Genomic DNA, 70,683 nt, shown 5'->3' with positions numbered 1-70,683 from the left:
TAACTATTTAATTGTCAGTATTTTCTATTACTTGATGCCAGTCAAATCCATATGATTTACTAAAACAAGTATCAATTATATTGACAGCTTAAAGACATAACTTGTTTCCCCAAGAACTCTGCTATAAAATTTATTGGGACCAATTTGCTGATTTATATTTTTGTTTTTCAGTAAGCATGTGTCGTGTATGTGTGTGATTATGAAAAATTAGGGGAAAAACTTAATTCGTAAGCCATTAGCTGTTATGAATAGCAATTTCTGTGACTCTCAGTGGCTCTTAAACGGCCACGCTGAAAGGGGCTCACAGACACAGCTCAGTTCTCTCTCTCTCTCTACCTCTCTCTCTGTACCTCTCTCTCTCTCTCTACCTCTCTCTCTGTACCTCTCTCTCTCTACCTCTCTCTGGCAGCTGTAATTGAGCTTAATAGCAGCATCACAGACATAGGGAACCTCTTTGACACCCAGACCAAATTATTTAATGAAACGATCAAATAAGCATCATCCAGTCTTAGTATATCAAAGCTGCCGGCAGCTGGCAGTGTGTTGTACTGTGACACTCAGGCTTTTAACCCCTGCCAGGCCTGCTTCCCTCCTCGTCCTGTGGCCTTGCTTCTGTGCCAATACTAGGGACAAGTCCAGAAGGAATGAAGTGTGAATAGAGGTGTATTTTGCCAGGTGCTGAGGACACGTAGGGGATTATTATGACCTTGATGGGCTTTGATAAGTTTCTACATTTGAAAAGTTTGTTATTAAATAGAATACTCTGTTCAGTCATATACTGACATGTTATAATGTAAGTAAAACATCTATAAAAACGTATACTGGGTATTCTTTAATTAAATGTAAAAACATAAAATACTCAACGTTTCTAGAAGCTTCCCGCTTGCCCTGGCAGGAGCTGCAAGTCAATAATGCCCAGTGGAGCCCTCGATGTCGTCAGTCCAGAACGCTGCTTATTTTTCATGCCTCTTAGGGGAATGAGCACGTGCAGACCAGTGCCCACTTTTTCCCTGTGCTTGTTTGGTTACATTTGACTTTTTCGCAAGATAAGAACCAGATTTGCCTCTTAGTGCAGAGCAGCATTTAGGTGAGAGGATACTGACAGAGAGAAGGGTTGAAAAACGTCTTACGTATAAGACTGTGTAGTCTGCTATATCTCTGCGAGCATGCCCTATTATGTTACCTTTCAAGTGCTTTGTCACTGGAGAGCATGTACTATTCTGGTTTCCCTTGCCCCTGGGCTCACTAAAACGGCGTCAGTGTTGTTTTAAGGACCTAATTTAACGGGTGTGTGCGTGGGTTGAGTTAGCTATGCAATGTTTATTTATGGAATATTTTCTGACACCTACTTACACCATTAAAGTCCCATTCTTGTTAGGACCCCAAGTTCTGTCTGGAAAGTTCCTGATATATGGTTAAAAAACCATCATCCCAACTACTCAGGTACTTCTAGTTCAGGTAAGAGTCAATTGTAAACTTGCATAGACTATTCTGTAACATTTTAAAAACTTTTCCCAAGCACAGAAAGTCAGACTTTTTGAGGAGAAAACATCTTTGAACCCAACATATGTATTAAAAACAAGATATTTAATTTAACTGACCAATGTTTTGCGATTGGCAAATATTGCTTGTATTTGCTTTGCGATTACCTCAGTGTGCTTTCTTTGTTAAACATTCATAGAACTCCATCCGAGTATCTGAACTTACCTCCTTTTCTTGCAGTAAGATGGCTGGAGATAGTTGTCTTGCTCCTTTGGATAAGGCCTGGTTCTGAACACCCCCAGATTTACCAAGGGCTCTGCTCAATTAGGAGTTCAAACTATTTGAAACGGGTAAGGACTTCTCTACCTCCTATCCAACGGGTAAGGACTTCTCTACCTCCTATCCAACGGGTAAGGACTTCTCTACCTCCTATCCAACCTTCACTCATTTCTGCCCTGAAGGTGTTGGCTTGTTTTATGCTGTAAAGGACAGATAAAACCAAACTCACCAGGCAGGAAAATAACTCTTATTCTCAATTGACCTTGAGGTAGGCCCTCTCTTTCTCTTTTCTCTTTCGCTCCTCCTTTCTCTCTTCACCATCTGGAGCAGCTGCCAAGACAGGGCACTGTGTGACCCTGTTGTCAAGGACACAGGTGGGAATTAGGAAAAGTGGACCTGTTTCAAACAATTATATAAATTACTATAATATCTTAAAACAAAAAGGAGAAGAAATATATTTATTTGAAATGTTGTCTGTCAGCTTAAATTTCCACTCAGTATGAGTCACAGACAGGTCCAATAGGGCAGTGATTTAGAGCTTGTGACTGCCAGGTGTGTTTTGTATTGGCGGACGGTGTTTGGTTGTACGTTTTTTAATCATGTCTAACAAGCACCTGTCAGACACTTATAGATCACGAGGTTGTGACCTGTTACTTCAGCCCGTGAAATAGACACCATGCAATAGAAGGCAGTCTGTTAAATTGTAATTGAAATCTACACAGAACTCTGAACTCAAAATGGTCTATTTTGTCTGTACGCGTGTGGGGTTTAAGCAGACACTGCAATGACAGGTTAATTTCGGTGCTGAGGAGTAGATTTGAGTGTTTTTGTTCCCCCCTTTCAAAAGACAGCTCTTATAAAAGATAATTGTGGAAGGTGTGACGCAAGACTCCCCACACTTTTCCATACAAATCTTCACAAACTCTAAAATATTCATGAAACTTCTCTAGAATGTGCTTCTTTGAAATATTCTTTGAATTTTTCTTCTTCCATCCAACATTAGATTTATCACCCTTACAGCCATAATAAATAAATAAATCTCATCTTTAGTTGTTATGTGTTGTACAATAAAATGTCCTCAATGTATAATCACATATATTTAATCTTAAATAATCATTAACCTTTTACATTCAAAATTATGTTTGTGATCTACTAAAATGATCAACACATACATATACACATCCATTCCAGTCCGGCCGTGGCTGAACACCCAGTCAGGCTCTGAAGGCCAGCCCCTAGGCCCCTCCCGGGCTGTGTTTACACAGGGACAGCAGCAGGGGGAGTATGGCCACTGGGGTAAGGGGCTCCGAGGGAGGTCTCGCTCTCACAGCCTCAATGGAGTAACTTTTACTGGGGTGTGTGAAGTCAACATGTACACAATTCAGTGCTTCTCTGTTTATGTATGGTTTGATATTCCTTTCTAAGTCATTTCTTCTCTCATTTCATTTACAGACACTGACTGGTATCTCTGACATTTAAGTGTGTTTTGATTGAAATCATATCTCTAGCATTCCATATTTCATTTTTAAAAATCCCTTTATTTTTTTTGCGTATTTAAGTAAATGTAAATTAGTTTCCTCTTCGTGAAATCCTGAAGCAACTGTATTTATCTAAACAATTTATCAAGTCAATGGAGCGGAGGGGGGGAAGGGACACAGTGAGAATTGAAAGAGAAGTTTGTATTTAGCATGTCTAATGTTTCAAAAATGGCCAAGTGTGAGAGGCCTTCTAATTGATCCGTGGACCCCGGAGGGCATGACTCCTGTCATTTCAACCACAGACGGCATGCCAGGGCCGCACACTGCAGGGAATACTGGGTAATTAGCCTTGTTTAACCATTTCCTGATCTGAAGAACTTAAAGAGAGGGGCCACAATCACATGAACAAAAGATGTTCACTTAGCCAAGACCCCAGAGAACAGATCCGACGTTGGTAACATTTATGTCAGTAGTCTTCACATTAAAACTGAACCAAATGACTCACCTGTAATCCAGTGAGATTGAAAAGCCAACTATTCAGCTGCTTGCCAGTAATTTTAACTGCCAGTACTAGATGAGTGGCAGTTGTTTACAATTTTGTCAATTAGATATGTAAAACAGGTTTAGCCAGCAGGCGAGTACATAACAGCCTGTTTGAACGAGGTACGTATAATCGTAAGTGATTGGACGCTGAATGATATGTTATGAATGTACAGTAGAAATCCAAGTTAGTTCTGTCAAAAACGTCTGTCTTTCTGTAACTCCATGTGTTAATGCACACTGCTAAAGGAGTCACACCAGCAACCTTAACACACCACAGCGCACTTTGAGTGAAGTGCTACCTTCTCACCTAGACGCGTGTTTCCATGCTGTGCCCGCCAAACAAAAGACATTGTGATGAGGCATCAATAAGTAATGAGTGGCTGGACAAGGATCTCAATACCACATCTACAACAAAGGCTTTGACAGGATACACCCCAGTGAAGAGGTTTGCCCCCCACACCCCAGGCCTGGCCGACTCAGATCATCATTAGCATTGTCTCTGTGTCGCTTGCTTACAGAAAACAGACACACTGCAACAAAATAAGCTATTTTATGCTACCACCAGTTCTAGAGGGTTCCTCTAGAGCAACCTATTCATGGAAAGGCTAGTGATCATGGTCACTGCCGTGTTAACTCTAGTTAAATTGAAGCTGATTGTTTACTCAAGCGATCATGTATCAGCGACGCGTCAGATTAGTGCAATGATGCCACGATTAACCTTTGAATGTAACACCTTTGTGTTTTAAACTAGCTTCACGCAGCGGACATGAAGGGATTATGAAACTTGAGAGAGGACACTACGTGAATACAGGCTTATTCTATATTTGGTTTTTATTGTGTGGGTGTATATATTTATATTTACGTGGGACTAATTTTAGCAAGTAATGAGAACCATCAGGGTTTATCCTTCTCATATGTATGATACGTATTTATCACTTGGTCAGTGTTATTACTCATAAATATAGTAGCAGTTTCAAGATTACAGGATTGCTGGTATTTTGTATCCCTGTCTCGCCCCTCAGTCTTTGCATCTCCATCCTGTTTGTGTGAGTTCAGAGTAAGCCTCCCTTGCTTTGTATTCCCACCTGGCTGCAGGTTAGCAGGTCGCCAGGTAAGCATTAAACAACCCCTCCGCAGTGCTGTCTGCTCCACTTAACACCTGACATACCCCCTCCATGCCGACCTTTCACCTCTGACCCTGAGTGACAGGCCGGGAGACGTCTCTCAGATGCTTTCCTTTCTCCGAGCCCCCTTCTCCTTTCTTCTCGGCCCCTCCGTGAGTGCTGCCGAGTGAGACAAGGTGAAAGGTATCCAGGCGTTTTACAAGAGGGGGGCTGCACAGGTGTTCATGCCTCCACACCTCTCAAGTTCAAAAGCCATTGAGTCCTTGGTAACCAGGTAACAGTCAAACAATGCCCCCCCAGACCCCACCCTCTGGGGACTGAATCCTCTGCTTTACCGTCTTTGGACAGAGACAGAATGGAGAGAAGGGGGTCCTACACCAACAATCCATGTGTTCTTTCTCATATCCTCTCCGCTCATATGTTAAGTATTTCTCAGCCCCTGACTATCCAAACATGAAGATATGTAAATATGAAGTGCCTTATGGAGACATTTGATATAATATGATATTATTCTATTATACCCCTATAGCACAAAACAGATTTGATAACAACAACAAAAAAGTACTCTCAAGACACAAACCTGAAAAATATGAAAACAAAAATAAAGGACAGACAAGGTCATGCTTATCTGACAAAATCTCCTCTCTATCAAGTCTGAATCTGTCCTTCATTGGATTTGTTTTCTCTCTCCAACGTGTCTATATTTCCCAGCTCCTGCAGATTTATAGGTTCCAAAAAAATGGGATCTGGTCCAAGCATTACTAGTAACATTAGTGTCAGTAATTTAATGCGCAGGTGTGAATGGATTCTCAAACAAGCTGGGGAGGCCCCCGGCGAGGACTGCGTGGGACCGCCAGGACCAGCGGCAGGTTTAAATAAATACGCCGCTGAGCAGACATGTCGGCAGCTGAGGCCCGATATGGCCGCCGCTGTTTGTGTTGTGGCTTTGCTGGGGCGCTGAGGAGAGCAGAGCGGCCCTCTCCTAGCATGTTTCCTGGGCGAAGGGAGGGGGGGAAAAACAGACGAGAGAAATAAGTGACACCTCAAAACGAGCTACATGCTGCTGCATGTGTGTGGGCAGCTTATGACATCTAATGGTTTCTGTGTCAATGTTATCATTTAGTGCAGATCTCATGAATTCCCCCCTCAAACCCCTCCGCATATTGACTGTGTTTTTTTTTTCTTTTCGTTTTACAGTTGTAAACCCATCCTCCCTTGATCCATTTACTAACCACATATTGAATTTCACATTTAGTTTTGAGTTGATCTGTTTAGTGTTATGGGCAACAAAAGGCCTGTAAGAAGTCCCTCTCGGGTATAATATTGTAGGCAGTGAAAGAGAGAGAGAAAAAGAGAAAGTGATAAGAAAAAAACAGAACGCGAGAGGGAGGGAGAAAGAGAGAAGAGGGGGTGAAATGACCAGATGGACCTGGTTTAAGATGGTTTACGGATTAAGATCTGAACGAACAAGGAAAAGAGGAGGATCGGTTTCAATGTTTCTTTCCAACCTGCCAGAAATCCCTCATGGATTGCCTGACTGTCATTAAAAAAAGACTGGCGCTGTTGATTCCTTCAGGCACTCAGCCAAAGATGGTATAAAGAGAGAGCACCTTTAAGTCCTTCACTAAACCCAGTGAATCAACAGAAAGCCAGTTTGAGACACCTGCAAGATACATGATACCGTATGTTTAATCTGTTTCTTGGGGGTCAACTACATTACCACCATTACATATGATCTCAGTTGATAGCGTACTGTGAAACTTCTCACCTTATCATGCCCACTGTAACACACGCAGCTAGATATGTTAACAAGTGCCAACATAAACTGAACATAAAGTAGCGGAGCAAATAGGTTCACTCTTCTACCACACGTGTAAACTAAAAAAATCCAACACCAGTTATACATCATCCCTGTGTATTTTTCCTATTTCTTTCCTTTCAGAAGATTGTTGCTGTTAGGTACATTACCACACATTTAATGATATGTAAAAACACACCGCCTTTGTATAATGATTGTTGTTAAACTTCGCCCCACAAGTGTCTTGCCCTTGTGAATCAGAGACAACAAATAACTCACAAATATAAAAACTTGTCATAATAGTTGAGGATATTGGAAGTATTCACTAAATACAAGCACATTAAAATGAACATCTCTATAAAAACACACCCACACCTGGTCATCATATTTGAGGGGCTCAGACGATCATACTGAGAAGGCCTTGACTACCTTTGTTATTCTGACTTCATTGTGTTTCTCTCCCAGTGAAACTCTCAGAGTAGGAGTGCAGAACCCAATCCTTCACTCTATGAATAGCAGGCCCAGAGAGAGAGAGAACAATGGCAGAGGGTTTGGGTGTTCCCTGTATGAGACACTCTGAGAGGCCAACCTGTGGATCATCCCAAGTCCCTCATCAAATATTAACCCACCCTACCTGCCGCTCACTAGCACAGCCAGAAACCCTTTTCACAGCTGCAGGGTAGATGCCAGTCAATAGGCTAATCAGGGAAGCCAGACAGGTTGACCCACTGTGTGAGAGATCCTAATATGACATGCCAGGTAAAATTACTGCCCCAGTGATGCATTTTGTATGAATTTCATGCACTCTACGGTATCTGTTTTACGGAGCCCAGTGTTATCAACTAAGGCCAGAAGACTTTATGGATTTTAGGTGCCAAATAAAGGGATTTGAGGATGCAAATGTGTGTGTTTATTTTAGCGGACGCAGCATTACCTTTAGAAAATGTTCCAAGTTCTTTGGAAGACATTTCTCTGCCCTTAACCTACATGACTTTGGCTCAGACTTTTGTCATCATTTGAAACCATTTTAGAGACAAAGGGTTCACATTTCCCCCGATGGGAATTTATTCATTTTTTTAAGGAAATTCTCTTTTGAATTTGCTTTAGTGAGAGTAGTGACACAAATATAAGACAGGACACCCAACGGGCAATACCTACACCTTGTTCCTTGTGCCAGCTTTGGGATTAGTCACCAGATACTACAGATTTCGTTGACTCTTTTAAATGAATATTACGTGTCATCAAATCCCCTGCTGCTCGATTTAATTTCCAAACACGGTAACAGAATGCAGGGGAAAATAATTCCAGGAGCTGTCGAAAAGGCTGTAAGTGGTGTTAAGTCCTGTCAAACAAACAAAGGGGGAAGAAAATATTGTTTGTGGCGACTATAACAACGATAATGTTTCATATGACATTCACCCTCGACACACCTGAGACAGGTGACTTTTGCATTGAGGGGATTATCTGTTATGGAGTATGGAGAGGTGCCTATTGTCCGGGACAGAGGACATGAATAACTAAAGAGTTGGCAACAAAAATGAGGAATGCACTGAACACTGAGCAGGCCGAAATAAAACATTGATAGTGATAAAAATATACACATGAATTAATAACTTAATAAATCATCCAGGGGGTACCTCCAACTAGTCCCCCACCTCAACCTTGATCATGAAACACTATCACTGACCAGCTTATGAATAAGGAGTTGGGTTTCCAAATTTCACTCAATTATTCAGAAGATAATTGGCCCAGCTTAATTGGTTGTGGAACATAAAAGATTCAGGACGACTCTTAAGTGCGGCACATCAGACTCCACTTATAATGATGACAGATGGCTGTTTGTTGGGTAGGGTGTCAGGTGGGGAGGCTTTGTCATATTCACACTTCCCCTTGTTAGCAGACAGATCAGGTTATTCCTCCCAGAGCGCAACACAGTTTCTCTTTTTCACAGCCGTGGACTGTGACGTGGACTGTGACGGCAGCGAATTATTGGGCTACTGTTCACTGATGGAGTGCCAACCAAAAGCTCTCTGTTTCCTCATCAGTAACATTTGGCCCTTTGTTTGAATTTAATACTTAATACTTTGTGGAAAAGTTACCAATGTTCCCTCAAAGAAAATGTTGGATTTTTTGTGTTGTGCTCTTTGATTTACAATAACCATGTATAATTGATTCGTTTAGTGTCAGAAATACCATTAAACCCATCCTTGCTTTACGTATTTTAGTCTTCCAAGATAGATATTTTGCTTGCACAGGGTAACATTTAAATAAATATACAATTTAACAAATGTCAACAATGCACAAAGCTCTATATCATTGCTCACATACTATGATGGTTATAGGTCTATCTTTGCAAAGATGAACACGTTGATATACCAGAGAAGCACAAAGTTAGTTTGATAATGTTTTACATTGTGTGAGCCATATAACAATCTTTGCAAAGATGAACACGTTGATATACCAGAGAAGCACAAAGTTAGTTTGATAATGTTTTACATTGTGTGAGCCATATAACAATACAATTCTGTTAACTCTGCCCACAATGAATAAGTCTTTAAAACATGACAAACCATAACATTTGGTAAAATGAACAGATTTGCCACCAAAACTATTTACCTCTTAATTGCCAAAACTATTGAAAGGATAATTACCTAAATGTCACCATGCATATTTAAGAAAAACACAACTTTGCTTCATCCTTTAAAAGTGTTTTCATCACTAATGACATGATTAGTGACTGAAAACACACACACACACACACACTTAAAACAAGCATGCTGATTTTCCAAAGGGAGCCTTGTGAAAACTCAACATTGTATTAGTTAGCAGGGTACATATACAAACACTTCATTTCTTTGTGTGTTTTGTACATTTCCCGTCCCTAATGTCCTAATAATTTGAACACACTTAAGTCAGCTCATTAGTTGTATATGAAGACTTACGGAGAGGAAACACCTGTTCATTTACTTAATGAACTCTTAAAAACACTTCACTATATTCAAGGGCATAAAAATAAACTGATACACGGCCATGACAACATAGGGGTCCCAAGACACACAAACCTGGCACTCTGATACTAGCCATAAGAGACCTGAGGTTGGGGCAGCATAAGAACATTGTAAATCAACTCTCCCCCTCAGTCCCGTCTATTGGATAAATAATGAAGAGATTCAAACCTCCCTGGGCAGTTATACTCTTCTACTGAGTTTGGACTTATGTAAATATCCATGAGGATTACTTCAATGTTTATGCATGGGTTCTCAAATATATGCATGTATGTGTGTTTGCGTGTGTGGGTTTGTGAAAGAGAATGAACATTTAAAGTTGCACGTGGTTTGGTATGCCTATACATAAGCACGAATGTGTGTGGCGAATGTGCACTTGTGTGTTTGTTGAGTGCGTACGCGTGTTGAGTGTGTATTTGTGTGAATGCGTGTGTATGTGTGTGTTGAGTGTGTACAGTGTGTATTGAGTGTGTATGTTTGTGCTGAGTGTATGTGTATGTGCAGAGTAACACTGTACAAATGAGAGTGCACAAGTGCGTTTTGCACCTGGTACCGGCGTGTCCGCCCTGTCACCCATGATCGATGAGGTGACCTGAGGACGGACTTGGCCCGTGCAGCCTAAACCTTTGCCATCATCACCACCACCCCTGCTCACACCTCCCTTGACTGGAAATCCAAGACCGCAGGCCACAAAGGGCTGTGTAAGGCATCTCACCCTCCCCTCTCAGTACAGTAATTAACCTGCCTCTCACCTCCCTGTCCGACTGCATCCACCGAACAGCCTGGCAATCAGCAGACACTTCACACAACAGCCTGGGCACGGCAGCTCGATCCCCAGACCTCCTTTCTTCTCTCGAGGCGTTTGCTCTGTCCTACTGACAAAGGACAGTGTCCCAAACGGATACCTTGAGTCGTCACGTTGTCTAATGGCTCTGTCTGTGATGAAAATGGACTTGACAGATAGCAGTGAATTAGCACAAGTGATTTCATATGGTAGAACATGACAGAGAGAAATAAGTAATGTACAATTCCAGTGGTTGAGCCACACAAATCATGCACATGCACTATGCTATAGTCTCTCTCTCTCTAGACGTAGATTGTTTTCAAAGAAAGAAAACATTTTAAAATTATTAACTTTTTGTGGACTTTCAGTGTAGGTCAAAAAATGAAACTGTAGAAAACAGCCAATAAAAGCATGAGTCTTTCGTTGGCCCGTATCATTACAAAAGCAGGCCCTAAATCAAACGCGAACAAGTTTTGCGTTGTTCAGGTTGTGCCACAACCTCTCCTGATACCCTACCACTAACAGCAGAGAGAACGGATAGAGCCAGCTGACCCATTCCACCACCTTTATTTCCACCAATGATTCTTTCACTCTGGTGATGACCTCACAGAGCACTGTTTTAGATTAGCAGTGCTGGGTACCATGAGAGCAGGAAGGCTTGTATGATGGATATTCTGAAAGAATCACAAGTTCCAGGTTTCCACACAGCACACATTGTGTTGGACAGAAAAAGGCATTCTAACGTCATTTTATATCATGTCAAGGCTTTCGTGAATCCCAGAATGACTGGGGCAGTTACGTTTTCCAACACAGTTATGCAATTTTGGTTGATTACCAAAACAAGGACCAAAGCACAGGGGAAAAACATTTACTGTCACAGTATGTCGACTGTAATGATGTATGCACCTAAGACCTCAGGGGGGTGACATGGCTGAGCTGTTAGGGAGTCGGGCTATTAATCAGAAGGTTGTTGGTTCGATTCCCGGCTGTGCCAAATAACATTGTGTCCTTGGGCAAGGCACTTCACCCTACTTGCCTCGAGGAGAATGTCCCTGTACATACTGTAAATTGGTCTGGATTAGAGCGTCTGCTAAATGACTAAATGTAAATGTGAGACCTCTTTATAGTACACATCTTGATTAATATCCATCAATTCATCTTTTAAACCTGAACTGTCTCCTTTAGTACAATACTAGTCCTTGTACATGGCTTGGATTTAGTTTTAAAAGAAGCGTAAAGTTGCTCCTCTTTCACAATACCCTTTATTCACTCACAATATTGTTCAAATCCTAACTTTGATAAAGGAGCATTGTCCATTGACTCATATGAGGCTTCAAGTAATCTCGTTAGCATTACCCATTCCCGTATTTAAAAAATTCCTGTGGATCAACTGATATTCCTACATCTTTTGTGGGCAGTTGGATAGGACAGACAGACCACACATTTTAGTGGTTTAAGAGCTGGTCCCCGGAGAGAAATTGACACCTCGGACTGTCAGTCACTACTGTCAGTATAGGAGCCTTCGCTTTTGACATGCCCTTCTAATACACCATTGTTTCTCCTCAGAGAGGGGTGTTGTTCAGAGAGGAAGTGTCTCAGCAAAAGGCAACTCCTAGTAGATCTCACCATGCCAAATGAATTTTCCAGTTAAAATATGGAGCTAATGTTCCACTCTGTCACAAGCAAAAAGGGATGTAAGTTGAGATACCAGTGAACATGAAATTAGTATGTTTGCTCAAATCCACAATGGATGTTCCCCTCTGCTATGAGTACTGGTATTTTCTATTGTCATGACTATTTCCTTTCTCCATCAGGCTTAAAAGAAATGTATACAATAAATACTTCACTTGAAGTGTTTTGCAGGATCTTTTATGTAAAGTAGAAAATATTCCCCTTAGATTCCCCTAAGTATGCTTAAAAAAAAACACAAAGCACCTTCTCAAGATAAACTGTATTTTCAGTGGGGTGTAATGAATAGCACTTAAAAGCTCTGAATGGCTTCTGTATCATGTTTTGGATCCACTGTATCTTGGGCGAACAATAAGGAATGAAGCACAAAGCAAACCAGATGAAGACAGACAGATTTGAGTAATGACCATGTAATCTGGCCAGCTACTGACATTTCCACCACAGATATGATTTTTTTGTGCTTCTCTGCTTATACAGTGCCCTCCAAAAGTATTGGAACAGTGAGGCGAATTCCTTTATTTTTGCTGTAGACTGAAAATATTTGGGCTTGACATCAAATAATGAACGTGAGACCAGAGATCAACGTTTCAGCTTTTATTTCCAGGTATTTACATCAGGATCTGATGCACAACTAAGAAAATATCACATTTTGTTTGAATCCACCCATTTGTCATGTGAGCAAAAGTATTGGAACAGATATACTTAAAACATATTTAAGTGAATAAGACTTAATATTTAGTTGCAAATCCTTCGCTTTCAATAACTGCAGCAAGTCTGTGACCCATTGACGTCACCAAACTTTTGCATTCTTCCTTTTTGATGCTTTCCCAGGCTTTCACTGCAGCCTCTTTCAGTTGTTGTTTGTTTTGTGGGGTTCCTCCCTTCAGTCTCCTCTTAAGCAGGTAAAATGCATGCTCTATAGGGTTTAAGTCTGGAGATTGACTTGGCCAGTCTAATACCTTCCATTTCTTGCCCCTGATGAACTCCTTTGTTGTTTTGGCAGTGTGTTTTGGGTCGTTATCTTGCTGCATGATGAAGGCTCTGCCTATCAGTTTGGTTGCATCTTTCCTTAAATTGGCAGACAAAATGTTTCTGTAGACTTCCGAGGTCATTTTGCTGTTGCCATCATGTGTTACATCCTCAATGAAGATTAATGAGCCCGTCCCAGAAGAAGCCATGCAAGCCCAAGCCATGACATTACCTCCACCGTGTTTCACAGATGAGCTTGTGTGTTTGGGATCATGAGCAGTTCCTTTCTTTCTCCAAACTTTAGCCTTTCCATCACTTTGGTAAAAGTTAATCTTTGTCTCATCAGTCCATAAAACTTTGTCCCAGAATTTTTGAGGTTCATCTCTGTACTTTTTGGCAATTTCCAGCCTGGCCTTCCTATTCTTCTTGCTAATGAGTGGTTTGCATCTTCTGGTGTAGCCCTTGTACTTTTGTTCATGAAGTCTTCTGCGAACAGTAGATAGTGATACCTTCACTCCTGCCATCTGGAGGTTGTTGCTGATCTCACTAACAGTTGTTTTAGGGTCTTTCTTTACAGCTCTCACAATGTTTCTGTCATCAACTGCTGATGTTTTCCTTGGTCTACCTGTTCGACGTCTGTTACTTAGTACACCAGTAGTTTTCTTCTTCTTCAGGACATTCCAAATGGTTGTACTGGCTATGGCCAATGTTTCTGCAATGGCTCTGATTGATTTTCCATCTTCTCTAAGACTCACAATTGCTTGTTTTTCACCCAAAGACAGCGCTCTGGTTTTCATGTTGTTTTCACCTCTGAATACAGTCTGCATAGACAAAACCTATCTTACCCAATCTGAACCTGAGTGTAGACATTCAGTGGTATTTATTGATTGAATAATGTATGTAATAGGACACACCTGGGCAACAAAACACACCTGTCAGTCACATGTTCCAATACTTTTGCTCACGTGACAAATGGGTGGGTTCGAACAAAAAGGTGATATTTTCTAATTTGTGCATCAGATCCTGATGTAAATACCTGGAAATAAAAGCTGAAACGTTGATCTCTGGGGTCACATTCATCGTTTGATGTCAAGCCCAAATGTTTTCAGTCTACAGCAAAAATAAAGGAATTGGCCTCACTGTTCCAATACTTTTGGAGGGCACTGTAGATGGGACGAGCAGCGACACCCAACCGGAGTCCCGCCCGCGACAGTCTCATTGTTGGGACACGCCACCCTGGTTAAGATCCAGGCGCCGAGAAGTGGTTAAGTGCCCAGGTGTTCAGCAATTACAGTCACTTTTTACATATAATATCATTGTCGTTCCATCTGATGGAGGAGATCTTTATCAAACACACAATTCACACAAGCCTCCGCAGTAACGGGAGCCCTCCATTATCAGAGCAGAAAAGGCCATTAATCATGGTTTCCTATGGGATACGATGTCCTGAGCAGTACTGTACTCTCTTTGTGATGGACACACAAACATACACAAACAAATCAACACAAGCATAAACAAGAGTATTTGTACACAAAGGACATGCTTTCAGCAACACATATCTGTTTTCAGAAAAGGGCAGAAACCACTGGTTTGAAATTCAGTTTGTAGTGACTGTGAAGGTTAAAATGAGGGAGATTCTTAAGTTTCTTGTCCCTGTGTTTCCTCTGGAACTTGTTTGTTCTGGCTGGTCTTTTCACCAGCCCAGCGGCCTATAAATATGACCTATCTGATTGCCCACATCCTTGCCTCTAAAATAAATCCCCTATTCGGCCAGAAACCCGGCACCTTGGAGGGACAGTGGGGCCCGGCTAGATCTGCCAAATATCCATGCTGTGCATTTGACAGACGCAATATTCTCAGTATACAGTTCCTTCCCTCTGCATCCTTTTCCCTACTTGCCCACCCCCAAATACAAACACACACACACACACCATCCAGGGGTAATCCTCTAACCTTGCATGGGAACTTAGTTCTGGCTCACCTCAGTCTGCTGGTTAGGGATGCCAGTAATATCCACTGTGGGCTCTGCTTGCCTGTCACTCCCCCTCCTGCTGGCCCAGAGGCAGCATGGGGACCTCAGAACTGGAGCTCATCAAGGGGTTGACTCAGTCCTCCCAATTCCCTCAACGTTGTGGGTCTGGCATACTACACAGGTGGAAAACGGAAGAGAATGAGTGGGTAGTCTGTAGGGTGTTGGCCCCGTTCTGCCCACTAACTTTGGCCACAACCATATAGCCTCTTACTAACTTGTCGTGTGTGGTTTTTAGACTGTCATCGCAGGTTTACCGACAAGAAACACGTGAAAAGGGCGAAGAAAGCAGGGAAAGTGAAGCATCAAAACGAGATTTCCATTTAGGGTAGGCCCTACTTCATGAGAACATAGAACGCTATCTCTTGTGCAGAATGTTATGAGAGAACCATGTGTTATACCATGCCATAGTTTCCTAGTACATTAATCATTGCGTTACTTACTATCTACAATTCACATCACTAAGACACCTATGTGCACAACTAACTACATATCCAGGTAGATAAATTATTTTAGGACTTCAAACCCATTTTACGCCGCCGGTCTGTCAAAGCTTCACCGTTATCTGCGTCATATTATTCTTTCTTCGCGTATTTTGGGAACTTTGGTGTTGTGAGTATTTGGGGTGGAAACAGGCTGGAGTTATTTTCTTTAGAAAAACACCTGTCTAAACAGCAGCAAAGCCAAGGGCAAGTTTCACCTGTCAGTGTTGGTGACAGCTCGACACAAAAAATTCAGCAGAGACAATCCTAAAGACGTCCACTGGAGCGAATCAACAGACGGGCGAAGAAGTCTGTCCAGCTGTGTTGCAACGCTGCGCTCTTTGCAGGTTCCGGCTTTGTCAGGACTGTCATGTTTTGTTTAGCCAAAATGCAACAGGTAGCCTATTAAATATGGTCGAATAAACTTCTTCCGGGTAAAAAAAAATGTTTTTACATTTGTAAAACGTTGTACGTTTTCCTCCATACTTAAACGTACAGTGGGTAACATGTATTTATTTTTCTCCCTTATAAACACGTTGTGTGAGGTAATGAGGCCCTCGGAGGGTTGTTTAGCAACACAGACAGTTCAGTGCCAGAGCAAGGTCAATTTCAAATGTTTAGAGTAGCCCCGCTACTTTCCAGCCAATAGTTATGCTGTTCCAGCAATCCTGTACCAGCAATATTGCTCTCAGCTAGGCAGCTTTCCTCAATTTTTGTAAAACCACTGTCAAACAAACTCATGCTAGAGGAAAACGTGGATGTTCAATAAAAATTTGGGACTGTTTCCCATGTTTTGAATGTTATTTTACTTTTATTTATTGCACCTAGTGCAGCTTTAATCCTTTGTCTAAATACATAGAGGTGTGTGTGGCATTGACTCAGCAAAAAGTTTAACTTGAAACCAAAACCCCTTATAGTTTTGTTGAGGTGACTAAAGGCCAAACTATTTAAGTGATTAATTAATACAGCTTACAACCGTTTACAAAGGCGTTTGTATCATCTGTCTGGAGTGGATTTAGGACCTGTTACAATGAGGATTTACTGAACAAAAGCCAGGTGCCTCATTAGCTTTTTGAGTCTTAACTTGGTTTGTATAGAGGGGATCTTTGGTGTGGTCGAGTTTCAGTTCTTACGCTTAAATTTCTAACCCAAGGATCTTTAATCTGCCAAGCCCTTCAATACCTCACCTTCCATCTCTCTCCATACTCTCCAAAAGCCCCTCAGGCTCCATTTCATTAGTTTCCATTGTCAAATCTGGAGTGAAAAATTGCAATGAAACTGGGGCCCTCGATCCACACAACCACGGACCAGTGCGCTCATACAAAGATTGTCAAGATTGAAATGACAATTAAAATGTGATGCATTATCGGACTGTTATAAGATATATTTGAAGTGCCTTCAAAACAAACACATTTCATCAAAAGGACCTAAGAATGCAAGATAGACTTTTCCCCATTCTCCAGTGGTATTTTTATTATATACAAACACACTGTTTGTACAGTTAGATATTGTCCACAAAACAACCATTTTCTAAATTAACATTCTCTAACTCTTAGATATCTGCTTTTCTAGACCTGAAGCCATAGGGCATACACAGAGGAGCTTTTGAAATCCCATTGAAAAAAAGCAGCTCTGAAAAAAAGATCTTTCACAGAACAATTGTAGATATAATTGTTATAATACAAATACACATTTTACACATAAGGCGGACACCATGGTTTACAGTTTACAATCCAACCAGGTCACCATGTATTGATTTAAATAGAATGTGAAACAATGTTGACAACCTCTGCTTGCAAGTACACCACATTGGTCCAAAGAAAACATTGATATAAATTAAAAATAAAATACAAAGTTAAGAGACTGACATACCATATTTTTAGGCATGATTATACTTTCAAATGCCCATAGTGTAATAGGAGGTTGGCGATTATTAATAAGCTTGTTTGGTAAAGATAAAAACCCCTATGAAGCACTTCATGTGGCGCAAGTTCTTCACTGCAGACGTCTCTGTTCTACAACGGACAGTTTCTTAAGGCTATAAACACACAGCTACAATTAATAGTCGGATATTTCAGCTGCTTATCTCCAGTTAACAATAGTAATATCTTCTGCTCAATTTTGTAGCTAAATATGTGAGCCTCCTTAAAGAATGAGCATTTGGAATTGTAGTCTGTTAAACGACTGTGGGTCTCTTCACTTGGTCATGGGCGGTTCCATCAATAGTTTTGATTTTTTATAGGAACTGGTCAGAGAAATAAGAGATGCAAGACCATGTGACTATTGCCACAACTTTTTAAAGCTGAGCGCAAAGAGTAAAGCTGAAGTATGCAAATGTAGTGTATACGCCACAAAATACAACTTGGCAAAACATACGACTGCAAAGTAAAGAGGTCCAAAGACAAATTTCCTAGAGATGAGCTTAACTAGCTTTGGAGGGGGTTGTCACCCGATATGATCCTTTTGGGATTTCATCACCATCTGAAACCAAAGTACAGCCTTCAGATTGACAGACAAAGCAGTCATGGAGAAAAATAACACTACCCCATGATAATCATTGCTTCAAGTACGCTACCCATTGGCAAATCATTTCTGTCAACTACAGCACTAAACATTTAGCCTACTCCCTTCTGTTAACAAGGTTAAAATTGGGGAGCACCATAAATGCAGAAGCTATAGGTGACATATTGAGCGAGCAGACTGTTCCGCAAGCACATTCAGCACATATAAATCAGTCATAGATGGCAGCCCCGGCCTTCAACTGTTTCGGCCCCCGCAGTGCTCCCTTGCCCTTCACCACAACTCCCACTTCTGTTTCAACACTGGGATCTGTGGAAGAGGGGCTAGTGGAGGGTGGAGATGGAGCCATAAAACTAATCCTGACATCCCAACATACGCAGTAGCAGTGGCAGAGGAATAACAAATAATGATTAAACAAATTATATTGTTGTTATTTCTTTTCACACACAGACATATGTTTTCTCCTGCCATAAAATAATAACTAGGCCTACACACTGTATACAGTACAATTAAACTGCCACCAAGATGCTATCATAGTAAAAAAAAAAAAAAGATTGTGAAGTTAAGTTTATTTAATTATTAATTAAATTGGGGGAAAGGTTTGATTTGTTTTAAGCAGAGTTTGTTTTGACAAGAAATGCTGATGACACAAGGAATCTTTCATGAAAAATAATATAAATATATGGATATCAAAGTTGCAAATATACTACACAACCAGCTTCCTTCATTCCTTCCTGTAAATACACTATATGCAATCTTCACATATATTTGGTCCAGTTACCCCATAAGCAATACTGATCATAAGTCTCACTGGTTTCTTAAACAACTGAGTGTGTGTGTGTTGGGGGACAGAGGGTTTTGCAGGGCTGGGGAGAGTGGGGTGCTCACTGCACCGTACACATGGAGCTGCGTGGGGGGTTGACAGTTCTGGCCACTGGCTCCTGACTGTAGTTCACGATGTCTGCTTTCACCACGCGCTAGAAACACACAAAGAAACAAAATAAGTTACAAAGTTGACAAAAACATGCAACACATTCCCATAACCGTGAAGAAAAAATACATTATCCAAAGTAGATGTGTAAGTAAGCAGACATTTGCGGTGACTGATGACAGAGGTACTCTGCTGTCAGTTTATAAATGCATGCAGCTCTAAGCCAATCAGAAGCTAGAAGGGATCAAACAGAGGTCAGACTGATAGCAGACGTGCGTCTGTGGCTGAGTCTCTGGATCCCACTGATGAAGTCACCCTCTTAAATAGTCTGAATTCCTAAACAAAACACTCAGTGGATTCAACGCTTTAAACAAGCCTGCTGTATCTCAAGTTTGTCTATAAGACTACACCTCAAGTTTGTATATGACAAGTAAAATACTAAAATGACCACGACAACTACATCCAGACACCAACAGATACATTTGAGGGGACAATATATGTATATGTGACCGTGGTGACGTACTTCCACTACTGAACAGAACAGATTTTGCTCTGATTGGACTCTTGTTTAATGGGGCCTTCATCCTGAGGGTAGTCCACCAGCTCAGCTTTCACAATCCTCTTTGTAGGCAGCACCACACCAGAGGAGAGGGATGGAGAGATGAGAGCAGAAAGGAGAGGAAGGAAAGACGAGTCCAGAAAGAAGGAGTTGTGGTGAGAGAAGAAAAGAAAGGTAGGAAAAGAAACAAGGATGCAGGGAGAGACAGAGACAGTTCTGGTTAGAATGGTAAAAGGGAAGATGTGGTTAGGTTGAAATCGTGAGAAATGGACAAACAAATATGAATAGAAAGCAGTGTACTGGAATGAAATCAATGAAAAGAAGTCGTGCATAGAAAGTGGCTGCACCCATGTCATCACACAACATCTGAGAAAACAATTAGGCACAAGGCACAACAGCGGTAACTTCTGTTTAAGAAGACTGTGTAGCCTTGCTCACAAGGACGTGTTCGCGGTCAACCCTTGTGTCACAGCCAACCCTGTAGCCAATCCAAATGAGATTATCTGTACTAAGAGTAACCTGGATTAAAACGCGAGTCAGGAGCACAGATCACGGTTCAACGGCAGTCCCTGGTTGGCTGTCTGATTAACAAGCTGACGACGCCTGGTGTCGGAGCCTGTGAGTGATCAGCGGCCGGCGTATCTGATCTTCCAGACAGGGGACCATGATAGAGTGGGCTCCCGGGTCAATAGCATCTTGTCAGGGGTCACAACCCCATGTACAGGTCCCTAAACCTGACATCTGATAACGCTCCCCGCCTTAAATAGACCCTGACCTGGGAAAACGATGCCCCCCCTCCACACACACACACACCCTGCATTTATGGACCACAAATCAGATAGGTAATCAGCATCATCACTTGCTTTGGTTCAAATGGTGAGGCAGACAATTCTAGAAGATCAGGTTCTACTGGGGTGAGTTCATCTTCGTAAAATGCTGCTGTGTTTCATCGCACGGTATGCTTTTCCACTTGGTACCCGCCGTGACCCAGCCTCCTGTGCATGAATGAACACCTAAACTCAGCCCTTCTTCAGAGAACTTGCACAGACTAACGCCAAGACACGATGACAGGCAAAGCATCCACACGTCTCCTTGGCCCGCTGTCTTGATTGGCAGATCAGATCTGCTCACTCGCCCTGCTTGTTTAGCTTGGATTAAAGCACTTGGGTTTATGGAGGCAGCTATCAAGGGAGGTGACGGAGGGGAGGGGAGCGGAGATCGATGTCCTCTTTAGCCCCTGTCTGTCGACAGACATGAGGGAAGGGAGGGGGCTGGAGGGGGCAGGGAGGGGAGTCTGAGGTCCATCTCCAGCTTTCCCTCCCTGAGTCCTTTCCCTTCTGTGGGGGTCCTGACCTCCCTCTAGCCCCCTGCCTCATCAGCTGGGTCTCTAGCCAGCATGGCTCCAGCCAGTCATATCACCAGCAGGATTAATGCTTCTGGTGGAGGGAACCCTGTTATCCCACCACTGTCAGCCCTGGGCCACCCGGTCTGGGGGGCGGCCCGGGCCCCGGGCATGAGGGCCACACTGACGGGAGATAAACACAATAAATCCTATCCTAACCCCCTCACCTCACACCGCTGACCACTGACCTCCCGGTTCACGCTCTGCTGTGCCGTAATGTGGTCAACATGGCTCTATTTACAGATGGGCAGTGTCAGCAGCAGGTAGGACATCAGAGAACTCATAAGTCATAGGGAGACATAACAAGAGTCCTCCTGAACTCCAGTGACCTGGCTAGTGCACTCCATCTGACCTTGCCCGAGCTCCTTTCTTGGTGGGGAACAATTAATTCCTTGATGGGACGACCTGTCGATCATTTCTAACATTCGGCTGGAATACAAGTGTTGGATGTCCATGTATGTCACCTGGGACTGCTCAATCTCCGCCTTGTTCAGCTTCACACCCAGAATGTCAGCAGCCACTCTCTGGAAGCACAGGAACACCTGAAGGGAAGATGCCGCAGAAAGGGAATCAGAGAGAGGGGATGCAGAGGAACGCGGGACAAACCGGCACCAAATGCTAATTGATTTGAATCAGATTGGCCACATACATCTACCATCTTCGGAGTGTGTGTATTTGTAATGTATCTGGTATGCGCAGAAGCGGTTTTGATGTGATTTATTGGGTAAACAAACACTGACCGAGTCTCCAGTCTTTGCTGATACGAACTGACTGATGAGGCCGTTCTCCTGGCAGAAGCGCTGGTGTTTGTCAGCCTTCACCGTCCTCATGTGCTCCAGGTCGACTGCGAAGAAAACACAGTGATGACGTGTCAGCAAATTTCACAGATACGGCAGGCTTCCAACAAGGTTAAAGACACAGTTAACATAATGCCAATGTCTTGTTTCCATTTGCCGGTTTGATTCCTTTACTATAGTTTTTTTCCTTCTTTGTTTGGATTCTCTCTTCTGCAAGTCCCTTCAGAGGAGGAAATGATCAATCTGAACGCCCCAGGCCTCCATTCCCAGCCGGGATTACAGCTCAGTGTCACACATTCCATAACATCGACCTGTGGTACAGTTGCACCCTGAAGCCATACAACGTTACCCCCACCTCTACTTGACCTGGGAGAGAGAAAAGGCACCCAGCTGTGCCTCCAAGATGACCAAGACTTCAGGTTACAGAGACGGTTGTGTGGGTGTCTACTTAAAGAAAGCCCTTGACGTATAGTGTGTAACGCCATATGGAAGCAGGCCTTCAGGTGAACACGGAACCTACAAACTGGGTCTGTCACCCGCAGACTGATTTACGACATGCGCACGACGACAGCCTGCCTTTCCAGCCTTTGAGCCTGCGATCCCTGTGCATTCAGACTTATGTGCGATGATACCAGCCATTTCACTTGTCCTCTTCCTCAATGCGGGGTCACGCCAGGGTCGCAGAGGGAGGTCACCTGGGGGTCTCGCTGCTGAAAGAAATAGCTTCCCTCTTGATTTCTGGCTTTGTGTGACAAGGCGGCCACGCCCGGTATCTGGTGCTTACGTGTCTATGGGAGCCGGAGGAGGTCGGGCTACTGTACGGTGTTGCATTTCCCTCGTCCCCCCGAGTTTTGCCCTTTGTGCGAGGCTTTATTCAAGCTGTCAGGGCTTTCCACAGTTCTCATGCCCCCTTAGTGTGTGTGTGTGTGTGTGTGGTGTGTACGTTTGAATAAGGAAGAGGAGCTGAAATGTAAACATTACACCCCCCTTTCAATGCAATCAACAACCAAGTAAAACAAACGTCAAGGAAATCACGCCACAAAGACCCGAGAATCAGTCGGGCTTCGTTCGTGACTCCTCAAATACATTCTTTAACGACATCCTAACTTACGACTTTAAAACCCCTCCATGGTCCGACACACTCAGCATTACTCTTATGGCTGATGGTCGCATCTCTCCCCATACATAAACATGGCTGTCTAAGGGGCGTCAGAGCATTATTAATTCCAGTCATTAAAAGAGCAGAGGTACCCCACATGCTACCAGAAGTAAACGCTGCTAATCCTTTGGATCCTGAACACTTGGGAGAGGTTATCAATCATGTGTCACAGCCAGATTAGCCAACATTAACACACAGGGCCAAGCGTGGAGGAAGAGTGGCAGGGAACTGTAAGTAAACCTGATGAGACGGAGAAGTGACGATAGTGTAATTACACGGCACTAGTACGCTTTGTCGCTGTTGCCATAACAAACACCTACACAGACACAAGCTCATTGGAACATACGACACACATGAACAAACGACAGTACAGAAGGCATGTGTGTTATTCTCTTCTAACAGTCACCTGAAGAGTACATTCACAAGTCACGTACGGAGGAGGAAGTTGTAAATGAAATTGAATAAAAATGGAAAAGGAAAGCTTTTGTTCATTAGTAGACAAACACAATTGATTCATAATGTTTTATAAAACAAATCCTATTCTGTTCTACCAAATGATTTTTTATTAGATAAATACAGAATCCACACAAGGCGTGTGCCTAATCCTACAGTTGTGGTATTTGGTTCATTTTTTCTCCTTAATGTAGGCTACCCCTTTCCACTTATCTGTTCAATCTTCCCCTGACGATCTGGTTTCCCTCCATTTCTGTCAAACTGTGCATCAGGCTAACAACCCCCAGGAAGTAACTGCAAACACGAAATAAACTGTTTAGGCCCACAGAGCACATAGATAGCAGCGTGGATCATCACTCGTTAAGACCGATGGTCCTCCCTCCCACCCTGGTCACCATCCTTGTTTACATAACGTCTACATTGCACTCCATTTCAAAGAAACAGTCGGAGACAAGGGTCCCCAAAGAATGAGTCATGGCTTTACTGTATGAGCTTTAACGCATTTAAATGATGTCAGAACAATTTGCGTAAGAACTGCGGGTGGATAATTTCCCATTATTTCTCACCCTAACTGTCTAGAGGGCAATGGGTTCAGCGCTGTGTGGTCACATTATACTTTTTTTTTTTTTTTTTATGTTTTATTTCTTTGTATTCTAAGTGAGATAATCCAGAAACTCTTCCCACAGTTAGAATGAGACAACTGCTGGGGACCAAGAGGAACATTTAATGGAGCGGGTAACAGCCAGCGAATAACCTTGACATAACACACTTAATTGCCGCCAGCCTCATTTAAACCAAACAACTGTTGGAGCATTGGGAAAGATTGGGAGGGGGCTTTGGCTTGGGGGGTGCAGGGGTCACACCTCTTCATGAAAGTTACAGAGTTTAATAAAACCCCAGGGAAAACCTCTCACTTGCAGGGTGAGGTCATGCAGCCTCACCAACCCTGGAGTGGGCATTCCTTTCCTCCAATATCCTATGTTAACTAACTGCCATACAGGATAGTGTGGTTTTCATTCTGGATGACACCAAAACTTTAACTAGCCACATTCATTTCCTGGTCTCAAAGCGAATTTCCTCTGAAAATCTCAAAAAAGAAGAAAAAAAAACTCCTTCCTTCAAAAGTCATCTTTTCCCTACTCTGTCCTGTGTGAAACAGCATACCATAGGCTAACATTTCAGCAGTTAGCATTAGTCAGATATAAGACCTTTCTGTTCTGGTTGCTGCAGGATTCCGCCTTCACACCTGCACCATTATAATGAGTGATGATCCATTACAGGCCCAGAGGTGCCATTAGTATAATGGGAGATGACGGACCTGATATCAAAGCTTCATGAGCTGCTGTGACACTTTACTCATCTAATTCCTTTGTTGTGTAGACGACAGACCACCAAGAAAGATTTTGACAGATAGGCAGCACATTGACACCTTAGGAATACAAATATGTTTTATTTTGTCCAGGTGGTATGAAATGAAATCATCTGAAATGGGTCACTATTCCAGCTATTTGAAATGAAGACGGCCATCCATACTCAAGCATAAATTCCGGGAAATAGTGCTGTCCATGACATCATGAACGCATTCTGTTGCAGCTGGACTCTTTCACAGCATTCTTGCTTTCTGTATGTGATATAGCACCCAGGTTAATTGCAAGTGACGTTTTATTTACTGTTAAAGTGACTATTACAAGACATGTGGAAAACCTCTACATCCTCACAAAATCCTTATGCCTGTTACAGGATGTTCAAACTGGGAGGTTTAATCACTCAAGGCATTGATTGCACTCTTTGTGCATGAAGTGGCCAATAAAACTAAACTGTAACATGAAATCATGTGGGGAATTTTACCGATTAGAACCCAACTGGTTTACGTGACATAGACACAGCTCATAAAATACAGTTATGAAACCTAAAAACCTTTGCGACTCCCGGCGTTTGCACGAAACGTTGAATAAATATCACACCATAGTTCACAAACCCAAACGACATAGGCTATGTCACTCCTATTTAGGTACAGCTTATCACTTTGACATCACCCAACTCCTGACTTTTCATTTCTTCATGTTCATCTTCTGAGAAGAGTTGAGTGTTTAAGTGTGAGCACACAGTGCTGCCTCGGGAGCGCCATGTCGTCATTCAGAACACACAGCACCCCCAGAGTACAACAGCAGCTGAACAGTCTAGATGATTCTTGATGTTTACAGAAAGCAACAATTATTTTCGGAAAATTCTGCAAAAATACATAGGAGATATATACACAGCATATATATACATACAGTATATATATTTGATATTAAAATGTGATATTTGGTAATAGTAAAAATAAATATTCGGATAACTCATTCCATGAGAGGTTCAGCAATAAATATCAAAGCTGGAGCCATAACTCGGTTCATTAAGGTAACATCAATGACAGACAGCCACAGATCAATGCCAAACACATACCTGGGGGTTATTAGGAGGAAGTGTTTAACCATTAGGGTTTTATATCAGCAAGCATCAACTCCAGGCAGATAAGATGCTGTACTTGATTGTCAGGGTGAGAGGGGTGTATGCAGGAGCCCCTAGGGGGGGCGAGGGAGGGAGGGGGCGGGGGGGAGGTCCTGACAGACAGAAAGCTCTTTGTGCTCTAGCTCTCCTGCCCCGGTGGCCTGAAACCGGGCCAGGACCGTCAGGGGACCCGCTCTCCTCCAGGTCAGAAGTGTTCTGTCGACAGCTCATTGATCACAGCTCATCTTGTCACCCGAGCGTTCTGTCGGAGCGCACGCGCGCACACACACACGCGTCCCGCACACACCCACGCGCACTTTAAACATAATCAGATACTCTAGAGTGGCCCGTAAAGCAACATTGAGCGTGGTCTCCCTCCCTCGTGGCGGGGTGTAAAACGCAGAGCGGTCCAGCAGTAGCCGTAGGGCCGGGGCAGAGTGGGGTGCGCAGGCTGTCACTTGCCACAGTAAAACACGGGGCGGCGGGCCTCACCGGCTGGGTTAACGGGCTCCGAGGACTCGTGAAAGTGAACAAAAGACCCAGTTCTGAGCCAACCGCACAAGACGCTGCCCGGGGTTTCACTGGCCGTGTCCTCTGAGCTCTCCTGTCGCTGTTAAACTAAGTGGACTTTTATGAGCAGGCCGCTGTGAGCCAGCAGTGTGACTAGGACCCATATGAACTAGCCAAAGGCCACCAGTAGACTTTATAATTATACACAGCACATCACCATGGCTCAATTCTTAATTGTGTAGCTCCCTATGAGACTGCTCTTCAAGCACGCACCAGTAAAAAAAAATAAAAAATGCATCAGGAAAGCAAGAAACCAATAACGGGAAGGAAATAAATCTACAAATAACATCCAAGTTAAGTCAATTTTCTCTCTCGATTAAAAAGACTTAAAAAACAAACAAACACCAAAAACAATCACAGAGGAGTCCACAACTGTGGAGGCCCAAGTCCCGGCATTCCTCCATATCAATGTTGTGGAGAGGCGCTGGAATACAGGCCAGTGTGAGTGTGATGAAGGCTCCAGGCTGCTGAGCGGTCAGGTGGGGCCAAGTCGAGCTGCGCACCGCAAATGGCCCGTGACTCGCCACACAAGAAGGCATCCGAAGACTGATCATCTACTGCATGTGCAAAAATATTTGCTTTATGGATGGCTAAAATGAATGAGGACTTTCCATGTTGCTGCAGGCTCTGGATAGATGGGCGTAGAGACATGTCCACAATGGACAGCGCTTTCCACTAGTGTCTGGCTAAACGGACACGAGTGCCAACTCGTCCATGTTCTTCCATTTCTGCTCTGAAACGTTCCGATTTTGGTCCAAAACAGGCATTTTTCAGACCCTGTAAGAGTCTACATTCATGCGTGGCTGTAATAAAAACCCGATGAACAACAAACATCCAATCTCACCCGGTTTCCTTTTAATAAAATGTGAGGAAAAACAGGAAACCCTGGTCTTGTTGTACACTGTAAACATTCCAGATCTTTACCCGGCCATGCACCATCCCTTACTAGGATCTATATACTGTATATATAATGTTTTACTGTGCCGAACCTGTGGTTGCCCTCCCTGTGGCGCTACACAGGCCGTTGCTGACGTGTGCATCCCCTATATCTGGGCGGGGGCTGAGGACTGGGCTTTTGTCCCACCACATGTCTATTGTGGCTAAACCGTCCCCTTGGGGGCAATTAGGACCTTTTAGTTTGTTGTAAGAGGACCTAAGTACGAGAGCGCAGAGCCAGGAAAAACATTTTTGAGCTAAACCAAAAACAGAAGCGCATTGAGCCCCTCCGAGCCGCTGGACTTCTGAGCATCTCTATTAAGAAATGTGCAGGCCTACATTGAACAGACAGGACCTGTGGCAGCTTTACAGGGGCAGGGGCTGAGAGGGGTGGAGGAGGAAAAGGAGGAGGACAAGGGAGGAGGAAAACAAAGGCAAGGAGGATGAAGAAGAGGAGGCAGAAGAGGACGTGGAGGAGGGACAACTTCATCTTGGGCCTTGCCAGTGGGCAAACCACCCGTTGCCGACAATGCTGGAAGTGGGAGAAAGCCTTACGTGTCAACAGAGTAATTTGAGATCCACAGCTCAGAGTTCTCATGACCGGATGGAGTGAAGAGAGAGACAGGTGAAGAGTCAAGAGAGAGACAGGTAAATAGACGGTGGAAAGAGACAGGAGGAAGAGAGACAAGATGAAGAGAGACAGGAGAAGGGAGACCCAGAGGCGCGCTGGACACTGCTGCGAGGAGAGGTCTGCTGTTACTTGCAGAACGCAAAGCAAGTCAATGTTGTTTTACACAACAGTATGACATAGCCAAGGAAAAGACAACCGTTAAAGGCAGCCAGAGTGAGAAGTGTGGTTCAAACATGTTAGAGATAGTGTAAGTGTCAGACTGAGTGTGCGGGTGAAAGAGTTACTGTTTGCACAGCAGAGAAAATGAACGAGTAACGAATGTGTGTAAGAAGGGCCGAGATAGAGAGATAGACACATGGCGAGGCGGAAAAAGTCAGAAATTGAGAAAGAGAGGGAGGCAGAGAGAGATGTGTATAAATGAACTTCGTGCAAGGCCCTTATCTCCAGTCCTGGCCAGCGAGAACATTTCCCATGGCGATGCGATGTGGACCTGCGGAGGTGAGGAGCGTCAGAACCTCCGTGCTAAGAGCTGTGAGTGATGAGGAGGGGTTAAGAGAACTGAACCTATTTAAGTCACCCAAATAAGGGCTGGAGGAGCCATGATGGATGCTCCTGGAGCTCCTTAGGGAGAGAGAGAGCCAGAGAGGAGAGGGATATGGAGGGGGGGGGGGGGGGGGAGTTCTGTGGTCTCCGCTTAATAAAAACAAATTGGTTTGATAAACTGCAGAATGAAGAGAGGGCGCACAGTCCCAAAGTCTAAGTAAACAAGCCACTTGTTGGATATATCCCCTAAATCGTATTGGTAATGACTTCAACGTGTTTCTTTTTAAGTTATTATGAAGAATATACACTATGAGCATAAATTCATAGTTAATCAATATTATTAACATTGGCATTTGTATCAAAACTTATATATAAATACTTTACTTGAACTTTAATACCAAATCTGTATGGTAAAGTGCTGTTCAATTGGACTAATATATTCCATAAACAATACACCATTATAATAAACAGTCCTTAAAACTGAATCATGCATTGCATCGAGGAAGATCACTGCCAACAAGCCTCCATTTCCCTGCGTGGATCCTGTGTGCACCATACGGTGTAACACTGGGCTGAGCTGTAATAAACAGTTATAGTATGTTTAGACAGACCAAGAGCTTAGCATTCTTCCATTACCCATGTGTTCCCAGAAAACCCAGCCTCTGTAAGTGTTAGACTGCCTCTCTCGTGTTCAATGTGTGTGTGTGTGTGTGTATATGTGTGTATATGTGTGTTTATAAATGTGTCCACAATAAAATATTTCATTGGCTTCCTCCCTGAATTGTTACAAGTGGTGCCATTATTTAACACAAGGGCCAGGGCAGCGTGTGGAGGGCAAGGGGGTGGAACCCACCAGGCTTAACAAGCCCACTCAGCCCAGTCGCCACGCTAGGCAGAAGAATGGAGAGGTTGTTCCTTACCCGCTATAAGGCACGGGAGGGCAGGCAGGCCAGGGTAAGGGGATAGTATTCGAATAGACTAATCAGTCTGGTTTATTAACTGGTGGCCGTGTGGTCAATGCCCAAGGCCATGTTAAAGCAGCCAAACAAGAAAAGAGTTGGTGCTAAGTTATCGAAGTTCACACATTAAGCATAACCGGAATAAGAATTAATGGGTTGTTTTGTTGAAATGGATAAATAACAAACTGCCTCTCTTCAGTCAACGATGTCCCTAGATTCGAGAAACATAAAATGTATGAAAAATGGCAAGAACACTAAAAAGTGTCAGTCCAAAATATTTCCCAAAAGACATGCCCTCTCATAAACATAAATCAGTGTAGTGCAGATTATGTTTTTATAAGCTCCTGCTCCTGACTGTACCAGTTCAGCTGTCATAAACATCGAGCTGTCATAAACAGGCTCTGAGGGCTGCCTCACTCACGACGGCTTCATGGGAACCTACAAAAGACATCTCGACAGTCCCCAAGAATGCTGTATATTTTCTCTTCTATTCATTGTAAATAGATGCCTGGCACTTTGGCATCGAAAAAGAGCGCTACGATACATAAAAGTGTTCAAGACTCCTCAGCAAAAGAGCACGAATGGGGGGGGGGGGGGGGGGGGGGGGGGAACCAAAACAGAAATGTCTGTGTGGGCAATTCCCACAAGATAGCTAGACTAACTCTCTCTTCATGCCCTCTGAAAAAAAAAAGAGTCCATGAGAGGGTTGAGGGATTCATAAAATCTCACAAGGTAATTGATTGCTCCTGGTAGGGCAATCTGTGTGGGATTTTGTTTTTCTTTTCTTTTTTCGGACTGTAGGAGCAGAGAAAACACACACGGTGATTCTCAGCGATATAGCCATTAAGAGGCAGCTGAGTAAAGGGGGGGGGGGGGATCTTTGACAGTGGGGGTACACACTGTTTAAATACATATTACAGCGCGTGTACACACACACGCTAACACACTAAATGTAGCCTAAATACGGAGGCGCCCGCCGTTAAAGCCCCGGCATTAAGAGATGCACTGAACGCCAAGACAAGAGAATCAGCGCTAGACAGGCGAATTAAACCGTGACCTTTGACCCCCGTCGAGTAACATTAGCGAGAGCTTCCTGTGTAGACACCACTCTGCCGAACGTTCATCACCAGGTGGGGGGGGGGGGGGGGGGGAGGAGGGCAGTCGAGAGCAATCATTACACATTCAGACGGCCACTTTACAATAACAACGGCAGCAACCACGACTCCACATCTAGGGGGGATGTTTAAAAAAGAGTCATCATTATTAGTCTTTATTTTGTAGATGGGCGGATAGGTGGAGGTGGAAGGGGGGGGGGGGGGGGGGGGGGGGGCGGGTGGATGAGGCTGAAGGGGGTTGTCTGGTTATCATCCAGTCCCCTCTCCTCTCCTAACCCAGCACCACGGCAGGCTCAGCGGGGCCGCCGGGGCCCAGGGATCTAGACGGCTGCTCACCGAGGGAGGAGGGGGGGTGGGGGGGGGGGGGGGGAGGTGGGCTGCGTACAGATAAGCGTTTCACTCCAGCCACCGCCCTCGCGGTCTTAAATCACGGCAAGTCACTCCCCAGAGCACGCAAACATCGCCGTTCCCATCGCCCCAGGAGACCTCGCGACGCCTCGTATCAATCAGCCCATCACCTTTTATCAGTTTGCCATGGCCCTAGAAATCATGTCTGTTGTTATCATGGGATGCACACTCCCACACTCACGCACACTCTGTAGGAGAGGGATTATAACCGTGACAGTCTTCAAAAATATGAAATAAAAACCACCGCGAATATAAAATACAAACTATTTTTTCTTTTTTTATACCAACTGATGAAGCTCTCATTTAGTCAGAAAAGAGAACAGAATTGCTGCTTGTAAAAAATAAATAAAGTGGTAATCATCCCAACAGAAATGAGAATTACATTTTCTTCACAGTTCTCAGAGCATGTGTTTAAACAATATGTATCCCCAGCTTTGCTCCTCGGCCCCTTTCACGATCCATGTGTGTGTGTGTGTTCGTTCTAGATACTTACTTTTGTTCCCTACCAGGGAGACGACAGGCTGAGCGTCGGCCTCCTCGTTGGCCTTCTTCACCATGCTGTACCAATCCTCCAGGTTCTCAAAGCTTTGGTAGTTGGTGATGTCGTACACTAGTAGAACCCCCTGGTTTGGAATGAGCAAAATGAGGTTTTAAGTTTTACCTTGGGAGTATCAAGAGCTGGAAGCCTTCTCCCCTCACAGTGACATGGTCTGTAAAAACATTCTAGTTTCACTCAGTAATTAGCAGATTTAAAAGAATTTCATTCAACGGTGAGGCAAACAAAATGGCATCTTTCCGATGGGAGTTGAAATGAACCTGAGAGGTGTGGGTACATGTGGCTGAGCAGTAGTGGCTGAGCAGTAGGTGGCACTAGTGTCTGAAAGAAGGCACTTTGTCTCCCGCCTCTCACACACACAAACACACGCGTGCACACACATCCCTGCTCAGTGTGCACATGATCCATGAGGTACCCATGTGTTAAAAAAATCTTCCGTAAGACGGTTTACAGGACACCTCTATGAACATACAGCAGGGTGTGAGTGTGTGTGTGTGTACAGAATGCATTTAAAGTGGGTGCCTCACTGGTGTGTCCCTCCCACACATAGGTGTCTCGTCTTCATGGACTATATCGCTGAGAATCAGAGTGTGTAATCTCTGCTCCTACAGTTGACAGAGATGGTCTTATCTGTCTGCAGCAAAGAGTATTGTCCACTTGCACATGCACTGGATGCAGAATAGGGGGTATGGGTAGGCTATCTATGTTCTAACAAAATGGCTGGGTTACTGAAAAAAAGGGCTGTGGTATAGGAGTGGTTGTGAGGGTTTTGTTTGCTCCTCACAGCAAACCCCCAGCATGTAGAGGAGCATCAACTGTGTCTGAACAAGCAGACCGTTTAAGCGGTTGTTTACATGTCCACAACAAAAATAACCAAATCCGTAATCATGAAACAAGGTGGTGTAACATTCCACGACCACATTGTTTTTTGTCATTGGCTTTTTTCTTTTACAGGAGATAAAATCTAAAATTGAAAGTGGACCAATCTGAATATCTCTTCTTTACATTAAAATGTTATTCATTGACGCTTTTATCCAAAGCAGAATATAAATAGATTAGATGATGGAACAGTGTGTGTTTAGGTGAAGTAGTGTCTGCTAAAGGACATTCAGTGTCACAACACACAAGGTTGCCGACGACAGTTTGCGTCAGTAATAATATGATCCATCGCTACCGATGGCCATGATTGACTGCAGCCGCTGGTGTTCTGAACAATGGTCGTGAAAGTTCCATAAAGCAGTGGTGAGAAACTTGTGGAGCAAAATGTGTCAATGTGCTACTGACTGAAAATAGAACTCTCGAAAATGTATCGCAGGCACAAGAGCTGTAAGCAGCATTGTGAAGTGTCTCGTTTCTTTCCTCGACGTAGTCCTCTTCAGTCTAACAGGACAGTAACCTCTTCAACTACGAAAAATAAGCTTTTATACGCTGCTGCGACAGTTATTGGTGGTCTGTTTTAACGCCAACACATGATGCTGATTCCCCACAGCCATCTTACTAACCCCAATCTTATTTGCTTTATGTCCATGAAATGAATAACAGTAAAGCAGCAGATCATGGCTGCATTTATATGAACAGTTTTACTATTAATATAACAAAACATATTTTATGATTACTCTACACAGTCGGGAAACTGCATTACATTTCAGATGTGTATTTTAGCATCACGCATTTAATAACCTCTTTATTTGTGGAGTGTGCGTGTGTGTGTGTGTAACAGTACCTGAGCCCCGTATACGTATTTATCCAGCATTTTTCCTCCTAATGTTTGACCTCCAATGTCCCACACCTGAAGCGTGACATTCAAGTTGCCTGAGAAAAGAAAAAACATAGTTTAGTGGGATGAATTGAATAAAGATTTATTGTGAACAGGTTTTCCCATTAAATAAAACATTGATGAACCTTAAGATTTTCTCTGAATTCAAAATGACGAAGAAACGTCCAAGAAAAGAAGTCAAAAGCTGATAGTGGAGGAATTGTGAAATTTCAATCTCGGATGTTTTGTCCTCTTTAAGCGTTTAGGCGTTTATTTGAACAGAGCTCATAATCCCGAGGAAATCTCGAGTCAGCCGTAACTGGAGCCTGTATTTTGGGTGAAGGATTTCTATAATAAAAGTCGACGTTGTTCATGTACATATTGGAAACAATAAATCAGAGATAAATCTTTCATTCTAACCGCTCTTGTCTGGCAGGTCACCCTCGCTCCATATCCAAGAATATCCAGCAGAGAGATTCAGAGGGATGAATAGGTATGCTCGCCCTCTAATTTAAACATGCTCAATTCTCAACAAAAAAAAAAGAACACTTATTAGCCTGGGAATAGCTGTTTGCCTTGCCTTTTCTGCCAAGTAGAGGAGAGCGAGGAGAAATATATGTGGTGTTAAGAAAAATAGTGATAATTAAACACAAAATAAGAGAAAACGGTAGGACTGCAGTCCTGATGTGTAAGGATGGGTTAAGGATAGAAAGAGAGAGAGTGTGTTACAAAATCCAAATAAATAATTTTTCTTCCTCTGGAAAAACGAAAGGGCAGGTTGAAAAGAAAAAAAAGGGAAGGGAAGGTGGGTGGACCAGACAGTGAAGAGTTTATGTTGGTGTGATGAGAGCCCTCCGCTGGGCTACAGCGTCCATGGAGCCTCAGTGTGGACATGGCTGGACGAGCAGACCCCCACCTCCTCAGTCCCCATTTAACCGAGGAAGGAATTGCCGCTGTTCACAGTGACTACATCTAGACTATACAGTGTCAATGTAAAGCTACATTGAAGAGTGCAATGAATAACTACTCTTGGTGTTATGGTGTGCAATCCCCACCCATCCCCTGCACTTGGACATCAGCTTTGTTTATGTTCCTGAGATTCACGCTGACTCAACAAACCCAGTTTTCCTGCCTATGAGGTGGGTTAGCAAGCAACTTTACCAGCCCTTTTCCGTTACTGGCAAATGTGGAACCAAAAATATCTATCTAATAGCGATATTGCAGATAACTGTTACAAAAGGCAGCCAATCCCTACAAAACGAATTGATCTATTTGAGGTTTGGTCGATTAAAAAGAAATTTACAATATAAAAGTGGTGCTTTCAATGGTTAGAATATTAAATAAAGGGAAAGACGATCAAGTTAATTTCCACCTCTGGGTGATCCGCCCCCGTCGCCCCTCCCTGCTGGTTTGGCAAAGACATATGGAAGAGGTATTGTTATAAAAAGCGCACACAGAGGTGCCTGTTGTGTGCTAATATGCCTCGCCTCACCTCTCCCCGCGATGGAAAATGTACATTAAGTTTGACAAGCAAGGCCTTCATAGGGAGAGGGGCCAGCGTCAACCATATTCTACCCTATCTTAGAGACCCTTACAGTCCCAAAGAGCCTCTGAGACCCACCCAAACTATGCAATATACAGTAGGGTGGGGGCCCTAAAGAAGCTGAGGACCACCCAGATAGCACCAGCGCCCCTCCTCTTCATCAGCTCATCAACACCCAATTCCCCAGAAAACGTCCCATTTAACAACTCTGGTGTTGAACCAACGCTACGTCTACACTATTGATACAGATGTAACAGAAAATGTGTGCTGAAATTTTTCTGAACATACAGCAGCGGTCAATGATTATTTTCTACTAAGTACTTTTATTGGGATAACAAGGTCAAAGATCAAAGTTTCAACCTAAGGCTTTGTGAAGGCCTAACCAAACCACAGCATTTTAAGGGTTTTCTTTCTTTTAAGTGACATTACCAGCTAAAATTTAAACAGAAACAGGCAAGCTGGAAACTTACACCGACTCAAATCGGCCTGGCTAATCATATTTCTTCTTTTAGCACTTAATTCACCTTTGCTGAATGTTATTTTATTAGCTATAAAAGAATGGAGCCACTTTGCGGACTTCTGCAGCTTAAGCCTTGGCAGACTTTTAGAAATGTAATTTAAAATGCTGAAAATCCCCATTTTATAAGGTAGGAAGTCAAAATGGAGTGCTTTATTCTAAATATAGCTTTAGTCAATAAACATTTATTTTACAGATCTAAGGGGGGGGATAGAGCATGGCATTTTTCAGCGGACATAAACAAAATAAACAAATTGGAACATGAATGTTTTATGTGGTGCAGAACAAAGATCAGTTGAATCCATGGATCAACGATATGAGTATAAAATGCTAAATGTATTTACTGTGTACTGTGCCCACAGAATTATAAGCACAGCTTGCCCTTCTAGACATAAGCTGTCCATTGGCCTCATGGAGGGGGAAAAGGCCTGGTGTTTGCTCTGGAGAGAGGAGCTTTCAGAGTGAATCAGCCTGAGAAGTGGCAGACTCTCCACAATGTGCTGCTACCAAGAAAGACACATTCAAAGTGCTAAATTAACCTGAAGAACCAATCTTTCTACAGGAAAAACCTGGTTTAAAAAGGTGGGTGGATGTAATAATAACACATCAAAATAAGCAGAAACTGACAAAACACAAACATTCAACAATTAGGGTTTTTATATGCCAATTGTTAACATACTCTAAAAATGACAAAGTAAACCTACACGCTTCATGCAAAAACAGCATACTTATAAAAGTTTTTTTTTTATACAAATGTTAATCTTTTGTGTTACTTGTGTGTGTGCATGTTTTGCGGTGGCGAAGTACAAAACAAGCGCCCACCCTTCAGAGATTATGAAGGTGTCTCACCTGGCAGAGTTATCCTCTTCAGGAAGAAATCCAGACCGATTGTTTGTTTGTACTGTTTCCCAAAGGCCTCCTGGGCAAACCTGGTGGCGAGTGATGTCTACAGCAGACAAAGGGGAAAAAACAATAAGGGCTAAAACCAGTGCCTTCTGCAAAAGAGTGGAATTTGTTTTGAGTTTCTAAACACATATGGGATCCTAAATTAATTCTGCATCCAGTGTGGATTGCATGTACTTGTAGTATTTTGCATTTTATAATGCACCTGCTTATAAGTCATAATCGTGATCATATTAATAATAATAATAATTTGAAATAGCTTGCAACAATTAAATGAGTGACGACCTAGTTGACCACGCTGTCTGAAAAATCTGTCATGGCCGTGACGGTGAAAATCATCATGAATTAGGAAAACAGGTGTCTGGGCAGTCATGTCTCCAGACGACAGCCTCAATAATTGCCACAAATTACAGAACGGCATCACTCCCTGTCACTTTTGAGCTCTAAAAAAAACTGCATGTTACAGGCCAGTCTGAAATCCCTGGGAATTCGCTGTACAGACTTGACATGCCAAGTTTAATTCATGTTGATGGATGAGGAAAGAAAAAATAAAGTGCTGGATGTCTATTAGCTATCTTTAGAACAGTGTGCTTGCATAAACATACTGAGTTGGAATAGTGGCGATCCTCTAGTCTATTGGACTTCATGTGGTGAATGATTCATACTTCCTGAAAATCAGTCAATGTTATAGAATTTGAAATGACATGTTTCTTTCAGTCCACAGAGCATCCACTTATGCACAAATCCAGCTCCATTTTTATTTCAGAAATATGTCCAAACTACAGAGCAACATTCCTCTGAACTAACAACTTGAGAAACACACAGGAATAAACTCTCCATGCATGATAGACAAGGGATTCTTTTTCTTTGAACCAATAAAGCATATTGGTTGCTGATGGATGTCATAAACAGCAGGGTGACAAAGCGCTTTGGTGTGCACAGGTCATTGGCTAAAACAGGTACCATCTGAGGGCATGTTTAGGGTACAGAATTTACAATTGACTACCAGTTAGATAGTAGCAGCTTGCTAGGTGTGGAGTATTTACTCCTGCCATCTGGACCCAGTGACTGCAGTCTTGTTGGAGTGTCAGAGGTTACCTGGGTCCCACTCTCTCCCATGTTAACATGTGCTTGCAAAAGCTGTTTGACATTTATTATTACTTATTGTTAATGTTTTTTTTTTAACTACCTGTAAAGCCACCGTTTTCTTGCTGAACCCAGCTGGGATTCAGGACCACGCTATCCTAAAATAAAGTTCATACATTCAACAACAGTTAAAAAGTCTGCTTGCTGAGTGTGTCAGAGACTCAAGGATGAGTGAAAAATGGCAGGAGGTGACTGATGCAACAAGGAGAAAATTGTCCATTTAAGTAGCCCAAACAATCACTGGCAACACAGGAATAACCAGCCCGGACAACAAAAATCTATTCCACATGCTGGCGTTGGCTTGGAAAGCCATTTGTCTTGGCATTCCAGTAGCTTGGCTTTGCTCCCTCTCTGTAGTCCTTTTTTTTATCCTTTTTTTTCCACCATACAATTGGAACTAACCAGGCCATGTAAAAGCTGGCATAATCCAAACGTTTCTCCACTAAGGGAACGACACAGGGTCACCAGAGATACCACTGCTGGGAAATGAGCTAAAGTTTCAGAGGAAAAAAAAAGGATAGTGAAAGAGAGGAATGGCAAACTATGTCCATGAGATGCAACTTGTTTCAAATGGAGTGCATGCTAGGAGTCTTCTAACACAACGCTAGTATCCTCCGTCTCAGAGAGCTGAGAGAGTTGCTAAGGAAAGAGAAGGCTGTCTGGAAACTAGCACCGTACTTTAAGTAGTAGACCAAACTGTATTAGTGAGTAGTGATGAAATCCAAAAAAGGATTTTCAAAAATACACAATTTATTTATAAAATTCCCAAAGAAGTCACAACCCCTGAGCTTGTGGGAAAGGTCTTTGGCAACCCATGAAGCCAGGTGGAACTGCAATCGTCCATATTTTGATAAGTTGTAGGCCTACCTCAGGTGGCAGACAAGCCTCCACACAGCTCCACAGGTTTCTGAATGGACAGCCACAAGTGAAAATATGACCCAATATGGCGTCCAAGAAAAACGGATCCGATAGCAATTTGCTGAGCAAATTGACATTAATAAGGGGGAAATGGCATTCAAGATGTCAGTCAGCAATGCCTATTCAAAATGGGGGCTGGAGGTCCTGTTTTTCACCCAAAACAGACAAGCAGGTAAGTCATTGGGACAGTGATGAACTGACACCTGGCAGCTGAGTGAGGAGGGTTATAAATGTAGCGTATCTGGTGGGAACTGAGTAGTGTGTGTTCTCTGTCTACCTAAGAAGAAAATAAATTCCTCCCTTGTTGGACTTCCATTACAGCTTCGTTCATTTGCTTTAAAAAAAGTTAAATTACTTTCAAGAGACACCACAAAACAAAACACTTAAAACCACTGATCATCCACACTCAATCACTAGGGGAATCAGAGATGCACTGAAGAAGAAACATTGCCACATTGTCATGACAACATCTTTGCTTTGCACCAAACAAGTGTGTAATATGACAGTGAGTTATCTGAGGGTTTAGGCTACCTGCCTGATTTGGAAACACATGCTTAGAGGCTTGTATAAAATATATTGATTCCATTGTAAAATGTCAAACTAAAACGTATAGACTAATTATTTAGGCTACAAAATCCATCAACAGCTGCCTCAAAACAAGATATAATGGGCCTATGGATTGCTCTGACTTAAATCTTTAGCAACATAGAGGCAAGATCAAGCCTATTTCTGCATAGAGACTAGAAATTGAACAGCTGTTTAGGAATCCCTACCGTCTTAAATGACTTACATTTATCTACATTCTGAGCCTTTTGTAATTTATTTATTTTAAATATTGGCTATCACAGTGACATCAGACAGGCACATTCCAAAGCCCTGTTGAATATTTCAACAGCTATGCAACATGGATTACAGGCCAGGTACAATTAATAGGTTTTAAAGAGAGGACTCACGTCAGATCTAAATCCACTACAGTATCTTTGCAACAGAAGATTAAAGACAATAAACCACACACCTATAGAGTAATCATCATTGGTAACTTTACAGACAATAATCAAGTGCTCAAAAACCTGAACAAATAACATTGCCGTTTGTTGTTGGATACACATTCAATGAATGGCGATTTTTTTTACACAAAGTATTTTAATGTGAAGTTTGTTTGTCTAGTTTTGTGAAGGCAATTCTTCCCTCTTCAGATGGATTATTCGCTGGATAATGGTAATATTTGCTATTTTTTCAAATTATATTTTGTCATACATGGTTACATTGTACAGAGTAGATGTACTACAAACGTCTGTGACGTTGTCTTGTTTTACTAGCCCGTTGTGTACAGTAACTACTAGTGCGACCTACTGTAGTTTGCAAAATGAAATTCGGTGAATTGTGGAATATGCATCTACCTTCCAGCGTTAATCAGTTTATCTGTGGGTTGCCTGCTACTTTCTACTAGTTAAGAGCATCAGAACCCACAGTCACTAGTGAGCTCCGTAGGCTGGCTACCTGTTGCGCGGAATAATGATAGCATTAGGTTAGGCATTAATCTAACGTTGGCCATTGCACATTGCATTGGGCTGTGTTACCTAGTTACTTGCAAGTAGCTAGGCAAACTATGTAGGTTATGTAGGTAGGCTAGTCACTGTGCTATAGCTAGCTTTAGCTAGCTCAGCTGTAATATAGGACAGCTGTAAAATCCCACTGCTACTAGTTTGATGCTTTTGATTTTATTCATAGCAATATTCTCATTAGATTTCAAACGATGCTGATTACAAATAACTAGCCAACTAACCCAAACAAACTACATTTCAACTGATATATGGAAATTCCTCACCTTCCCAGATGCACCATCCCCGATAACAACAATTTTAAGTTGCCGATCCTGACTGTCTTCTTCCGAGTCTGACATGATGAACTGTTATGTTTCAGAATCAGAGTATGCGCTTGTTAGACAGAAACTGTGGCCGACTGTACACAAAATTATCAACGATATTGTTAAATCTAGCTAGCTAATCAGACGAGGATTACATGGGCATCGCACTGAGCAACCAGACGCCATTTTCACTCAATCCTTCGGCTGTAATGGTTTGGTCCTCCTAGCACTGTGGTCAAAGCTGCACAAGCTAAATTGTCTGTTCGTTTTTCCCGTGTACATAATTAAATTTTATATATCATTTGTGGCATGCTTTAAGAAACACTTGTCACAACAATTTACTATTTAATGTCAGTTTAAAGACTGACGGAATCGATCTAGCAGGTTAGCAAGGTAGCTAGTGTACTAATGGAACGGTCCCACATGACGCGTCCATGTTGCTATGGCAATAGAGGTCAAAGGCTGTTTAGTTTTTTCCTGCAGCGACCTATGGCAGCGACAGATTAATGAAGTTATTGAATAGGCTTTTTGTTTCAATACATTACTTGCACCATACAGTAGGCCTACACAGCTCGCCGGTGAGGAGCAATATAATTTTTCAGACTGGGAACTCAAAATTTCACTAGAACAGGAGAGAACATTAGATAGCCTACAGAGATTGTGTCTGAAATGTGTAGCTAAACGAACTAAATTATCACTTGATCTATAGCCTTGATCTTAAAAGTCTTCCTCAAAGTAAGCATAGGGCCTACCTTCATACCCTAAATGCTTTGCTCTTTATTGCTGGTTTAACCCTTTATATTTAATGCGGTCGAGCAGATACTATGATGGGTAATTTTGATATTTTGGTGTTTGACAGCAGCCTATTAACCCTGGACTATTTTTTGTAATTTAAATGGATATAGGGCTACTTTAAAGCCGAATTTAGTAAGCTATAACAATGAAGGGCCTGTCTCTTGCAATTAGCCTATGTTGTGCAGCTAGGGTGATTTTGATCAATGGCCCAACTACATTTAGTTTGATTCGATTTATGTGGGCTAAAAAAAGATGAGGCCTTGAAACTGATGCAATGTTTGCCATGTGTGAAAGGTTAATTTAGGCGTGCATCAGGTATGGGGCCTGCAGAGGCGCACCAGCAGGCCTGATTTTGATGCGCCTTTTCGAATAGCAGACTGTTAATGAAAAATCATACAAATAACATATTGTAATAAAATGCGTTAAGTCCACATATCTTATTTTCATTTTAAATGCAGTTTATGTTTGTTCCTCATTGCAACACGCTTTTCGTGTCCGCTTTCCAAAAAAGTTCAAATAGTCCCAGATTGTTTGGTTGGTCTTTCACCTGCTCAAAATAATAAGGCTACATTCTGGAGATCAGTAGACCTATGAGCTATCTTTTGTCATCATATATCTTCATAATAGCATAGCCTATTGTTTTCATTTTAATTTGCCGCTTGTTAGCCTACCTCATGCGTGATGGCAACATGATTGTCTTGCCTATAGCCAATGGATTAGCCTAGATTGATAAAATATTTCAAATCATGTCCCCCTGTTCCGTTGCAATAGGCTATATCGTGATTTATGTAAACATTAACAGCAATCTGATTAACCTTACAGGCCACATTAGCCAACATTCGTTGTCGTGTGCTATTGCAGCCTGATATTGCCTGAGCCTATAATTTAATTAAAAAAACAAATAGTAGGCCAATGCAGATATAGGGTATGGATCTTACCCATGCAAAAAAGCCATATGGCCTTTGGATTACCGTGTCAAAGAACGTCATATTAAATTTTCTTTCATTTTTTCAATTTTCTTTCATTAAATCTGCAACTTGATCTAGAACAACAACTGGAACATGTCTCTTGGTGAGAACAATTATTACAGATTAGTCCCATTATAAGTGTCAAGCGAACCAAGCTATGTTTGTTGAATTGTCCTTGACATAGACTACAATCCACAATAAATATAAAGGCTAAAATACGTGTGTGTGCGTGCCTGCATGCGCATAATTTGGTCGTGTGTGTGAGAGAGACAGACATACATTTATAAAAAGAGCTAAATACGACAGTTTACCATGGATTCAAACTGACACTAACAACTGTCAAACATTCGTTGGTCTATCCCATGATTCAAATGTTTACTCCTCCACTGGGTGCTTTAATAAGGTTAGACAAATAGCCTATATGGATCTTGCCAGTTTGAGGCATTGACTGGTTCAACTTCAACTCTTGAACAAGACAACTAGGCTATCCTAAAATGAAATGATGCACAGAATGATGTATGGGTTTATAGATACAGCATATAAGCTACAAGTATATATTATAGCAAAGGCATAGGGTCAGTTGTGTTGTAATTATAAAAACTGTAGTCCTGAACAGCGCTGTGCGTCAGGGCCATCGGCTGATAAGGCGGACATGGAAATGGCATTGGTAGTGCTGGGTCCGAAAAAGACTAATACATTTGGGGCAAAACAGCAATGGACGAATTAAGAATGTTGCGGATAGACATAGGCCTAAACTTAATAATTTAATCGAGGAAGATTAGTCTATTAACACTCAATTTCCCGTTCTTTTAATCCGAGTTATCGTTAAATGTTTTTTGACTAGCTCATCTTGCGTATAGGCTACCTAAAATATCTGTTTGGTTTACTGCACCACTTGCTACATCCAATTCTATTATTTCCTTCACGGATTACATCAGTATTTGTTTTTTTTCAACGACTTTCAAAGTAGGCCTAAGCAATGTAACATAACCAAACAAAATTACCAAAATATTAACATTGGAACTTACATTGTATTTCGCAAATCAGGATTTTTTAGGCTATGTGTATCCTCTGGCATCCTTATGGCATGATTGAGCCTATAGCCTTGCATTTTAAGAGGGGCATGGATAGGTCACTGTACCCCCTTTTGCCCAATATACTCATAACATATAATGCCTCGAGTGAGTTTTGTGAAAGATTGTGCGTATGTAAATTATATAGAGGGCCTATGTTTTAAAATCAGGTATTGTGTTGCACCTCGGTGTCGAATCATCGTGTTTTCCTAAGGCGAATATTAACTCAATAAATAGCCAAAACAACAAAGGGCACTGTAGGCTATGATATTCCGCTAAAAAGCTCAAATTGATCATAATTTAAATACATAGATTTGCACACCTAGCTGGCGCAAAATGAAGGTCGTATATTTAACTTTAGGTGAGACAATACCTTAACCCTTGAACAGGAATCTATCCTCGTGTTGTCATACACTGTAGTAACTCCCGGAGGCCACCATGATGGTCTCTGTCGGTTTCACAGGCTTGGAATCAGGGACTCATTAATCATGATCTGGCAGGTGTGTTGGGGAGGCGGGTAAGATTAGTTGGCCGTACTTGTCAGAGAGGTGTGCGCGTTGGAGAACACTGTGCGCCATGGATGAAGATTTGGATCTCTACACCTACATAGATCTCTAGGCTGATTTAGTCATTCGTACTCAAGCAAACCTTAGCAAAAATATTCCGTATATTTTAATTCAGGACAGTTTTTATTATCTGCTTAATCTGTAACTTTATGAGGTTGATGATCTTGAACTGCTCATGATCGTGAAAATAAACGTGGAAGGCATGCAACGGTCTTTTTTCGTTTGTCAATGAAATGGCAATATCTCCATCAAATTCCAATTCGATTACACATAGTTGTTTATCCCACATTGAGTTCTTATTGCAGAATAATGTCCTGAACAATATCAACACATAAATACAGCGGACAAACAAATGCGCCCCATGCGGCCCCATTTACTATTTACGCTGATGGTGTAAAAAGGCTAGTTTAGTTAGGCATAGCCTGTCATGTTTATCCTTTTGTAAACTAGGCTACATATTCTAATAACCAAGACAAATCCCCCATACATATACCTTATGGCTGACTAACCATTTGCCTAACTTTCACTTTTGTCTATTTAATGGCACCATCTTGATTTCACCAGAGCCAAAGTGTAGCCTGTGTTTTAGGATATTGCACTTATGAAATGGAATGGAATTCATAGAGGCAGAGTGAAATTATGAAAAGAGAAGGGTCAAAATATATACCTACATCTAACCTGTATCGCATGGGTAGCCCTAAGCAGACGTGTTTTTGTTTGAAATAGTGTACAGTATAGGCTAGGCTACATCATGATATTGAATGTGTTATTTGCATAATGGAATAGCCTACGTTGTAAGAGTATTATTGTAATAGTTGCCTATAAATGTTTTGCATTTAATAAACAGTATTAACCTATACTCAAACAATGTGTTCCATAACGTATCTCAAGAATCGTACTGTACATTGTACTACAAGTGTTGTTTGGGGTAGGTAAGTCACATCAAACAGAATAGCCTATGCCTGATATGTTTTAATGCTTGAATTCGATCTACATAAACAGTCTTGTTAGAACAACAATTAAAAAATAAGTACATTAACAATAGTTCTATGGTTAGCTATACTCTCCTGCCACAGTTTCAGGTCATAAGTCAAACAAATCAACAACAAAATTGTCAGATATAGCCTGCATGCCCACACAACATCTCTAGGTTTTGAAAAGTGCTGAAAATCTTACCGTTTCCCTACAATCGCAGCAAAACAAATAAAACAATAGACATAACAAAGGTTTTCGAAGTGTCACTGAAGGTTTTGCCAACGCAGGCATATGGGGCCTGCTCTGAGAGGAAACACTGCAACAATGGCCTATGTGTCATCGCTACTCCATCAAAGGTGACATTTACAGTCTAGACACGAACCCCACGAGGCAGTGTTTAATTTGAGACGTTGAGCAGTAAGGCCTTTGAGTTCATTAGGCCCGTCTTTTTTCCTCGAAAGTAGGCTAAATACCTCGCTTTCCAAGTAAGAATAAATACATATGATAATTCAATTCTCATTGATTCCCAGCACAAGCGGAGAGTGTCCATGCAGGAAGGCAATAGGCGTAGGGATAGTAATACGACGGCTGGAGGGACAGAAGTGGAGGCCGCAGTAGTTCCCCGGGACTGTACTGTCTCTGGTCGTCACGGACTAAAACTTTCACAGCCACTTTCTTGGCTGCAGGGGCCGATGCCAGCAAATCTGCAGCCATTTGACGACGTTTCGTTTTATATCTGCGGTTTTGGAACCATATTTTGACTTGAGTCTCTGTGAGCTTCAAAGAGGCAGCCAGGTCTGCTCTCTCTGGTCCGGATAGGTATCTCTGGTGATTGAACCGCCGTTCTAGTTCGAACACTTGAGCGTGAGAGAAGGCAGCTCGGGAGCGCTTCTTCCTCTGTTTAGGTTGATCTGTACTTTTATCACAACTGGCCTCGTCTACGTTGTTGGAATCTGAAAGAATAGACATTTTGTGTTAGGGTATTTTGTTTGTAACATTGCACGGAACACATGACTTAAAGGTCTGGAAAGGGGTAGTCTATGGAAACCACAAGCATGTTTAAAAAACTAAATTATAGTCCTGCATATTGACTAGTAGTCAAATGGACAAGAAACTATGTAACTTCTTCAACAGTAGTGCCTCTTTAACAATAACCCATAGATGTCATAAGACCCTCCTCGTTCGTGCGTAAAAGGGTGCAGTCGAATCATCCCACAATTTAACATGGGACTTTTTTGACTGTGCTTTAAGTGAATGAAATCTCACAAAACCAGACGTATAATTTCAAGGTCATATTTTACTATTTGAGAGCGGAGAAAATTACCCATATTGATATTGCATGATAGTGATAGTGATCTTACCCGAAACACTAGGCTCACAGTCACTGATTCCCTTAGCGTTTTCGACGGCAGTGGACTCGTGGTCCGTTTCTTCTTGCAAACTCTCCTCCAGTACGTCCGCAGCTCGGTCCCTGTCTTTCTCTGGCTTGCAAATGGCAATGGTATTGCTGTGATTGTCGTCGCTGAGACCCGAATCCGAGTCATAACTTTTATGGTCGCTGGGCACGCAAGTCCCCTTGTCACTTCTACACGCGTTGGCTAAATCCTCTGGCCCATTATCCATTTCCCCGAATATTTTCCAACAAGCATTCTTTGAGAAGCACATGTCCAATTCTGTCAAGCCATGACGACTGTTTTCTTTTTTGTTCAGAATGGCTTGGATGGAGAATGGCATAATAGAGTTGCTGCGAACGGCCATTTTCAAAAGCAAACTTGTCTTAAGTGAATAATATTGGTATAGATGCAACAGTGTCAATTCATCCACATCTTACTCCTCGTTTCTGTTCTGTTCCTGCTTTTTTGTTATTTCCCTTAAAGACATGCAATGCATTTCAGCGGAAGAAAGATGGAAATTCCGTGCTTATATCCCAAGGCACGATGCCTCTCCTCCGCATTGCTCTAACGACAACCCAAGTTTGCTCTTGTTTCCTGCACTTTTCACATACGTCCCACTATCCCACTTCACCTGTGACCGTCAGCAATCTCTCTCTATTTCCAATTGGACAAGAGTAGAGTTATGACGCGTGGTTATTGGCCACTGTAAGCAATGACACACCCCCTGTATGTCAAGGCAGTGATATGTCGTTAACCCTTTATCAACCAAAGACACGCGTTGCCTAACAAATAGGTAGCGCAGTGTCTATCCAGCAAGTTTAATAAACACTATTTTCGTCATTTGGAAAATACTAATAATGGCAGATAGAAAAATAGAGAATGCTCAAACGGCATAGAAATGGCCTACATTTGAAAAGCATGTTTGAAAATCGATTGTCAGTTGACAATTCTGAAGGGATAACCTCCAGGTAAGATTTGGATTGAAGTCCTGTGGATATGATGAGCGTTAAAACAATTATTCATAATGTGTTAGAGAGGGCTGTTATCAACACTTGTTTAAGTTTTTAAGGTTTAGATTGGAAATTATTTTTAAGAGCATCCGACACCTTTCCCACAATGTAGCCTGTATCCGGATCAGCTTAAACATATCCAATGCCACAGACGTCAATATACTGTCCAATTGAATTATAGACTAAAATGTACATTAGAGTACTTGATCATAATCCTCATTAATTTACTTTCGCAGTTTATTTCACGGTATGAAACTATATTAATTGAACATTTTGATAAGGAGGATCATGAGGTTAAGCACTCGAAAGACAGGTTCAGGTTATTTCAGCTAGGCTATTGCCTTAAAAACAATAATAATTTTTACGTAATTTCTTAAGATGTTATAGCATCATGCTCAACGCTTTTGATGTGTTCAGTATATGTCACATTTATTTGGATGATTAAATGATTTGATCAAATGTAATACACGTAGGCCTAACTTAATTTACGTTAACTTTCACATGCATGTTTAAAGACGTAGCCTGTTAATACTGGGCATATTTCAGAATTAGTGACAGTAATACTTCAGTCTGGAATATGTATGGTCTGCAAAATGCCAGTGTTTTTGTATATTAAAGAATTGTTAGCACTTCATTAGGCTAGCCTAATTATGGCTCAACAAAACCAACTTGTGCCATTGAAGAAAGCGGATTACAGATCATATGTGTGTGTGTCAAGGCAACCAATTCAATTATTAGATACGTTTACTTTTGCAAACTTAGGTCTATGATAACAAGATTGAAAAGTCATAAATACAAAGCTATACAAATAACATTTGTCTACCGCTGATATTTATAATCGTAATGATAATTTCAAAATAAATAATGTAGACATTTAACCAAAATATGGTTAATGGTACATATTATTCGTACGTTTTGTTAGCCTACGTCGTGTTATTATTAGTCTAAATGGGCCTATATTATTATTATTGTCAGGCTGGCATTGACATTATTTTTAGTAATTTAAAAAGCTATAGTAAAGTTGAAGTTAGTTGTTCTCTTGTGTAGCTAGTTATTTATTCATCATTATTGGCTATTATATTATTAACTTACGATGTCAGGCCTACTGATAAATGTTAAAAGGTTTTGCGTGACGAAGGGTTGCAGCATTTTCGCAAATAAAGGTGAGCTCTTAAATTGGCTGACTGGTCAATAGAATGTAGAATGCAATTCTTTAACCGATGAGATCCATAGGAGCGCACATTTTATTATTGACACGTAAGAAAGAATTTTGGAAGTCCAGTGAACTATATGTGCTCATTGTCATTTAATATTTGCCTATTGCTCATTGCCGTGATTTGATAAGTTATAAATGAGCTTGCAATTTAAAGATTTTTATGATTTGGAAGTCATGTTTGACACTCGCGAAACATGATTATCATTAAATCCTATAGTCTGTTCTCCAGTCTGCAGTTTGAGACACATTTATCTTCTATTACTTCCACATAAATAATTGAGTTGCACAGCTACACTTAGTATAAGTGAGCGTTTTGTTTCTCTTTGGAATATGTGTTTTTTATATCACCTTAGAATAGAACTTTTGTTGAAAACCTCAGCCATATGTAATTCAAATACGTTTTTTTTAATCAACGACTGACGTGCGTTTTTTGTTTGCAGGTTTTTTTTTATAAGGGAGACCTAAACATTCCCGTTTCTAAGACTTTTATTTGAATTGGTTTGTCCACTAACATGAAATCCATTAGTTTACACTCAAATGTATAAAATACACTGATAAACGTAAATGCATTGCATAAACTGCAATTCGTTCGTCCATATCAACTTTGTGTATAGTTATTTATCTGCATTGTGTGTATCAATGCGGTCTTGGAGCTTCGGGATATTACTGATCAATGAAGTCATTGTCAAACAACTTACATGCATTTTCTATACCATCTAGTGGCGAAAGAGTACGCAATTTCTTTTGCATATGTGGCATCAGGATTTTTAACTTAAAGGGGATTATTTAGGATAATGGGATAACATATATTCAACTTCAACTTTCAATTTCATTTATCCTTCAAAAGGAAATTAGTGTGCAGCAGGGGTCAGAAACACAAACACAAACACAGAACACACAATAGAGACACACCTTCCCTCAAACCCAATGACAGGGTCCAATTGGGACAGTAGCCTACAACATGAATCCATCATAATGGCCATTGGCAGGAAAAAATAATAATATCATGGTACAGTCAATCAATAAAGTGTTCCAAACTCAACTGAGAAAACAAAGCTGACTGATCTCAGATCTTAACCTCATCTGAACCAACATAAAGTGAGGGGGATGAGCAGGGATGTGAGGACCATTCCATTTGGAACTTCCCTTAGCAATGGCAAGGGAACATTAATGGAAAAAGCTCAAATGGAGAATTTGTTCATGTGCCAAAGACTCACAAAAGGATGACTCACTCTATTGATTAATGTAATGCTATCCAGAGCACTCTGAGCCACAGGGTGTTTTGATAATGGAATTACGATGACTAAAAGGAAGTAAGTGGTTGTATGTAGGAAATGTAGTTTGCTTTACTGACTGACTACAAGAATCAAATCATAAGTGATGTCAATACAACTTTTATTGTGATTTAGTCAAGAAATAACAAAATGAAGATTGTGGGGTATTAAGTTTAACTTTCTCAGGGCAAAGTTCCAAGAGAAAGTCCGTCACTGAATCAAGCTTTTGGTTGATCAGCTAATACTAACACTGAGGACATGTGCAAGGCATTCTTTGCGAATTGACCAGAAAGATAAGCACATGGAACACAGTCTCTTCAAGGGGTTTGACAAAAACATCATCTGTGATGACTGAAAAATATTTTGAGTATTTCTCAGTCCCTTTTTTGCAAATTCTATGTTTGCTGTAGTTTAAGTTTGTAACTGTGTGAGATCCATAGTATTCCCATACTGACACAAGAGCTCCCTCTGCTGGATGGGGAAAAAACTTTTGCTGACCTGGTCAGAGGTAATTGGATCCCCAGGTCAATTACGATCATGATCAGTATGTCGGTTGCATGATTTCGCGTTACACTTACTGTATTTAGAGCTAAGTAAAGCTTTCTATGATTTATATTTTGGCCTTCTGATTTTATATCGTTTTTATTAACATACATTGTCAAATCTTTGTCACGATGGGTTGATGAAGTTTAAAAGGCTTTGCAAATTATATGTTTATAGTTGTACAAATAACATTCTGATACCTACCTTTGGATAGTCACCAGACTAGAACCTTCCAAATACATGAGACATGATGAGACTCAAAATCCTACTCAGTTAAGATATTGCACAGAACATAACCCAAGAAGATTGGTGAAAGCCTGTTTTCAAAGCCCCGGCATTTTACTTTAATCTTCTATTTTGAACAGAAATCCTGGTTCATCAAGCAGCATGGCAGTACCATGGCAACATCTCTATTTCCCCTCCTCTCCTGGGTGTGTTTATGTCAGGTCCTGAACTGTTGCGTGCTGGTATGAGGAAGGAGGCTTGGGGAATGCCACTCTCCCCCTCTCTTACGAGAACTGCTGCCAAATTGTGCTCAGATGGGGCAATATATGGGAGGGCACTGCCAAGAGTCATTTGCAATAAATGCTCCCAAAATGTCCTCTGCCTTTCCCACCAAATATCAGATCCACTGAGATCTCCCCCTTAACCAACTTCAACACTGAAAAGTGGAGGGGGGATTGTAGAAAGAACATCGCTGACAAAAAGTATGCTTTTAGTTACGTTAGTAACAACTGAGCCCTCCTAATCTTGCATGTTTTTTTCTCCCTCAAGAAAAATTACCCTTGCATGCGATGGACCACTAAATGGAAGAACCCTTTGGACGACACACTTAATACAGTAAATGGAACCAAGACACCACGAGAGAGCAGGCCTAGTGGTGCCCTCCTCCTCTTGGAAGGTATTCAAAACATCTCAGCTTTGGCTACATTACCAGGCTTTGGCTGAAAATCTCAGAAGCAGATTTTAGTGGGGGGATAGCCCCACTGTTACACTCCAATTAATTTGTGTAGATAGCACAGACATGATTTATATGATGTTTAATGGTGCGCTGTCCAAATGCTGCTACTACTTTCTACTTTAGGCGTATCATGGACAATACATGCAACTCAAGCACATTCATAAACAATGTCTCTTACTTCAAGTGTTTCTCTTTCTGAGTGTTTTATAATTGTTTGCACTGCCCTGTCATCATGCTTCAATAAAAACATGTCCTTCAAAAAAAGAGAACCTTCATTAATGTTATTTTAGTGCTGGAAACTGAAACGTTTGATGATTGTACTATGAAAACATTAAGGAGTTCGGACACCTTTTAGAACAGACTGACTGACTGAATACATTTCATGAACACAGTCACATCACAGTTGATGTGTTTCGTACCAAGACCTTATCCTTTATTTGAGAAATGACTGATCTAAAAGCAATCAGGAGTCTCTCATATCCCTAAAGGATGTTCTTGTCAAGAGGACTTAAGACTGGGTCTTTTTCTGGTCTTTGTCTGCACTTCTTTTGACTGCGTAACTCTAAAAGCTGTCTGGATTCAAGTGCAGAGGTCATGCAGCTCAAAAAGTATACAGCCCAACCAGTGTCAGCGCAGGGTTAGACTTCTTCCAGCCCAAACCACGACACATTCATGTCATAATGCCTCGCAAAGAAAGGAAAAAAACCCTCCTGAGCCTCTGCCCCTCCTGCCTGCCTGTCTGTATTTCTGTGACTCTTATATGAAACACTTCTGACGTTAAACACCTGTTAACTTTTATGTCTTGAGAGAGGAGTGGCTGAATGGGAGGCCATTATGCTCCGTGCCAGTCGCCTTGGCCAAATCCCAGTAGACGCAGGAGTGCTCCTAACATGGAGGGGTAATGATGGTGAACCTCCTCATCCCAAAAGCCCTGGCAGTGGGAGAAGATCTCTCCACTGCTCAAACCCAACGGTCCCTCCATTCCACTTAGCTGTGTGTGAAACCACTGGCTTTCCAGGGACCTCTCCAGGCTAAACTGCTCCACTGCTACGCTAGCAGAGGAGCCCTGCTGATGCATGTTGAGCTCAGCCAGCCAAATCCCCTTGCCTATTACTGAGAGATTTGATCAACGTGATATGAAAGGCTTGGAATTCATCTTGATTTGCCAAGGTTGGTATCCATTGTCACAAGATCTGTCTGTTCACGTTCATTCGCATTGAGAGAACACGACTGCTTCATTTGAGTCGAGAGATGCAAACACTCATCATCCCACCATACCTATACTAGGAGCCTTTTGTCAGAAACCACAAGTTGAGAGTTGTTACAGACAGGGAGTCGTTATAAAACGAAGGCCCCTAGTCTCTCTAATGGTATCAATCAATGAAAGAGGTGTTGTGTGTCTGCCAGGCCCAGTGGCTACATGAAAACTGATCCAAAACGTAAAAAAATAGGTGTTAGGCTAATATTTAGGGCTTGGATTCCTGCACCAGGAAATACCCGAGGAGAACACCTTAAGGAATCAAATTTAGCAATCCGCAGGAATGGTCGGAAAACTCCATCTACTGCTGCTTTGAAAACCTTCAGCTTTTCAAACACCTTTTCATTGGCTTTACGTTTCATGAGCTCAGGTGCAACAATTATTTAAACCTTTTTTTTTTAATGTCTTAATGGTCACATCATTCATCGCTGGATTGTCAGATTTATCCCCCATTAGTAGACTTGAAATGTCCTCTCTACTTAGTTGAGTTGTTTAAACCTTTACGTGCTACAGGCAACTTGACCATTTAGATGGTGCTAAAAATATACTTTTTGTGAATGTGATCTTTTGTACTTCACATTGTGACAGAACAATGGTTTAAACAGAAGATCACACCTGTTTCCAACAGTAAGAAAAGTTTATTTTGTACTTTGAATAATGTTAACAAACCATTGTGAGCTATGTCTTATAAAAAAATACTCAAATAAAAAAATCACCTAATGAGGATGATAGGTAGCACATACCCATCAACATGTAAAATCCAAAACATGAACAATACAACAGTAATAGCTTCATAACATTCACAGAATGAAGATTTCAATGTTCTGTCAACAGTGACAAGCACACTTAAGTAAAAACAAATGGCATAAAAACAATAGTAAAACCAGCTATGAGACTATAATTCACATCTATAATTGTTACACAGCTTTACTGTATATGAACCTAAATGCGTGTTAAGATTGTGAACATGCCATCCAACATTCTGAGGACCACTTACATCCAACATGAAAGACTAAAGCATCTGGAGTTCAATCACTCAAACAGAACATTTAATTTTCTTATAGGTGACAAGCTAGTTCCCAAGCCGTTACTATTCAAGTGTAAGGCTGGGTGAGATGGAAAGCAAACATGGATAACTGTGTTGTGGTCATGGGAATGTGAATAAGGCTGCACAGGAACACAGCAATCAACGTGATCAACAGGCAGACCAGGGACAGCTCTGTGAGCTCATTGCAGGTAAGACGCCATTAGCCAGAGGAACTAACACTGCTGTTGTAGACATTACCTTTCTAATCAACGAAGACCCCAGACCCTTCCTTTTCAAACACTGAAACTAAGCTAATAAACTCAATGGAGCTATGGGTTTCATAGCAGCTTGATGAATGAATGTAATTGCACACACACTGATTGATATTCAGGGATTTACCCCCCAAGGGAGGCGAGTCTCAAAGACATCAGTCTGCTGTCGAGTCTCTCTAGGTTCTCCCGTTTGTTCATCGCTTGGCTCTTTTGGAGGGGGGCTCCTCAGATTTCTGCCCTCCTCTGGTGCGCAGCGCCGGGGGACTAGCTTCCCGTTTACGGCCTCCTTTGGCAGCCGTAACAACGGCCTGCCCTCTTGTTCCACTACACAGAAATAAAAGAGGAAAGAGTTAACACACGGTGCAGTGTAATACTGAAGTCCAGTGGTTAACCAAACATACAATTACAATCATATATATTGACAATAATATATATTGCCCCCTTCCCTTGAACTTACCGTGTGCTTGCGGCACTTTCCTCTTTACCTCCAAGTCTACTAGCCCGGGTAGAAGGCTTACTTGGTTTGTTCCTGAGAAAAACAACAATTTGAGTGAAAAGTCTCCCTATTATTCATGTGGCACAGCCTCTCGGACAAGTCAATTATTCAGTCTCTCTAAGACACCTGGCAGGTCAAACACGTACCTCTCAGCCTCCAGACGGGCTGCCAACCTCGTCGTAGTTCTCCTCTTCGTCCCACCTTCCTCCTCCTCCTCCCCCTCCCCCTCCTCATCTTCCTCCTCTCCTTCCTCCTCCTCTTTTGTTTCCCCCTCCTTCTCATCAGGCTTGTCTTTTTTCTCTGAAAAAAGAATGCATCATTATTGTGCTGCGAAGACACAGTGACGAAAGATACCACAGTACAGTGTGTGAACTAGTAGTACCAAGGACTTAACCAAGTACATCTTGTTCTAACTGAGTATCTTTTGTGGTCCATACCAGGGTCATCTTGAGTCACATCCGCTCCCTTGGAGGGCCTTCCCCTTCGGACTGGCTTTTTTTTAGGCTTCTCTTTGTCCTGCTCTCCCTAGAAAAATCACCCAAAACACATCCGGTATTATATTTCTGTTGGTTTGTAAGCAATAGGAACATGCATTACATTGTGCTATACTTAATTCATCGGTTTTAGTTTCGCTGTGACCCTCATGTTTTCTTTCCTCCTGGTCTTCTGACTGGCTCTCTGGGGCAGAAAGAGAAACAGGAATGTTCCAGAGAAAAGAGGACATAAAGAAATAGACAAGTTAGTAAAATGCAGCTGTAAAAAAAGATTTTAATGGACAGAAAACATTTCAACACCACCTCTACATAAAATACATACAGTACAGTGTATCTCCTACACTAGTCTGCTGTATGTGTGCTTCCTCACCTTTAACCTCTTGAGGCAGGTTCTCTTCCTGCTCCTGGGGTGATTTATCTTCTTGCTCCTGGGGCAATTTCTCTTCTTGCTCCTGGGTCTCACCGTCCGGTACCTCCTTCTCATCAGGCTGAGTCTCCTTCAACAGAATCAAACCGTTATTTAACAGGCTACCTCCAAACAGCACACAGGCCCACTGTGACTCAGTTCACTCAGTGGATCAGTTCATAGAATAGTACTCACCTCTGATGTTTCCTCTCCTCCCTCAGACCGTTTCCTCTTCCTTGAAGGTTTGCCTACAAGAAAATAGTTAGTAAAGCACCAAAATGGTGTAGTTGGGTAAGTTTCACCTTAAGCCTGTTCTTGGCACTAGCAGAAGCCATCGATTGTCCTTCGCAGCAACGTTTAGCACAGCGGTTTTCAACTGGTTTTGTCCCAGAGACCACCATTCTTACTAGAAAGTAATCCGCGGCCCACTGATGTGCCTGCACGCGTGCCTAGGTGTGTGTGTGTGAGAGCGTGCATGTGGATAGAAGTTTTCCATGTTGCTTTCATTTAAAAACCTCAAACAAATCTAGATATATTTACTTAAAAACCTCAAACAATATACATAGAATCTGAAAAATTTAAATATGTGTATGTGAGATTCTGAACATTAATAAAATATAAATAAATTAAAATCAATGGTGGACTGATCAACATATACTCTTGTCGCGGACCCCCTGCAATGCCGCTGCAGACCACCAGGGGTCGCGGACCCCCGGTTGAAAACTCCTGGTTTAGCAGACCAACAGTAAGTTCTGCATGACAGACTCACAGGCGTCAGTCGTCTCCTTGGACTCAGATCTCTCTGCGTTTTCAGTTGCCGCTGGTTGAGTTTGAGCTTTGGGTGGTCTTCCACGCCGGCCAGGTTTCTTCGGTTCCATCTTCTCCTTGCCTTTCTGGAAAGAACAAACACAAGCACACAACTGAAATCGAGCACTTTCAACTCCCAATACTTTATGAAATCCGTGAAACGGACACCCACCTCCTCTTTCTCCTGCGGCTTCTCCATCAAGGTTTCTCCTGCTTTCTCCTCGTCCTTCTTCTCTTTCGTCTTACTGCCTGCGGGCGTTTCTTTGGCCTGGGCGCCTGAACGCCTGCCTCGACGAGTAGGAGTCTCCTCTATTTTCCCAGGCTGCCATGACAACGACAGAGTTATTGCACAACACACCACAAAAGGATTTACCCTCAGGAGTCGTCAGACACGCGTTCCAAAGCGTCTAACCTCTGGTGGCTGATCGTCTTCCTCCACGGGGGCCTTGGAAGACCGGCCTCTCCGTCGGGTTTGGGGCTCCTTGGCCTTCTCTACGTCACCTTCCTGTAGCAGTCAGACCGTGGCTCAGGGAAACGCATGTTTACATTGTCACAACTGGGTATGTTTTGAGAAGGAAGGCTCACCTCAACAGACTCTGGAGATGGATCCTCCTGGCTCTGTTGGTCCTTACTCTCCTCACCTAGAGCGTGGAATAATGTAGATGAATGAAAGAAATCCAATTTGTATCCATTATAAAATTGTGTGAATCCAAGTTTAGTTCATAAAAGTTGAATAAAGTGAATGTGAAGACGTATAATTGTGCAATACCAGAGTCCTTGGGCATTCCAGTTTTCTGATTTGATAGTTTTCTTTTGCGAGTTACTCTCCCCTCCTGAAATACAGGGAGGTACATGAGAAATGACATATAGAACTTGCATTTCATAATATACATATAGTGTGAAGACCATCCTGAAGACAAATGATTAACCTTTTCAGACAGGTCTGATTCTTTTTCATCTTCTTGTCCATCTGACTTGGATGCATTACCTGAAACAAAGCACCAGTCAATGACAACCGCACCGCATACGGTGTGGCAATATAAACTGTTACAAATAAATAAACAGAGGAAACTTCAGAAACGTACTGGATTGTTTTTCCAGTTTGGATGGCTGGCCACGCCTCTTCTCCCTTACCACCTCTGGACCAGGAGGGAGACCCTTCCCCTGGAGCACACAGGGAGGGGCAGCACAGGAAAAACAGTCAAAGGAAGAACAGTTATTATACATGTTGTCACTGATATTAAAAAGACCACGGTGATCTTTCAAATTGTACTTACAGCGACTGGGTCTTCTTTTTCCTCCAGTGTTTCCTCCTGGTCTTTATCTATGGGTGAAAAACATCAAATCTAGTGAGGCTCTGTCAAGCAAGATATATGACTGCCTATGGTTTTCCTGTGTTGACTGTGTTTAATCACTTACTCATATTTTCACTCTCCATCATGATCTTGGGGTCCATGGGTTCCACAACCATCTCTTCAGTCAGCTCCTCTACCTTTACGTTGAAAATAGTATGATAGAACACATTATCAGTCCCTCCAAGATTCGATTGTTACAATTTCTGGTGAGATTTAAAACCTACATTTGAGTCGTTCTCCTTTTCTGCAGCCATAGATGGGGTCCCACTGTCAACTGACAGGGACTCTTCAGGCTTGTCAGGGCTAACATTGGTGTGGTCCGTTCTCTCTTCACCTGGGCCAACATCCTTCTTTAAAAAAGAAAGAATAATTTATACTAATAATATATTATTTTAAGTCGCAGAAAAGTTCCAAAAGTGCAGTCAAATGCTATTCTTACCTGTTGCCCCAATTCAGCTAGTGACTGTGCATTTGAAAGAACCATTTCAGTTACCTCAGCAGTGGAAGCATCTGAAATGAATGAATTATTCTTTAACAGCAGTAACAAAAAAAGCTTTTCAGGGTCTAATGGCCTAAAATACTTCAGCACTGAACAAACACACATACCTTTTCCCTCTGGTTCTGCCACAGGAACATCCATCTGCTGAGATCCCACGTCTGTGGCATTTTCCACCTCTTCCTGCACATGCACAGAATCTTGCCACTCTCCTCCTCCAGGTGGCGCTGTTTCCATCTGCTGTGGAGCCAGGGCGGCGGCCTCCTGTGTGGCTACGCTCGAGGACACTATGCTCTCAGGGTCCATGGAAAGCAGCGTCAGGGCGGCCTCTTTCATCTTCAAGTCGGCATCCTGGAAGGCCAGCTCTGGCAAGGACTGTCCTTCATCTGCTGCCGTAGCTTCTCTATGGTCTCCCTGTACGGCCACAGCAACGTCTGTGACCGAGACCAGCCGGGCATCCTCCGAAGTGCAGATGTCCACCAGGGTGAGGAGAGCGTCGGCCTCAGACGCCGGCAGACGTGGTTCCACCTCACGCAGCCGCTTCACGGCATCGTCCTCGTCGTCGGGTTCGGGGGTGATGTCACTCAGCGCATCGTAGGTGTCATCCGGAACCGAGGGAGTGACGATGGCGGCGCTGGGATCAGAGTCTGTGCACGCGTCTTTCGGCTGGGGGGGTGTCCCGGAGAACTCTGGCACCTCAAGAACGGGCGAGGACACGGGCGGCGTTGAGGACTTGTCCGACTTGTCGTCTCCTTTGATTCCTTTGGCTTCGTCTTGGGGTTCTCCTTTCTTCTCTGGGATTTTAGTCTTCTTCTCAAGTTTCTTGGCACTCTTGTCCTCGTTCCTTTCTGCTGGGATCTCTTCAGAGCCCCTCCTGTGTGCCTTCATGCCTGGGTCTTTTTTTCTGTCTTTCAACGTGTCAGGCTTGCCTGCAGGTGCTCCTCCTTTGCTTTTGACATCCGTGCCCGGCGCTTTCTTGTCCACCTTGGATGAGGACGGAACCTTCACATCTTCCTTTGATTTGGATCGACATTTTTCCATTGCTTTGCCTTTCACAGACTGTGACTCTATCTCCTTAGACTTTCTGGGATCTTTCTCCATCTCAGAGCTGGGCTTGATTGACTTCTGGCTTTCCTGGGTGCCATCTTCCACTTTAGGTTTCTCTTTTTCACCATCCTTGGCCTCAGACCTAATCTTCCCCTTCTCCACGTGCCTAGTCTTCTCCACGTCCTCATTGTGGTTCCTTGACCTCTTCAGACCATCTTTAGGGGGTTTCTCTCTCCTTTTGATATTGTCAGGTCCTGGCTCCATGTCAGATCGTTCCTCAGACGAACCAGTCGAGTCTCTGAGCAGCTGCCTCAAGTCGCTTTTCGCGGAAGCCTTCTCTCCTTTCGTCTTATCCTTCTCTTTGGCCTTGTCTTTCTCCTTACCCTTCTCTTTGTCTTTCTCCCTCTCCTTGTCTACTTTGGTAGCGTCTACAGCAGTCCCCTTCCCCTTTTTCGCGTCTTTGTGAGAGCCTTCCTCACAGACACTCTCCGACACAGACGCCCGAGCCTCCCTGCCCATCCCTAAAGTTCTTTTGTCACTTTTGACCTTGATCTTCTTCTCCCCTTTGTCATCCGAGGAGACTTTAAGCTCCTTCTGCTGAGACTCCTCCCCATCCCCTTCAACCCTCTTCTCTGACTTCTGCTTGGGCTTGGCACGCTCGTCAGAGAGACTGCGCTCCTTGTCTTTGCGCTCTCTGGGGTGCAGCTCTTTGCGAGACTGACGGTCAAACTTCCCCGCAGAGCGCTGCTTGAGCGACTCTTCCAAGCCCTGCTCCAAGTCCAGGATGAAGGAGTGCGTACGACTTCTGTCGGCCGCCTTTCTCGGATCGGCGGAGTCTTCCGAAGTGCTACCGCTCTTCCTTCTGCGCCTCTCGTCTAATGATGCAGACTCTGAAACCTTTCTGATAGACTTTGGTTGCGAGCTCTTTGAAGTCCCAGCCTTTCCTTCCTATGGGAGAGATGCAGACACACATTACTCAAAGACAATACATTATTTTAGTATTTTGTGTTTTAAGTAACCAATGCTTCAATGCATTCTAAGTATTTTTTCATCCAGTAATGTTATTATATATTTAAGAGAGATGCTTACTTCCTTCTTGGCATATTCACACTCTGAATCTCCTTTCTTCTTGATGAAAGTATCTCCTTCTTTCCTGAAAAGAGAGCATGTCCTGTTTTACTACAAAGCACATATGTACTCTTAATCCAGATATAAATGTACCGAGTATAAAAACACTGCTTTCAAAGTCTTCACTGTTCACTAGTACGTGCACACCTCGAGTCCCGTTTTCTCTTCCGACTGAGGGCCATTTTCTTTTCCAGAACCTTCCTTTCCTTGCGAGCTTCCTTGGCCCTGGGTCCCTCCAGACTGAGGGATGCCGTCTCCTGCCTTCTCTTGTCTATATTTAGAGTGCAAAAGAAGCCATTTGCCATTAAATGATAACAATAACACCCTCATGACGTATTTACCTAATATTTTCGGTATTCTTCTGTATTTACGTACTCTGTTCTTCCAGTTGAGCCGCCCTCTGTTTACGCTTCTCCTCCATTCGCTCCCTATTCTGTTGTCTCTTGAGCAACCTCTCCTCCTTGTCTTTCGCCTAGGTCAGAATTAAAGAAAGCAACATGCTGGGTTCCATAAGATTTTCAGCGAGCAGGTACACTAGCTTTTTGTCGATACACTAGTGTTTGCATTCCATTCAAGAGTGCACTCACTGCCGACCGCCGACGCTGCTCCACAGTGACTTCGTCATCTGAGTCGCTATAGTAACGCGAGTAGAGGAAGGGTTTGTGGACGTATGCCTGTCGACGAGGTTTACGCTCCTTGTCTTCCTCATTGTCTGTACAGGTCTGCTTTTTCTCTTCCTTGTCACCTTCAAATCATAAATAGGATATCTAATATTTGGATGGTTACCTTTAATTAATCTCAATTGTAGACTTTATATATATATATACATATATATTTATACAATTACATACACTCAAGTGTAGACATATACTTTTGCAGTGAAAAGAAAAAGATATCAAAAGGCATACCATCGGACGACACTTCACCATCCTCCGAGGAGTCAGATGGTGGTAACTCATCGTCGCTCTCCTCCTCAAATGAAGACAGGTCACTGGTGTGGACGGAGCTGACAGTGATGTCACTGAGGCCTTCGAGGTCAGAGTCTTCCAAAGAGTATTCTGAAGGGGGGGGGGGGGGGGGGGGGGGGGGGGGGAGGTGATGTTTGGTGTACAAGTTCATTCCTTCTAATTCAATGATAATAAACAGCTTTGCAGTGACAGACCAGCCAACATACCTTCTTTAAGCCTCTCTCTGGCCTTTTGTTTCATATGGTGTTTCTCACTGGGAGATCTGAGTGGATCAACATCTAGTGTCTGCCCTTCTTCTTTGGGCGTTCCTGAGATCTTGCTGTCAACTTTGTCTTTACCCTCGTCTGCCAGTTCAGGAGTCCCAACCTCCTCCTCCTCAGTCTTCATCTCAGTCAATCGCTCCCTCTCTGAGTCCGTCAGCTCTACATCCTCCTTTTTGACATCCATAGCGTGGAAATCTGACAAAAGCATCAGATCTTCTTCTCCTGTCTCCTCTTGGTCTTCTTCCCCTTCCTCAACAACATTCATGTCCTGTTCCCCCTCCTCCAAATCCAGCATCGGCTCCTCCAAGCCCCCCTTGCGATTTTTCTCCCCACTGGAACTGGCCCAGGAGCTGGCTTCCTGGTTAAGGGTGGTTATGGTATCCAGGATGGACATGGCATTTCCAGCAGGGGCAGAAGAAGAGGCTAGACAGACAATGAAAATTACCTTGTTAATGTTCAGCTAACCGAGAACTGTGTCTATTGGTTACACACATCTGTAGACAGTCATTTCATCTTCTGTGCTTGTTTACCTTGCTCAGGTAGGTTGTGGGCAAGCTTCTCCTCATCGGGTACAGGTAGGGCAGCTGGTTCCTCGACATAACAACCAGGTGACAGGAATTCCCGGACCACTCTTTCTACCTGAGGCCTAAAGGTATGGTTGATTTTGGGATCCACTACCTGTGCCACTATCCTGTCTACTCCCTGCTCTAGCATTCCAGACCTGTCACAAAATTAAGATGAACATAATATCAATTCAATATGAGTTATTCTTCACGACGGCAAATATATAAATCATCGAATATCCATAATAATATGGGACACGTGAATACACAAATTAGCAACGCATTTCTACTTACTGAAGGACCAATTGCCTGATGTTGTTTCGCAGTTGATTTTTGTTCAAGTGAGGACTCCATGTGTGGTTAGAGAGGTGGTTAGAAACAAAGTTGTCCACTCGTTGTTTTAAATTCAGGTAGGCAGGCTGAAAAAAGTCAGACAAAGGTAAAGAATGTGAACAAAAACAAAGAGTGTAAGCGAGTGAATAAAAACAAGAGTTATAATCTAGCTGTAATTAATGGTGCGTGAATGAGTGTGTGACAGAAACAGATAAGTAAATGGACAAGTAAGTTTGAAGTTACAAAGAGCTAGCTATGAACGCAATTGCTACCTTTGTATCCACATCTGCAAGGCAGTCTCTTCTGAATTGGTCGAAGAGACCTTGAGTTTTTAAATGGTTGACGATCATGGATACCAGCTGCGGGTCTCCTGGTGGTAAACCAGCCATCTGTCAACTTTTGTTCGTTTCCGACAAACTGAAAATGTTAATACACCGATATCTGGAGGGCAAACTCATTCAATCATCCTCTGAAGTTCTATTTTGACTTGGGAAAATCGCATTTGACCCGGAAACTAATTGCAACAGCACCGGAAGAAAAAAGATTACCATTGGCATTATTTTGTTTGGTGACCTCTTTCGGCAGAAATTGCATAAGCAACTAATAGAAGTCGATACCATTTCCTTTCGTAAAATTCACAACACTGTAACACACCTACTCGTTACTGATTATTGCATTTGTCCAGATTTCGTCCAAATGTATTGTCAATTTAACAATTATGTGCTGTGGTAAATCCATTGTGATTGTATCAACCTGCATATAATCCACAACATAAAATGTCTATGGCAGTGGTAGAATTCGAATCACGGCCCCGAAGAGAATGGGACCTTTATCCAGCACCCAGCAAGGCCGCGCTAACGTGAAGCCAAACTCACGCTAACTTAACTCGTTTTCAAGAATGATTAAATACATTGCACCCAAGGAAAAAAGTTTATAAAATCGTATACACTGACATATTTATTAGACAGTATGCATATCCAGACATCCCCTTCCATAAAAGTTCTATCAAAACAAGACACCTTTAAATTCACTCATAACTGAACATCAGTGGTTCTTTGGTTTAAGAAAGCACATGACCAGTTGAGAGAAATTGTACATCAGTGTGAATATGGCATAGGATAAAAATACAAATAGACCACCTGCAATGACCAATTACCACTCCCTAGCATGCTAACATTTATAAAATACAGACAACAGAACTAACTGTACACAAGTAGCAAGTAACTGAGTCATCTCTTCAGAGCCTGGCAGTGTTAGATGGTAATGGAAATAAAAATAAAGTCCATAAATCCTGATTAGCAGGTGAGAGTCACCCACTCCAGGACAAAGATGGTCCAACAGACCATATTGTTAAGGATCAAGGCTTGTTTGAAGGGCAGACAGGAGGCAAGACCCGGCGAGAGTTGGCCCGCACCCAGGGGTGTCCCATGACATTCTGCAGGGGGAGGCGCATGGAGGGGCTGTGGCGGAGGAGCTTGGATATCAGATCCCGAGCCCCGTCACACACCACTTTGGGGAACTGCAGATCAACCTGATATTTGGAAAGAGACATTTGAAATCACATCCTGAAAGGGGAAATTCCTTCTCTACGGTCACAATCGATCAAATCGTTTTGATCGGCAGGTTTTGGAATTGTGAAAACATAGCTCACCTTGGTGATACGCTTGTAAGTGTCAGAGTGGGAGGCAGTTTCAAATGGGGGGTTCCCGACCAAGCACTCGTAGCAGAGTACTCCAATGCACCACAGGTCCACCTTCTCATCGTGGGTGCTTCCTTCAATCATCTCTGGAGGCAAGTAGTCCAGGGTTCCACACATTGTCTTACGTCTAGACAGCAAAAAAAATGCAAGGGTAATGTCTATAAAATTACAATGATCCCAGAATCCATTTGTAAGGGCTCTGTGTGAGAGTAACTGTTCCCTCACCTCAGAGATGGTGCATGGACAGACCAGCCAAAGTCTGCAATTTTCAGCTCTCCACGGAAACCCAGCAAGAGGTTCTCTGGCTTGATGTCACGATGGATCACTTTCCTTTCGTGGCAGTACTGCAATGCATCGGCCAACTCCTCCATGTACTAATAAAAAGACCATTAAACATCCAGGGTTAGATCACACCTCAAACCATGATACTCATGTCAGCTTTGTATCTCATAAAAAAACATTTTAAAATCCATCTTATGTTTAATGAAGCACATGGTTGCACACCATCTCATGGCCACATTAAGGGAGTTTTAAGGGTTGAAAGTGGGAAGATCATTTTAGAACCCCAGTGTTGATTGTCTACCTACAGAAAAGCATCAAGCCCCCTCCTCCCTCCTACCGTGGCTGTCCGCTGGTCATCAAAGCGACCGCATCGCTGCAGCTCTTTGTACATCTCGCCTCGTGGAGCGTACTCTAAGATAAGGAAGACCCGCTTGCGGTCATGGAAGTAGTTATAGAAGCGCAAGATGTTGGGGTGTCTGGAGGAAAGATTGAGTTATGGAGAGAATGATTTAAATCAAGGCTAAATTAATAAAATATAAGCATTAACAAAAGCTGGGTGATATTTATACACCAATACATAAACAAAACTGGTTTATTGTGCATACAGTACATTATGTATGTATATTTGGTTCCAAGTATAACTTCTCATCCATCATCCTTGATATGAGTCAATGGATATTGTCTTGTGACAAATCTTAGCTTGTGTCAGTATTAAAAGGGCAAACCACAATTAGATACTGACCTAAGATGAGACTGAATCTCAATTTCTCTACGAAGTTGGTGTTCCACGCCTTCTTTTTCCATCTGAGATTTGAACAGCACCTTCAATGCTACAATGACCTTCAACTTCTTCTCTCTTGCAAGATACACATTCCCAAATTTGCCCTTCCCTAGGGGCCGTCCAATATCAAAGTCCTCTATGTTGAATTTCCTGAAAATAGACAGGGCACACATGACTACGATCCAAAGCACTGTTATGTTAAGGGTGGGTTTTCATAGTAACAGTAGCACTAACATATCATGACATTCTGTTAATGTGTGGCAGCTTTCTTACTTTGAGGGTGAGCTAGAGGAAGAGTTGACAGGTTCCCTCCCAGGTCCTGCAAGTGTGGACACGATGTTTAGCATTTCAACAGTACTTGGTCCCATCATTGTTATCTTTACTACAGTCAGTAATTTCGTATAACATACCAAACTACAAATTTAGCACCATTATGCATTAATTCTGATATGAGACTCACCTGTGATGGCATTTTTTGCTGAAGCCTCTGGACGGTTAACCTGAATTCGCTGTGGACCCCCACTTAACATTGTAGTAGTCTGCCAAAATGGATGCATCAGAACGGAAGAATAAAAATGGCATAAACAAGACAAATTAAGCAGGTTTGGTTGACAAATATATATTAGGTTGTATGTTACATCTGGCATGTGATTCAGGCCTTTAACGGCATTCTAACGTTAATATTAATTGTTCTAGCTAGTATGACCACACATCAGTGTAGCACTTCTGCTTGCTGTGTAGCTAGTAGCCTTGGCGGCGAATGGAAAAATAGACTTTAGGTTGACTTACTGGTCTAATAACTTTGGGATCTGTGTTCTCCTTGTTCTGAAAAAGACGAGACGTGTTAAGGAGCAAGATAAATTTAATCCGGTATGGCAGTAGGATTTTCCATCAATTCCCTTTACAACAAAGATAGTACAGTACGGTAGCAAGGCTAGCTTTCTAGCAAAAGCTATGCACTAGCTCTAGACTAGCGCCATCTCTTCTGGTGTGAGCTAACGATATATTGCTAACTAGCTAGGTAGCTAGTAGCAACACACACCTTCGTTAGCCGTCAAAGCAAAATACGTACCTGCATCTTATTTCAATAAAGACCAACGTCAAGTGTAAAATACTATTTAAAACACGACGCCAACCGCTAAAACATGTAGTAGCAACCAGGCGCTTAGCTTACTCGTAGGGCCAGCTGATATTTACTTGTAATAAGACATTCAGCGACCGCCAAAGTTTTCAAAAAGCTACGTATGTCTTCTGTGATAGGCTACGTCTCCCAGCTCGTTGCTGGTTGGTCCAATAGCTAAATAAACGATTGGTGGATAGATAGACTAGATGTACTTTACCAGAATATCCACCAGAGGGCCCTCTTACTGTTACATGGTTTTACATTAACATTTGGTGAGTATGTCCACATGTTAACATCTGCATTTTATAACAATATTTTTGTAAATACAAAAACACGTTGCATTCCTGAAGCACGAATAACGTCAAACTTTGAGGAAAGGAATGGTTAGCCTCCATAACTATCCGAGATACCCAGTGCGTAGGTAAGCACACATCACTGAATAGTGGATTTGCATACATTCTATTTTTGTTTTAATTGCTGATGTAACATACAGAGCTGTTCGGGTGGTGACATGCCATCAAGTGTATTATGCTTGACTGGGAGCTGCTAGCTTTTGCTGGGTAAAGTTCTTCCAACTGTGAAGTGGTCCTTTCTGCTCCAGTTGGCTCTGTCCTCTGCTCCTGCGCTCAGCGGGATACCTAAACCCACTTCAACTTGGAGAGGTTTTCCAGAAAGCATGCTGAACTCTGCAGCTTTAGTAACAAGGAGCACTCACTGCCCACACGCAAACGGTTTCTCCACCTGGGACATCTACCTGATAGGAGGCTGAAGCCATCCGCTGCTCATCCACTCTTCACCAACCATCCACAGATTTGTGTGGCCCTAACTATTTGGGTTGAGGCCTTAACGCAGTGGCCACGGTTCAATTCCTGTTCAAGACATTTCTGCATGTCTTTCCCTCTCTCTCTCCCCCCCATACATTTCCTGTCTATTCTCTAACTACTGGCTGGTCATACACTCTGGATAGTTCTCACACACACATTGTTGATATTAAGGCCAGTTTATTTTCAAACCTTAAGGTTTGAACAGTTTGAATTGTTCAATGTGAACACACGTTTGCTAAAAACAGATACAAGATAAAAAAGTTATCAGAACAATTTATTAGACAGAACTCAGGAGATCTCAGATTAGTTAACAAGGAACATAGAAGCCAGCCAGCAAGATGATGACTCAAACTTTGGTGCACTGTCCAATGTGTGGGTGAAAATAGAAACTTTATAGGATTTTCTTCACGGTAGTAAACATTTAATCACCAATTCACGCTGGAGTCACAGGGTTTTTGATGCGGGGTGATGACCAGGACATCGTACATCCACAGTCTTAACTTCTGACCCTCCAGAGTCATTTTCCATGGTGTTTCCTGTCTGTCCCCAGGCTACGTCGGCTCTGTAAGTAAACAATAGCCTTGTACATCAATTATAGAACACACTGCACTGAGGAACTACATGATTTTGTTAAGGTCTTTCTGTATTGTAGTGTTTATTCAGCACAGTCACAAACCTTGATATTAACCCTAACTGATGAGGTGCACAATGTGGAGAAAAATTATTTTGCATTGGGAAAGGAGCAAACGTCACAACCAACTTAAGTGTATGCAGTGTACTGTGAATACAAATGAGAGATCATACTGTATAAATATTTGCTTCAAAAGGATGCATCAAATTCCCAGTACTCAGCAAGCGCAGCAGAGTCCACCTCTTGTAACAACAGCATCTCCCAGGATTCTGGAAGGACGCATAGAGCATGGGAACAATATGTCAAGCAGAGACTAGATAACAAATAATAATCCCTGAAGGCAGTATACAAGACTAAAATTAGAATAGCAAAAATATAACATAAATCATTTTCATCATTTTCCTCCTCCTCAGCATCAACATTGGCTCTTTTGCAGGCTCCCTGGTCCAGGGCGATAGTAAAAAATCTCCGCCAGGGAGTTAGCATGGTGACCAAGTATACAGTGGGAAATTTAGGAACATGCATCATATGCATGGGAACACATGCTCAGTTTAACTCATTGCGCATGTCCATTAGGACAACATGTACTTCCTATTGCGGTACTTTGACAGACTCACACTCAACCTCATGCATTGTAAAAGGCAGTAGCGTGTGAGAAGCTGGAGCTGTAAAAATGCCCTTTTTGTTTTGTGTTTCTAACTCAGATTATGTAGTGAATTTTTGTCTATACTGTAGCAGATTGAATAAAACAACTGTTGTCGTCAGACTCAGTAATGTCAGTAAGCAGACCGAGAGCTGGTCACTTAGACAAGCTAAAAGACAAGCAGTAATCTTGTACCCTGCCCTGCCCTGATCTGTGCAATGCTGTAGATTGGCCAGTGACCTGCTTTCCCTTTTCCCTGTGTCTCCCTCTTATTGAATTCTGACATATCTCCGTTGACAGTTCCTAAAATGTATGCAGGATTCATTAACAGCTCCCTGAAACCCAACCTGGGGGAGCCAGGGAGCCAATGTAGAAGGTGTTTATGGGGCATGGGAGAGGTGGTGGTAGTTGTAAAACATTCTCTGAAAGCAGGTTCCCAGAAGTGTATGAAGCCAGGGAGGGAGAGTGTGAGTTACACCGCCCGCAGGAGGCAGGATCATCTGAGTCTGCAGGGATGGATCACACTGTCCTTGGTTGGAACGAGGAGACAAATGTCCCACCAAGACACGACGCCTGGATAACAAGAGGAATGTCAGGAGAGCTGTCAGAAAGAGGAGGGATGAGTGAGTTCATGGAGGAGATGCCTGTTTAGGTTGGAGGGACTGACTGCAGGCCGTTTGATTTAACACATGTTCTATTTTTTGGGGTCATTTTTTCAGTTCCGTTTATGTTTTTAACAACAGAGCCTACAAAGAACTCAAGCACTGTTTTCTGATAGGCCCAGTTGGGAGCTTAGGTCTTCACAAAAGTCAGGAACTGAGAGAGAGACGGGGGGGGGGGGGGAGCGAGAGAAAGAAAAGAGAATGAGAGATGACTCTAGTATGTCACTGTTTCTGTGTCATGGTACACCGAACAGCCACCCACATTGGCTGTTCATCTGTGGCTGACCTTGTGCCACCTGCCTGCTGGCTCTACTACCAGGACATCGACGACAGGAGCCATCACATGGGACACTGAGCCCTTTCAAGCCACTTTGCTGTCTGCTGTTTGCTGACTTGGGCGCCATGGGCCCAGCATTACAGTAGGGGTCTTGTTATGGTTGTCTGGGAATGGGACTTGGGTGGCCACTGCTCTTGACAGGCTTAGATTCATAAGCTACGCTATTCCATTCCATTGAGTGTCTTCCTATCACGGGAGGTCACTCCAAGTCTGCGATGCTGTACAGGAAGAAGGAATCTGTGTTTGGAGGAGGCTGAGCTGGGAGGAGGCTGTCCTGGAGGAGTGGTCTGTGTTAGGAGGGGAGGCTGTGTTGGGAGGAGGAGGCTGTGCTGGGAGGAGGAGGCTGTGCTGGGAGGAGGCTGTCCTGGAGGAGTGGTCTGTGTTAGGAGGGGAGGCTGTGCTGGGAGGAGGAGGCTGTGTTGGGAGGAGGAGGCTGTGTTGGGAGGAGTGGTCTGTGTTAGGAGGGGAGGCTGTGTTGGGAGGAGGAGGCTGTGCTGGGAGGAGGAGGCTGTGTTGGGAGGAGGAGGCTGTGTTGGGAGGAGTGGTCTGTGTTAGGAGGGGAGGCTGTGTTGGGAGGAGGAGGCTGTGTTGGGAGGAGGAGGCTGTGTTGGGAGGAGTGGTCTGTGTTAGGAGGGGAGGCTGTGTTAGGAGGGGAGGCTGTGTTGGGAGGAGGAGGCTGTGTTGGGAGGAGGAGGCTGTGTTGGGAGGAGTGGTCTGTGTTAGGAGGGGAGGCTGTGTTAGGAGGGGAGGCTGTGTTGGGAGGAGAAGGCTGTGTTGGGAGGAAGAGGCCGTGTTGGGACGAAGCTGTCCTGTAGGAGTGGTCTGTGTTGGGAGGAGAAGGCTGTGTTGGGAGGAGGAGGCTGTGTTGGGAGGAGGAGGCTGTGTTGGGAGGAGTGGTCTGTGTTAGGAGGGGAGGCTGTGTTAGGAGGGGAGGCTGTGTTGGGAGGAGGAGGCTGTGTTGGGAGGAGGAGGCTGTGTTGGGAGGAGGAGGCTGTGTTAGGAGGAGGAGGCCGTGTTGGGACGAAGCTGTCCTGTAGGAGTGGTCTGTGTTGGAAGGAGGAGGCTGTGTTGGGAGGGGAGGCTGTGTTAGGAGGGGAGGCTGTGTTAGGAGGAGGAGGCCGTGTTGGGAGGAGGAGGCTGTGTTGGGAGGAGGAGGCTGTGTTGGGACGAAGCTGTCCTGTAGGAGTGGTCTGTGTTGGAAGGAGGAGGCTGTGTTGGGAGGGGAGGCTGTGTTGGAAGGAGGAGGCTATGCTGGAAGGAGGAGGCTCTGCTGGGAGGAGGCTGTCCTGGAGGAGTGGTCTGTGTTAGGAGGGGAGGCTGTGTTGGGAGGAGGAGGCTGTGTTGAGAGGGGAGGCTGTGTTGGGAGGAGGAGGCTGTGTTGGGAGGAGGAGGCTGTGTTAGGAGGGGAGGCTGTGTTAGGAGGGGAGGCTGTGTTGGGAGGAGGAGGCTGTGTTGGGAGGAGGAGGCTGTGTTGGGAGGAGTGGTCTGTGTTAGGAGGGGAGGCTGTGTTAGGAGGGGAGGCTGTGTTGGGAGGAGGAGGCTGTGTTGGGAGGAGGAGGCCGTGTTGGGACGAAGCTGTCCTGTAGGAGTGGTCTGTGTTGGGAGGAGGAGGCTGTGTTGGGAGGAGGAGGCTGTGTTGGGAGGAGGAGGCTGTGTTGGGAGGAGTGGTCTG

At 42.9% G+C, this 70,683-nt stretch overlaps 4 protein-coding genes across 7 annotated transcripts; all 4 read right to left on the bottom strand.

The window, feature by feature from the left end:
- Positions 1-17,108: 17,108 nt before the first annotated feature.
- On the bottom strand, positions 17,109-40,543 carry rab28 (RAB28, member RAS oncogene family). 2 transcript variants are annotated; one of them, XM_047021203.1, is made up of 8 exons: positions 40,303-40,543; positions 36,357-36,453; positions 33,415-33,503; positions 31,629-31,758; positions 21,815-21,918; positions 21,539-21,616; positions 19,637-19,734; positions 19,094-19,159 (listed from the first exon to the last, which is right to left on the bottom strand). In XM_047021203.1, the coding sequence occupies exons 1-7, from the start codon at positions 40,375-40,377 to the stop codon at positions 19,642-19,644; spliced, it is 666 nt and encodes a 221-aa protein (XP_046877159.1). In that variant the 5' UTR covers positions 40,378-40,543; the 3' UTR covers positions 19,094-19,159; positions 19,637-19,641. The 2 variants fall into 2 exon arrangements, with proteins under 2 accessions (XP_046877149.1, XP_046877159.1); XM_047021193.1 differs by lacking the exon at positions 19,637-19,734 and having other exon boundaries at positions 17,109-19,159.
- Positions 40,544-43,919: 3,376 nt separating this feature from the next.
- nkx3-2 (NK3 homeobox 2) lies at positions 43,920-46,759 on the bottom strand. Its single transcript, XM_047021180.1, has 2 exons — positions 46,080-46,759; positions 43,920-45,671 (listed from the first exon to the last, which is right to left on the bottom strand). Exons 1-2 carry the CDS (start codon positions 46,474-46,476, stop codon positions 45,235-45,237), a joined length of 834 nt encoding a protein of 277 aa, XP_046877136.1. The 5' UTR covers positions 46,477-46,759; the 3' UTR covers positions 43,920-45,234.
- A 6,233-nt stretch (positions 46,760-52,992) lies between these two features.
- bod1l1 (biorientation of chromosomes in cell division 1-like 1) lies at positions 52,993-62,557 on the bottom strand. 2 transcript variants are annotated; one of them, XM_047020377.1, is made up of 28 exons: positions 62,302-62,557; positions 61,991-62,115; positions 61,664-61,854; positions 61,077-61,556; positions 60,811-60,960; positions 60,490-60,647; positions 60,278-60,374; positions 60,050-60,173; positions 59,864-59,927; positions 57,838-59,722; positions 57,671-57,741; positions 57,456-57,581; positions 57,296-57,368; positions 57,154-57,200; positions 56,962-57,040; positions 56,806-56,864; positions 56,646-56,709; positions 56,462-56,517; positions 56,289-56,381; positions 56,049-56,198; positions 55,839-55,962; positions 55,265-55,317; positions 55,034-55,160; positions 54,783-54,847; positions 54,607-54,694; positions 54,316-54,469; positions 54,131-54,202; positions 52,993-53,997 (listed from the first exon to the last, which is right to left on the bottom strand). In XM_047020377.1, exons 1-28 carry the CDS (start codon positions 62,416-62,418, stop codon positions 53,868-53,870), a joined length of 5,022 nt encoding a protein of 1,673 aa, XP_046876333.1. In that variant the 5' UTR covers positions 62,419-62,557; the 3' UTR covers positions 52,993-53,867. The 2 variants fall into 2 exon arrangements, with proteins under 2 accessions (XP_046876333.1, XP_046876340.1); XM_047020384.1 differs by having other exon boundaries at positions 54,801-54,847; positions 62,302-62,545.
- Positions 62,558-62,968: 411 nt separating this feature from the next.
- aurkb (aurora kinase B) lies at positions 62,969-66,043 on the bottom strand. Of its 2 annotated transcripts, none has more exons than XM_047019488.1 (9): positions 65,864-66,043; positions 65,581-65,616; positions 65,252-65,330; positions 65,065-65,110; positions 64,753-64,941; positions 64,348-64,486; positions 63,954-64,102; positions 63,681-63,855; positions 62,969-63,560 (listed from the first exon to the last, which is right to left on the bottom strand). In XM_047019488.1, exons 1-9 carry the CDS (start codon positions 65,867-65,869, stop codon positions 63,387-63,389), a joined length of 993 nt encoding a protein of 330 aa, XP_046875444.1. In that variant the 5' UTR covers positions 65,870-66,043; the 3' UTR covers positions 62,969-63,386. The 2 variants fall into 2 exon arrangements, with proteins under 2 accessions (XP_046875444.1, XP_046875452.1); XM_047019496.1 differs by having other exon boundaries at positions 65,966-66,038.
- Positions 66,044-70,683: the final 4,640 nt, after the last annotated feature.

The sequence above is a fragment of the Hypomesus transpacificus genome, chromosome 1 (assembly GCF_021917145.1).
Source record: "Hypomesus transpacificus isolate Combined female chromosome 1, fHypTra1, whole genome shotgun sequence".
Taxonomy (NCBI): Eukaryota; Metazoa; Chordata; class Actinopteri; order Osmeriformes; family Osmeridae; genus Hypomesus; species Hypomesus transpacificus.
Note: the sequence above shows the minus strand (reverse complement) of the source record. Positions and strands in the feature narration are given on the sequence as shown.

What these genes read in the sequence shown, in the direction of transcription:
- rab28 (XM_047021193.1), bottom strand. Translation starts at nt 40,377, where the DNA reads ATGTCAGACTCGGAAGAAGACAGTCAGGATCGGCAACTTAAAATTGTT. An exon ending in GAAGAGGATAACTCTGCCAG is followed by an intron (nt 33,504 to 36,356) that starts GTGAGACACCTT and finishes TTCTTTTCTCAG; the next exon opens with GCAACTTGAATGTCACGCTT. An exon ending in CAGCAAAGACTGGAGACTCG is followed by an intron (nt 21,617 to 21,814) that starts GTCAGTGTTTGT and finishes TCTTCCCTTCAG; the next exon opens with GTGTTCCTGTGCTTCCAGAG.
- nkx3-2 (XM_047021180.1), bottom strand. Translation starts at nt 46,476, where the DNA reads ATGGCCGTTCGCAGCAACTCTATTATGCCATTCTCCATCCAAGCCATT. An exon ending in CTGTGAGCCTAGTGTTTCGG is followed by an intron (nt 45,672 to 46,079) that starts GTAAGATCACTA and finishes CTATTCTTTCAG; the next exon opens with ATTCCAACAACGTAGACGAG.
- bod1l1 (XM_047020377.1), bottom strand. Translation starts at nt 62,418, where the DNA reads ATGGCTGGTTTACCACCAGGAGACCCGCAGCTGGTATCCATGATCGTC. An exon ending in CAAACTGGAAAAACAATCCA is followed by an intron (nt 56,865 to 56,961) that starts GTACGTTTCTGA and finishes GCTTTGTTTCAG; the next exon opens with GTAATGCATCCAAGTCAGAT. An exon ending in TGGAATGCCCAAGGACTCTG is followed by an intron (nt 56,518 to 56,645) that starts GTATTGCACAAT and finishes TCCACGCTCTAG; the next exon opens with GTGAGGAGAGTAAGGACCAA.
- aurkb (XM_047019488.1), bottom strand. An exon ending in ATCCCAAAGTTATTAGACCA is followed by an intron (nt 65,331 to 65,580) that starts GTAAGTCAACCT and finishes CCATTTTGGCAG; the next exon opens with ACTACTACAATGTTAAGTGG. An exon ending in AGCAAAAAATGCCATCACAG is followed by an intron (nt 65,111 to 65,251) that starts GTGAGTCTCATA and finishes CCACACTTGCAG; the next exon opens with GACCTGGGAGGGAACCTGTC.